A 72,089-nucleotide genomic window follows, 5' to 3' on the forward strand; every position below is an offset into this window, starting at 1 on the left:
TGAAACTCATCCATTATTATACTAGTGTATGAATATATATTAAACCTTCCTTAGTTTCCTTAGGTACAACAAGAAGTTAGACCTCATAATGATGCAGAATTCAAAATATTGAAATAAGATTTTATCATTTGGGTAGAAACAGGTATGATTTAGAAAAGTGGGTAACAAGCAAATATGCCTTATAAGTCTAGTAGCTTTATTTAATTTATGTAGATCGCTAAGAGCTATTTGAAAAGATTAACTTGGCAGATTCTGCTATTAAGAATAGTAATCTGTGGCACACTTAGTAAAAAGGATGTCCGTTAAATACTGTGGTTAAATACGACAGTTATTATGCCAGTTTCTTTACTTTTTGCTTTAAGAATGTGAAATTGGCATGACAATTCCACAATAAAATCTATTCCCTTGGCATCTGATTATTTACTTTGAAGTGACATTAAGACGATCAAATTATTTAGCTCTATCAATATTTGTTGGTTATAAAAATAAATGTAAATGTTCTGACTCCTACCAATTTTAAATAGCTTCGATACACTATATCAACTAATCCATATGTGCCTAACATATAAAGTATGCATCGGTAGTTGACTTTTTAATTTTTTTATTTTAGATTGATTTTCCATTGTTATTTTCATGTGGGCAATCAGAAAAGAAGGAATGAATGAAAACAATACCTTTGAGTCATTTTACTGTATCCTGAGCAATTCTGGTAATAACTGTAGAGGTCATAAAGTAGGAGGAACAGTAAGAGCTAGGGAAAAATTATCTGCAAATCTTTAGCTAAAAGACAACTATTTTCTAATTCTTCTTGTTAAATAATGTACTCTGGCATTTATTTCTCATAATTAAACAGCAAATGTATTTTACATGGAGATATACTGGTATCTTGTGAAGAGAACAGATTAATGTAATGTTTTGCTACCTTTGACCTTGTATCCTTGAGTCTCTTCATTCTGTGTCACCAAACATAGCACTGTAATAGAGTTGAGGTCCAGCTAATAGTGTGTGCTATTCTGACTGTCATGCTCCATCATTGTAACTTACTGCATGAGGTCCCCAAAGTGGTCTCGTGAGCACATGTGCACATGCACGCACAAGATCATGCACTCCCGCCCCCTCAATTCTCATTGGCAGAGTCAGGAACTAATCAGACAATGCTTTTAAATACAAATTCTTCATTCAACTCATAAAAAACAAATCATCTGTTCAAAGGCTGACTTCTAAGATGTGTTTGAAATGGATTTAAATCCACCTCTTTTTATGAAGTTTGTTAGAGAGCATCACAAAGTATCCAAGCCCTTTCATTTTTTACATTATACCACTATAGCAAAGTGTTATTAATTTACATTTCAATGTTCATTTCCACCCAAACACATTAGGATTTATAAAGTAAGTACTCTGTGATGTGTATGTGTGTATTTTTCTTTAATTTTTCCCCTTAGATGACTGATTTAAAAAAGAAAATGGAAATACATTGTTTTTCCAAGCTAAATATATTAAATAAGTTACTCCCTTACTATCTATTTTACTGTTACTATATAGGAATATATGTATGGATGTGTGGGGTGGGGGAGAGAGAAAGAGAGAGAGAGATTTTCCTTCCAACCAATAAGGAAGCTGTATGAATTTCAAGCAGCTGAGCATTACCCCAAAGCTTTTACCCACCTCTTTGAAGTTTAAAAGTTGAGATTCTTAAGGATTAAAATTCCTTGAGAACCCTGTAGTTTTCTGATGAGTCTTAAAAACATAAATGAAGTAGCTGTGACTGTATCTAAATGAAAGAGATGTCTAAAAAGTACGTTTGGTCTTAAGCAACCTGACCCAAACCCACTGGGGGCTTTTAAGTTCCCATCCCTTGCCTCTCCCCCATTCTGTCATCTCTTCTCCCTCATCCTTCCTTCATCCTCCTCCCCTCATCCCTTCCTCTTCATTCCCATCTACTTCTACCTCTCTGTTCTCCGGCCTCATTTTAGTGCCTAACCCATTAAGTTTTTGTGAGCAATTCCTGCTATCTGGTCATAGTACTGCCTACTTTTAAATTCACTTGAATATAACCCTTAGACCATATCATTCCAATTTCAAATATTATCTTAGGTGATTGGTATGATGCCCAACAATATTTTAAAGATAAAAATCATAACTACATAAATATTGGTTATAATGACTGGATCTATTTTAATAAGATCATAAATGTTTTATTTTTATGAAAAAATAACAGTTGCCATTTTTGTTACTTCATTATTATTTTTTTGCACAAGCAAATTTTAGAGAAAAGTTGTCTCAGTTATTAACAATAAATATTACCTAGAACTAATAATAGTTGAGAAATGTTTCTGTGTGTACCTTATATGAATTAGAAACAGAAGTGCTTTTTAGACAATAACATTTTTATCTGTCAGCATTCAAATTATATTTTATAAAATTTTAAAGCTATTGAATACATGTTTGCATGTAAAATTTTACTAACTGGAATTTCAAACCAAAAGCATGATGCTTATCTGCATAAATTGAACATAAAGTATAAAATCATTTTTAAAATCTAAAAATAAAAATGTTCTATTTCAGGGTACCATAGTAAAAATGGGTTAAATGTTCTTCCTAATATGGCCTACCTAGATACTTATGAGACCATGTGACAGATCAATATATATGTAAACAGGATACCAGATCCCAAGTGCAATTAGAACGTCAGATTAGAAATTCTTTATTCTACAATTAAAGCAAAGGCTTTAAAGGAAAAACAGCACATTTTCAATTAAATCAACTAAGTACAAGTTAGTTACTACCATGTCCCATTTCTAAAATAGTAGCTTTTGTTGGCACGCTTTAAGAAGTAAATATTTACCCAGAGAAATGTAATTTCCTTTTTATTTATTTAGAAACTGCATGAGCTGCTCTCTGCTTTCTAATTTTCTTTTTACTAGTTATAAGGTATTTGAGAGATTTCTCATTTTCTTCATTTTGATATTAGAATTGCATAGTTGAACTTGTGTATATTTGAAAGGGAAAGACAATATTTTCCTAATGTTAATTAGCAACTTTCTTTCTTACTTCATTATGCTTTTTTTAATTAGAAAAACAACCTTGATATAACATCGATGCTTATTGTCAAAGTTATTTTGAATAACATCTGCTGATGAGAAGTGTGCAAAAAAAAAAAACTTTCATGCCGGTAAATGTAATTACTAATAATTTCATCATGATTGCTATGACTACAATTTATTTATTCTTAATTTATTTTTATAATGAACTGCTTCAGTAAAATGACAAATGATTCCATTAGTTAAGAAACCAAAATGTCAATTTGCATGTGGTCTTTGGTGACTAATTTGCTGAGTTGAGGTTTTTGTTTTCGTTATGATAATAATATTTGGCTATGCTCTGTGAGCAAAATTTATGAGGTCTTAAATATTAATCTTTCGATTTACTGCAACAAGGTAATTTTCAGCTTTAAAATGTGAGCAGTTTCTCTTTCAGGGTCTTGAATATGCAAGTTTTAGGCACAAACTTCTGAAATATTGTCATCCAAAAAAATAATGCTCACTTTGTTCCCTGGGATCAAAATAATTCTTTTTTCACTAATGACTGCAAATATCAGCTCATTTCTACCACAGTTTCCAATGGCAAACATTATTCAGTTGTCAGTAAAAGAAAAGGGATTACATCAGCATTCATGGGGAAAAAATGTTCTGTTCCTTCTCACTTCATACTCTATGTTCAATAAGCCTGGAGCTAATGGAAACCCTCCACTGTTGAGAAATAAACAAACAGTTGGGCAAATAGTCCAAAATCAAATCTAGTATATAAGGTGGACAATACATAGTTAGTTCCATTACTGAATTCTCCCTTGGGAGCTGGAGCAGCTTCAGAGCCCTTCTCATTACACACCAGCACCATCTGTAGCCAGCCTGAGCCTGATTTGAGAATGTATAAAGTGCGTGAAAAAAATAGACTCAGAATCAGGAGCCAGAGAATCCCATTTCAAGTTTAAATTTTGCTTGTGAAAGATCATTTGGTTTAAGACTCAGCAAACAGTGGGCCTCATCACTCACAACAAGGGACGCATGTAGCAAGGATTACTTCAGATCAAGGAGATTGAAGGTAATTGGCTACTTTCCACGGGGATATATCTAGCTCTCATGTAGCCCAGGAGAGTTACAGCATGGTCCCATTAACAGCAGCAGAGCTTCTATTCCACTTCAAATGGCAAGCACCCTTTCCTTGTGGTGTTTGTTGAAGGACAGTATTTAATTCTAAACTGAAATGAAAAGGAAACCAATGACATTGGCATCTTTAAAATCCATAGACACTTTGCATGTGCACATGTGTGAATTTCAAGAAAAACTCCGACTTAAAAAATGGAGTGAAAAGCCTTTATTTACTCGCAGTAAACTACAAATTATTATTAACAGGTGGTAATGATGTCAGTTTCTGATTGGGGACTAAAAAATGGGGATGTTTTTATAATTTTCAAATACATTGCAAGATTATGTGCAGTAATTGGATAATTTCATCCAAGATATGCTGCCTTTCCCCAGGCAAAAATTGCTTTATCAATGTTTTCTTTTATCAATTTTATTCTCTTTTCTGCTTTCATTCCCCACCTCACCCCCAACTTCATCTGGTATCAAAATATCTCTGGAAATCTGATCCTGCTCCTCTATTTGAATGATTCTCATACAGAACTGAAAATGATTGTGGTTTTCAACTGTTGAAAGCCACAAAAGTCTATATGCATACATATAATTGAGGGAGAGAGCAAGCGCTACATACAAAGTATCTAGGGATTCATAGGCAAGGCAAACCACATTCATTTGAGGGAATCAAAGGAGGTGCTCTGAATAGTGTTTTCATTTTGGCTTCCTGCCCAACCAGAAACTCTACTCCATGTAATCTAAGCCCTAAAAGTAGCAACCAGCCCCACCCTGGGAAAACTCACAATCCTTAAATTGTATCCTCTACCTGTCACTCTCAGCCACACACCACAGACAGGAATCACTCATGATCTGTAGGACTCTGCTCTGGCACCATCCTGCTTCTAGAGGTGTTTCCAGGCAGGTCAAACTTCAGATCTTTTAAATGACTCCACGTGGCTGCAAGATCATGAGTTGTACTTGCTCCTGGTTTGGTAGGGGTGACAAGGACTTCAGTCATGGTTTGGCAGTATCCTTAGGTGACATCCTAAACCACTGCTGTTATAAGCTGAATTTCAGACACTGTCCTGCAAATACGTAGATATTTCTGTTCCCACCCAACCTCATACTCTGAAATGTCATTTTGTTCTAGGCAAGAAATTTTAAGCGGACAAATTTTTTGCTGCTGCTGATGGTGGTCTCTCTAACCCACCCGTGAGAGGGACTTCTGGACTTCCTTAGAATTTGACATTCCACATGCTTTGCCTTGGTTGAGAAAAGTCAACAATTCTTCAGAACACTCTCGGTAAGTTTTATTCATTTCTGTTCTCAGCTTCAAGTCTTGTTTGATAAATCTCCTTCACCCTAGATTCTGGCACTGACCTCTTTTTTAGAACTCTCCAGGAAGAGGGGGCAAGGCAGGGACTCAGTGGAGGTGGGCAAAGTGGGGGGAAATGGGGACATCTGTAACAGTGTCAACAACAAAAAGAATGTTAAAAAAGAACTCTCAAAGAAGGTGGACCTAGAATAAAATCTCATTTCTATAATTTTCAGGTTGCCAATTTGTATAAATTAGTTAATTTTCCTTCTCTAGTGCCTCAACTAAAAATGGGTATAATAATAGCACTTACATCATAAGATTATATTGAGTATTGAATGAATTAATCTGTGAATGATCTTTATCAATTAGCTCTTATTAAATGTTAACTATCATTATTATTACTTGGTAATAATAATATAAACCTGCATTGCAATTTGTCTGTTGCTTAAGCTTCTGTTTGCTAGTTTCTGATACTCCTTTATATCTACCCAGTTTTGACAACTCTTATCATAATACCCAAAACAGTGTTTTTAAACAACTTCTTAGGAAAAGTCAATAGCTACCATTTGACAAGCAGTACCTATTGCCAAATACTAAGCTAAGTACACTACAAGTAAATCACACTCAATTCTTAAAACAATAATAGAAAGTATAAGTTAGTATTGCTCTCATTTTACAAAAGAGTAAACTGAGGCTCAAGGGGATGATCAAATATGCCTAATTGCACAAGAAGTAAATAGCAATGTCAGGACTAAAATCAACCTTTTTCTGGCAGATATTATCATTAATATACCAATACTTATTTCTATTTCTCATGGCCTCACAGACTATACTCTCCAGCCTTCTTTACAGTAAGGTGCCTCTATACAATGGGGTTTTAGTCAGTGGAATATGAGTGAAATTGATGTGCACAATGTCAATTCCTTGTCCCTTAAAAACTCCCATTCAAAATATTATACATTTTTTTCTCCCACTTCTACCAGTGGGGTGTCAATAGCACATGGTAGAAATGGCAGAGCCTTCATCACCTGGATCCCTGAAAAGCAGCATGGAGCAGAGCCCTTCCAGCACTCACTCACTTTGCCAACCAAGCTGGAACAAATTCGGTCTGTGTTTGAGACATATGCTTTCTAGTCTTTTTCTTAACCACTGTCTTAAGTTACTGTAACTAATACAGCATCCACTCCTTCTAAAGTATTCTTTATGTACTGCTACAGTATGCCAGCATAACACAAGGCAGAAAAGTGTCGCAATTTATGAAATCACAAATGAACTGTTGAACTGATTCACAGGTAGGTTGTCTCAACTTTGAAATAAAGGTATCCAAGCTTTTAATCAATTATTTCAAGGTATTATAAAATGAAAAGCTTGCGTGAGATAACTGTATGTTTCAAAAGTCTGTTATTTTTAATGTTTTTCAATAACCCAAAATGGTATAAAAATGAAACAGGAAAGATAGCTGTAATCATGGGAAGCAATCCTGTAAGCCTTTCAATAGGCTCTTAAAAATTAGCTATCACAGCCTTGATTTTATAGCTGCTTATGTAAATGACACATTTTCAACTGAACAAAGTCTTGATATTCTACCAAAAAAGTCAATTACACTTTTCAAAAAGAGTAGTGTTTTGCCAAAATCATCTGCATGCTGGGAGCCAGTAGTATGAGAATTTCTTAACACATTGATTAGCAACATCATGACAAGCAACTAATGTTTTTAATTTAAAATTCATTCAGAACTTTTAAAAATACTGATTTTGACCTACAAACATTGAAATTCAAGGTTCAGTACCAATGGAGGAAAGGTAGTATAATGTGTAATCAAGATAGAATGTTTGGAAATTAGACACTTTTATCTTGATATCTTGTCTTCCACATTTGCAAGCCATGTGCTTTTAAGACATTTATTTCAAATCTCTTGGCTTTATTTTCTTTTCTGTAAAATAGGAACAATACATACATTTCCTTTAAGATTGGATAGAAGAAATAACAGGTCATGCAGGAAAAGCATATTAATTGACATATAATAGGTACTAAACAAATGCTAGATTTTTAAATACTATAATTGCAAGCTCTAACTTTTCAGAAATATTTTATTTAAAATAATCTTTATTTTTTCTTTTCTCTCCCTTTTCTGAGGAGATATTTCAGAAAAAAATTTGCTAAAACTAATATCCAAGTCTTTAATGCCTATGATTTCTTCTAGGATTTTGATGGCTTGGGGTCTAACATTTAAGCATTTAATTCATTTCTAATTTGATCTTGTGTGTGGTATAAGAAGGTGGTCTAGTTTCATTTTTCTGCACATATCTATCCAATTTTCCAAACACCGTTTATCATTTATTGAATAAACTATTAAATTCAGTGTATGTGCTTGATCCTCTCTCAAATATTGATTGACTATAAGAGTATGGATTTATTTTTGGGCTCTCTGTCTTGTTCCATTGATCTATGTATCTCTTTTTATGCCACTACCAGGCTGTTTTGATTATTATGGCCTTATAGTGTAAACAATTGGGACTACATCAAACTAAAAAGTTTTTTCACAGCAAAAGAAACCATCAAGAAAACAAAAAGACAACCCACTGAATGGGAGAACATATTTGCCAATACATTTAATAAGGGGTTAATATCCAAAATTTATAAAGTACTTACAAAACTCAACACCAAAAAAAACAACCAACAACCCAATTAAAAAATGGTCAAAGGACTTAAATAGACATGTCTCCAAGGAAGACATACAGATGGCCAATAGACATATAAAAAGATGCTAAATGTCACTAATCATCAAAAATGCAAATTAAAACCACAATGTGATATAACCTCATAGTTGTCAGAATGGCTACCATCAATAAATCAACAAACAACAAGTGCAAGCAAGGATTTGGAAAAAGGGGAACACTTTTGCACTGTTGGTGGGAATGCAGATTGGTGCAGCCACTGTGGAAAGCAGTATGGAGATACCTCAAAAAAATAAAAAATGGAACTGCTTTTTGACCCAGTGATTCCACTTCTGGGAATTTATCAGAAGGAACCCAAAACACTAATTTGAAAGAACATAAGCACCCCTGTATTCATTGCAGCATTATTCACAATCACCAAGATATGGAGCAGCCCAACTGTTCATCAGTAGATGAGTGGATAAAACAACTATGGGATATTTATGCAATGGTATACTGCTTGAGTGCAAAAAAGAAAATTTTACCCTCTGTGACAGCATGGATGGATCTGGAGAACATTATGTTAAGTGAAATAAGCCAGTCAGAGAAAGACAAAGACCATATGATCTTACTCACACATGGGATCTAATAAAGAAACTGAACTAACAAGCAAAATAGAGACAGACTCATAGATAGAATGCAGGCTGACAGCTAACAGAGATGTGGGGGGCAGGGCAGAGGGTAGAAGGATCCAGCAACAAGGAAAAAAGACCCATGGACATGGACAACAGTGTGGTGACTGCAGAAGGAGGAAGTATAAGGGGTTTAAATGATGATGGAAAAACTACAATTAAAATATTTAAAAATAAAATAGAATAAATTTAATTAAAAATAAAATAATCTTACATTATAAATGCTGTGCTATTTCAGATAGTTGGACAGAAAAATATGAATTATATTAGTATTTGCTATGTCTTATTAAGAAGATATATTGTGAATAAAAATTGTATGCTTCATAGATATTTCCAAGAGATGTGGAGTTTTTATTTCAAATTCCAGGAAGCAGAAATTTAATGCCTAATATTTAAATGACAAGAAGAAGTTTTTTATTTGGGGTCAAAAGATTTCTTTTTTTATTAGTGTAATGATGTCAAAGGATTGTGGAATTGCATTCCTCCCTCTTAACCTGATCACAAATAGTGATGAAATATAATATTCATCCATTCTTTCTTCCCCTGAGAAAAGAGGGTGAGTTAGGGAATAATGAGCCTCTACTCTTATTTGGAGATTTAAAAAAATATTAATTTGAGAGACAGTATTGTTCACTATTACTTCTCATTGGGTAGTCCTGAGGCTCTAATTTAGCCTCTACCCATCCAATTGTTTCCCTATAGACAACTGAACTCTGCCTTTCCCCCACTAAACTCATTCTCCTGCCCTCAAAACAGCCCTATAATATGTTTCTCTATTTTTTGTTGATAGCATCATCATCTTTTCATTAGCTCCAAATAGAATCTTTAGTCTTCTTTGACTCCTTTTTTTCCTTTCAAGTTTTAAAATCAGGCACATCTAACTGAAATATCAGTCACATTTAGCCTTCTTCAGTCTATCTTTATAGCACCTTCTACAGTCCACGCTGCACTCACCTCTTGCCTAGAATAACATGTTACTGCCATTTCTGAACTTTTTGTCTCCATTCACTTTCAACCCACACAAACTTCGATCCATTCTCTATTCCCTTGATATAGTTCTCTTTCTCAAGTGTGGGTATGGCACTCATATTCTCCTGCTTAAAACCTGGGTGTAATTTATTACAATATCAACTCATGCTTTGTTCTCACTCCCTTTTCCTTTCTGCTACACTAAATCTTTCCAAGCTGTTAGATAAACTTCGGATTTCTCAGACAGAAATTGCAAGGTAGAAAGTAGGAATTGCTTTCATGAAACTGCTTTCGCTAGCTTTTGATTCCCACAACTTGAGGACTTTGAAAGGATTATTCTCCTGAGTAGTGGGAGGAGAGATTCTTTGAGGAACTGAGGTGCCAAGCACAACACCGAACACCAGAAGATTTTCAAAAGCTTTTTTTTTATGAGGGAAAATTGATCCACTCTAGAAGATGCTGAATCTAGATTCCACTCTAGAAGAGTAGAATCAGTGTTGGTCTGGTGTCAGAGAAGATAACAGCCACATTAGGGCAGAATTTATGGCAGGTAGACTTCTCTGGAAAGAGATATGAGACAGAGTGTTGTGAAAAATGTTTGTTAGGGATCAAACTCACTAAAGAAAGGAAGCACAAGGAAGTAGGATTGAGTACTGGGAGCAACTCAATTGTGGTGCAGGCTAGGCAAAGTATGGTCTATCTGACAGGGAGCCCTGGGGTAAGAACTGTCCATTAGAGCTGTCTTGCATCCCAGGCTTCCCTGGCAAGGGGACGACAACCTTGGTTGAGGAGGTTCTTGGCTGTTGATACAGATGCTGAAGTAGCTGAGAGCTGAAGGTTGTCTGCAGAGAACACCTCTGGCAGCTGAGTGGCAAGTCCTGTGTGGAGGGACTGGTCCAGCTTCTCAGTGACCACCACAATTTCTGTAGGACCATTGGGGTCTACTTTGAGGAAGCTCCTTAGCACTAGGAACTTTGGGGAGGGAAGTTTTTACTCAAGACTTTCCTACTCTTAATTAACTGTGTGAAGTATAATTAAGTGTGAAGGACTGTTCCTGGTAAGAACAATGCCTCTTCAGCCTCACTGACGTTGAGCAGAGCAGATGCAAGAAAGCAAGGCAAAAAACACAGGACCTGAAGTCCAGCCTCAGAAAGCTGGTAGCTTAGCAAAATTTGCACAAACCCAAGGGAAGTGCCTGAAGGAGCCATGCATGGACACACATGGGCATTTCTAAAAAATGTTTTAATATATTTTATTGGTTATGCTATTACAGTTGTCCCATTTTCCCCTTCACTCCCCTCCACCTTGTACACCCTCTCCCACCAATATCCCCCCTTTAGTCATATCCATGTGTCATACTTATAAGTTCTTTAGCTTCTACATTTCCCATATTATCCTTACCCTCCCCCTATCTATTTTCAACCTACAATCTGTACTACTTATTCTCTGTACCTTTTCCCCCTCTTTCCTCCTCCCACTCCCCTGTTACTAACCCTCCATGTGATCTCCATTTCTGTGGTTCTGTTCCTGTTCTAGTTGTTTGCTTAGTTTTTTTCAGTTTTGCTTTAGGTGTGGTTGTTAATAATTGTGAGTCTGCTGTCCTTTTACTATACATGTTTTTTCTTTATCTTCTTTTCTTAGATAAGTCCCTTTAACATTTCATAAAATAAGGGCTTGGTGATGATGAACTCCTTTAACTTGACCTTATCTGAGAAGCACTTTATCTGCCCTTCCATTCTAAATGAAAGCTTTGCTGGATAGAGTAATCTGGGATAAAGGTCCTTGTCTTTCATGACTTGGAATACTTCTTTCCAGCCCCTTCTTGCCTGTAATGTCTCTTTGGAGAAATCAGCTGACAGCCTGATGGGAACTCCTTTGTAGGTTACTGTCCCCTTATCTCTTGCTGCTTCTAGGATTCTATCCTTCGTTTTTACCTTGGCTAATGTAATTATGATGTGCCTTGGTGTGTTTCTTCTTGGGTCCAACTTCTTTGGGGCTCTCTGAACTTCCTGGATTTCTTGGAAGTCTATTTCCTTTGCCAGAATGGGGAAGTTTTCCTTTATTATTTGTTCAAATACATGCTCAATCTGTTGCTTTTCCTCTTCCCCTTCTGGTACCCCTATAATTCGGATGTTGGAACATTTAAAGATGTCCTGGAGGTTCCTAAGCTTCTCCTCATTTTTTTGAATTCTTATTTCTCCATTCTTTCCTGTTTGGTTGTTTTTTTTCTTCCTTCTGGTCCACTCTGTTGTTTTGAGTCCCAGTTTCCTTCCCATCACTATTGGTTCTCCGTGCATCTTCCTTCATCTCTTTTATGATAACCTGCATTTTTCATCTAATTTGCATCCAAAATCAACCAATTCTGTGAGCTTCCTGATCACCAGTGTTTTGAACTATGCATCTGATGGATTGCCTATCTCTTAGTCACTCAAAACTATGAGTCCTGGGGCATTGATCTGTTCTTCTGTTTAAAACATGTGTATCTCTCTCTCTCTCTTTTCTTTTCTTCTTTTTTTTTTTTTTTTTTTTTTGGTCTGGTTGCTCCTGTTATGGTGAGGGGTGGAGCCTTAGGTGTTCAGCGGGGCTGGGCACCCCAGTTGCTAGATTGTGATGTTTTATGTGGGGGCAGGGGCAGGAGAGAACAATGGCGGTAACTCTGTTCTCCTGGGACCTCAGTCCCTTCTCTGGGATCCTGAGTTGCGCACTCTGCACTGGCCCACAGTCGCTGCCTCACTGGGTCTGCCAGCTGCCACTTGCATACTCAGGGTCCACCTGCTGCGATCTTGTGTGCCCCAGATGCCTTACATGCTCCCTCCCAGTTGCCTTATGTGCCCAGTTCTCCCTGTTCTCTGCGCTGAGACCCGTGCCAGGCTGCTCCTCTCGTCCTCTCCTACCGGTCTGGATGAATGGGTCTACTTCAACTTCTTGGCTGTCCTACTTCCATTCAGATAGATTCTCTGTCAGTTCTGGGTGTTATTCTGCCTCTAAATTGTTGTTCTAATCTTGGTTGTGTGTGGAGATATGGTGCGTCCACCTATGCTTCCATCTTGCCGGAAGTCCGTATTTCTAAAAATTTTCAAAAAATATTTAAGAAAGATAAGCCTGTAAAAATTAGACATTCTTTTTTAATTTTATTAAAATCATTGGAGTGACATTGGTTAACAAAACTTTATAGGTTTCAAATTACAGTTCTATAACATATCATCTGTATATTGTATTGTGTGTTCACCACCCCAAGTCAAGTCTCCTTCAATCACTATTTTTCCCCTTAACCCTCTTCTGTTTCCACTAACTCCTTCTGCTAATCACCATATTGTTGTCTGTGTCTATCAGGGCTTTTGTTTTTTGTTTTTTTTTATGTGGGTTTTTTTCTTAATTTTCACCTTTTTCACCCAGACCCCTAACCCACCTCCCCTCTGGTAGCTGTCAGTCGGTTCTCTGTATCTATGAGTCTGTTTCTATTTTGTTTGTTAGCTTGTTTTGTTTATTAGACCCCTCACATAAGTGAGTCATATGGTATTTTTTTCTCTGACTGGTTCATTTCACTTAATATAATACTCTCCAGGTCTATCCATGCTGTTGCAAATGGTAAGATTTCCTTCTTTTGTATGGCCAAGTAGTATTCCATGATGTGAATGGACCATAGCTTTTTTATTCACTCATCTACTTATAGGCCCTTGGGTTGCTTCCAAGTCTTGGCTATTGTAAATAATACTGCAATGAACATAGGAGCACATATATATTGTTTTGAATTAGTGTTTTGGGTTTCTTCAGATAAATTTCTAGAAGGGAAATTGCTGGGTCATAAGACAGTTCCATTTGTAATTTTCTGATGTAACTTCATAGTGCTTTCCTCAGTGGCTATGCCAGTTTGCATCCCCACCAATAGTGCATAAGGGCTCCCTTTTGTTCAAAACCTTGCCAACATTTGTTTGTTGATTTATTGATGATAGCTATTCTGACAGCTTTGAGGTGATATCTCATTGGGTTTTAATTTGTATTTCTCTGATAATTAGTGGCATTGAACATCTTTTCATATGTCTATTGGACATCTGTAAGTAATCTTCAAAGAAGTGTCCACTCAGGTGTTTTGCCCTTTTTTTAATTGGATTGTTTGGGGTCTTTTTGATCTTGAGTTGTACAAATTCTTTATAAACTTTGAATATTAACTCCTTATTAGGAGTTAATATTATTGGAAAATATGTTCTTCCATTCAGTGGGTTGTATTTTCATTTTGTTGTTGTTTTCCTTTGCTGTGCAATAAGTTTTTAGATTGATGCAGTCTTATTTATTTTTATTTTGTTTTCTTTGCCCAAGAAAATATATCAAAAAAATATTGCTGTGAGACATGTCCATGATTTTACTGTCTATGTTTTCTTCTAGTATTTTTATGTTTTCTACTCTTATACTTAATCTTTAATCCATTTTGAGCTTATTTGTGTATATGGAGTAAGAAGGTGGTCTGGTGACAGAAATCAGGCAAGAAGGAGAAATAAAAGGCATCCAGATTGGAAAGGAGGAAGTAAAACTGTCATTATTTGCAGATGACATGATACTATATGTAAAGAACCCTAAAGATTCCACCAAACAAAAAACTACTAGAACTGATAAATGAATTCTGGTAAGTAGCAGAATACAAAATAAATATACAGTAATCAGTTACATTTTTGTATACCAATAATCAATGATCAGAATGGGTGACTAAGAAAACAATTCTTGCCCTGGCTGGATGGCTCACATACCTATGTTGCAGTTTTGAGCCCCAGTCAGGGTGCCTGCAGGAGGCAACCAATTGATATATCTCTCATATCAATGTCTCCCTCTATCTTTCTCTGCCCCTCCCTCCCTTCCTCTCTCTCTAAAATCAATGAAAAATTATCCTCAGGTGAGGATTAAAAAATTTCATTTACAATTGCATCAAAAAAGTAGAATACCTAGGAATAAATTTAACCACGGATGTAAAAGACCTGTACTCAGAAAATTATAAGACACTAAAGAAAGGGATTGAAGAAGATATAAATAAGTGGAAGCATATAACATGTTAGTACATAAGAAAATTTAACATCCTTAAAATTTCCATATTATCCAAAGTAATCTGTAGATTCTATGCAGACCATGGCCCGCAGTGTTTGCATCATTATGGATGAAATGAGACATTCACATGGACCACCGAGTCTGGTGGAGGAAAAGGGACAGCCTGGCTTTTCTCTCAAGGGGAGCAAAAACCTTGGCCCTTGCCATTACCAGCCTCCATTGGGTTTCTCTGCACATTACATGATGGTCCTCATTTACTATGCACAGGTTCGCTTTAAGTGGTTACCTTTTACAGAAAACAAAGGAGCGAATACTGCTAATCACATCACAGAAGAGGGATATTTGTAAATGAAAGGCAAAAGTGGTTGAACTGGTTACACTCATCCTTGGAAGGTTTAGCATGGATTTTAGGAAGTTACTTTGCAGTAAATGTCCTCAATTTAGGGTGAGGAAGTATTTTTAGCAAGATCAAGACTCAAAGCAACCTAGGCATATTGCAGGCCTGATTCCCTAAGGGAGAACCTATCCATGGGTGTGGGTCCTGTGCATCTCTGAGTAGGAGCTGGGCCCATGCCATGCAGAATGGTCTCCTACAGATTCAACACAATTATTATCAAGATACCAATAGAGTATTTCTCAGAACTAGAAAAAATATTCCCAATATTTTTATAGAACCACAAAAGACCCCAAATAACCACAGAAATCTTGAGAAAGAAGTGGGAAGCATCATACTACTTGTATTAAACTATACCACAGGGCCATAGTAATCAAGACAGTAAACTATTGGCATAAAAATAGAAATAAAGATAAAAAGAACAGTATTAAGTCTGAAAATAACCCCATGATTTTATGGTCAATTAATATTTGACAAAAGAGGAAAGAACATACAATAATAATGTAAAGAAAGTCTCTTTAATAAATGGTGTTGAGAAAATTGAACAGATCTGCGCAAAAAAAAAAAAATGAAACTAGACCTTCTTTTGCCCCACACATGAAAATTAGGCATCTAAAGCCAAGCAGCTGGAGGGTGAATCACATTAATTCGAATGTTATGTGTGAAGTTCAAATGGGCAAGTCTGTGATATTTGGGCTATAGTATTTTCATAGAAGTTGGGAAAATAGGCTTATAGTTGTTGATATGGAAAATAATATAATAATTAATAACTAACAATATCAATACAAGAAAATATTCTGTGTTCCACGTACAACTGTAAACCTACTTTTGCCCCACTCTCTATTTGAAAGTTTGCTTTCCTCAGTAGATTATAAATTTTACAAGATTGAAAATATCTCCTATTTGTTCAAAGGACATTAAAATACATATTTTACTTCCCAGCAAAACAATTTTTTTTTAGAAAAGATCATATATTTAATAAACATATGCATATAAACTATAAGTTATCTAAAATCTGAATAAATTGGATGGCATTGCATGACCCCCAAAACAGCCCTCCTCTCCTGAGTATGTATGGAGGAGGGGGAAGGGGTGTTATATGCTTGTGTAATGCATGTACGAAAAAGAAAGTGAGAGAATATTAGTTATATAAATGTGAAATTTACCTCAGAAGCCCACTCTTGAAATAAAAAATGTTTAGAAATCACTGATCAGATTTTCTGAGAATAAAAAGATAAAAAAATTTTGGTGTAAAATCTAATTGTTACTATGTGTCAGGCACTGAGCATACATAATAATTAAGGTAGAGGAGAATGAAATGAGCTTTCACTCATATACAATAACTGATATCTGTAAAGTGCTGTCACTTAAATTTTCCCAGTTGAATAACTAAGGCCTGAATCATAATAATCCTCAGTTTACATGTGAGGGAAGTGATGTCAGATGCCTAGTTGAGGACAAGATGGAAATATGATTGTGAATCCACAATACTTGCTGCAACATCCTCATTCTTATGTTATGCTAATTAGCTACTGAATCTGAGTTGAAAATTTTCCTAAAGTGGTATATATTACATAATATCCATTCATCTTTTCACTTATTCAGTTCCCAAGAACATAGTGAGCCCAAGGACTAAAGGGATGCACAGATAAAATGGATGAGAGTCTAACCCTGAGAATGCATTTTGAATCATATGACTGTAGATTTGGGGAGGTGATGTTCCAGGATGTGCTCTCAAGGTAAATCTAGGAAGAAAGAAAAGTAAGAAAAGTCCATGAAGATAATGTCAGAAGAGGCACTCTAGAGTGAAACAGCAAATTGACTCCTTTTCATGGAGATTGTGATGTCAGATCTCTATGTGAATAAACTTGGAATAAAAGTTTGGAGAGAGATAAGGAAGACTATACCCTGGAAGATGCTGTCTGCACGACTGAAGAAGTAATTCTATACACAAGGGCTACTAAATAATTTTAATCTGAAGAATCAGGATTTTATATCCAACACCCTCACTGTGCAGCAATGTGGAAACTGCTTTCACTTAGGAACACAAGTAGCACTGAAGAGAGTTAACCATAGTCATAGCCCATGGGAAGAAATGCTGAAGTCCAAAATAACCATGTGTGAGTGGAGAGGGAGGCTGCGTGATAGTCTCAGAGCTACTTAGGAGATAGACTCAACTAGACTTCATGACGCATTCCAAATAAGATAACTTAGGAAACAGGAAGTGAAATGCTTTTTCTCTGGGATAGGAGGAAAACAAACAAAAATAGGTTTAATGGTGGAAGAATGGGAAATTGAGCAAGCTCATGTAGGATATTTTGTCAATGAGGAGGCTAGATCATCTGCTATCGGGAGAAGAGCAGCCTAGTGTGAGGGAGGTTTGGCATAGCCTCCACATGAGATAAAGAGCAGCAGGTAGAAACATCTCTGTTTGCTGTTATGGGCCCATCAGCCTTGCCATGCCCTTGCTGCTGCAGCATCATGCAAGTGAAGGACATTTCTTCACTTAGCACCTCGTGGCTTGAGCCAAACCTGCAGAGCTGTGTGAATCCAGCTCTCAGGTGTCAAGGGGCAGTTTGACAGAGAATGGGACATGAAATGTTATTTCAAGACTTCTGAGGTGGGTACAACAAAAAATAATGGAGGATTAGAGCTGAGACTCAGAGGCCTTGATGAGACAGAAGATTGGATGTAATGGTAGTGCAGATGAGAAGAACCAGAAAAGGGGGGTGTCACGCACGTCAGAGAGAAGTTTACAGTGTCTGAATTCATACAGTATCTCCATGCTTGGTGCAGTGGTCTTGTACAGCATTTTATTTTGCAGAATAGCACTTTGGAGGTAAAAAGGACGTTAGAGGCCATTCATTCTCATCCCCTCCTTCTGCAAAGACAAAAGTAAGCACTAGAAATCAGGCGGCTAGCGAGTACAGAGTGTGGAATGAACACGCACTTTGTTTTCTGCCCACCTCAAAGAGAGCCAAATAACAAAGATTTGTTAAACACAATTGCTAAATGTAAGGCCCATTAATTAGAGATGATTGATATATAATCACTATTCTCCAGGAATTTACTATCCAGTATTGTATTAAGAATATATGTTAAACATTTGGTGACATTTGAAAAAAATAGGAATCAGACTCCCTCTAAATTAAGCAAGGTTATGTCTTCATATGGTTGGATAATTTGCCTGTTCTTTTTTTTTTGGTGAAATCACAAATTTTTATCACAAAATGAATAGATAGTGGCATACTTTTTGTGTTCTAGTTCTCAAATAATAGTTTCTATAAATAATACCTGCTGAAACCAAAATAAACTAGAAAGTTATTTCATGTTTTTTACTTTCCTGTCTACAATATTATACTGTGTTCATTGTTTCCTTAGCTTTTCCTGCTAACTACCAATTTCTGGTGAGGCTGGAATTGAAATTGTATACAAAATGCTTCATTTTTTTCACAACAGTTATTTTTTATGTTCTTCATCTCTGGTGAAATGACCTCTACCCACTGCATCATTTTACAAGAGGCAATCAGGAGCTTTACAGGAAAAAATATTTTATTAAATTAATTTAAAAAGAAATATTTGTACATAAAAATCTGCATAGTATAAATATTTTATATGGGAAATAGCAATAAAAATTAATATTTAGTTATATTATTCATGTGTAGGGGGGAACCTGATAACTAATTTGGAAGCCATAGTTTTCCTCCTAGAATATTCCAAACAGCATATATGGAATGATTTTGCTGATCTATATTTTAAAACTTGCTTATATTAACTCTGTTTTGCTGTTTTTTAACTATACTAATGATTATATTTCTCACCTATTTTGAGTCTTCACATAACATAGAAATATAATATGTAAATAAATTAATGTAAAATTCATATAACCACTACAACCAAATTGGAAAGCATCCAATATAAGACAAATTAAGACTTCTCAGTGAAATGTGAGACTGAGGTGTTTACCAGCACTCCACTTTATGTGCATATGACACCATTTAAAGGGGGCATGGAGCAGCCACGACATTGGCTGCTCCATGATGATGAGTTCTGTCTTCAGTAGCTGCAGCATCCCTCTGGCTTGGCTCTCAGAGCATTGCTTACAACTGCCAGAGATGTCTTACTGGCCTGAGTAATCCAGTTCAGATACTCAGGGCTCTTTTCTCAAACAAAATAAAATCTCCTCTAGGAGGATCATCAGATTGAAATCATTCCTGAGCCTGTCACTTTTTTATTTTAATTTTTTGGTTTAAATTTCTTCCACAGAACACATAATGATTAAAAAAGTAAGATTCTACAACAGACTTATAAGATCTTATCATCTTTATATATGTGTTTTCATTGTGTATTTAATCAGCACTGTGTAATCCCTGAAAAATATTTAACCCCTGAAATGACTTTTAAGTAAGTTGGAATATCTCTTTCTTAGAGAATACATGAAACATTCTCAACACTGGGTTTAATCATCCTTGCCATTCCCTCAGAAACAAATATCATGTGATACATTGAGACTTGGCTGTTTTCTAACCATAAACTCTTTCCTGTTAGAGGACGAATTATTTAAGCTGCTTGTGGAAAGTAGCTAAGAGCAATGGTTTCAAGGTGTTGTCCCTAAACTAGCAGCATCAGCATCACCTGGGAATTTGTTAAAAAAGCAAATTTTGAGGCCAGGTATTCTTAATGAAAAAAAGCATAGGGGGGTTGCCCAGCAATCTATATCTTGAGTTTTTGAGATTATTGTAATATAAATTAAAATTATATAATTGCCTTAGAATTATCTTCATCAGCAAAGGCCCATTGTTTAGTTCAATATTCATTACTGTGTTCAATGAAATGTTTGTTGAAGGGAGGAATGCATAAATGAATGAGTTGCAGCCTTTGGGAGAGTCTTAGATTCCCACCCAGCAGTAACAAGAATCACCAAAACTAGGTAGACTATCATTAGATAAATCTCTGACAAGTATTTCATTATTGGTACTTGGTCACACTATGCTGCCTTTACTCTTACTCACTGACTAGCATATGAATTCTACACCCCAACCACAGAACGAGTGTGTAGAGCTGTATGTCTTAGTGCCTGGTCACTTGAATATTGATTGCTGGTAAGAAATGGACATGATAACATAGAACCATGGCCTTCTACCCTGCTCACGACTAGAAACCAGAAAGCTCCACTACATGACCTTGAAGTCTCTATTTTGTGGAAATTAAAAGAGGTATGGGAAATACCATCTCCACAGATAATGTGATTAATTCAAACTATAAAACAAAACCTACTATGACTGATGAAAATCCTTTACGATATGTATCTAAGATGTAGTTTAAGTAAAAATAGTCTATTTTTAGCTTCTGTGACATTTAAAATGTGTAAAATTTTCTAGGTAACTACTTGTACATGTTTCCAGGTGTGTGTGCCATTTCTGGTGGGCAAAAAATTCAAGAACAAGGGGAAGAAAACAATAATTCTCCCAGTAGATGTCTCAGTCACCCACCCTATTCTCGAGTTTTCCCTGTTTTTGAGGTCATCTTGTCATATGCAAAGTCATGCAGAGAAGGTGAGTTTATTGAATTTGTTAGCAATATGCCAACATGTAATTAGAGCAAATAATAAGGTAACATGGGTGATGATCTTACTGGTGTGATATATCCATTAATATACTTCTATCACTAAAATAATTGTTTCAGCTTTCAAAAAAAAGTGGCGAGGACAACATTGTAATTATTTTTTTATTTGACTTGATTTTCCTAATTCTTTTTCAGATTTTAGATCATTTAGAAATTTTTAAAGTAAATATTACATATATATGTAACATAATGTAATACTATATATATAAAGAGTAACTCACTGAAAGTACCAAAAAACATGGTGAGTTACAAAAAACATGGGAAAAATCAGTGGGATTTTTATTTTGTCAAAACCTTGTTAGGAATGTTTTGGTTTTGGATTTGTGGTCTACGGAGTATTTTATACTTCTCAAATTTCTTCTGTTCACTTGTGACTCTCAAACCTAATAGAAATCTCCTTTTCCCCTTCAAGTAATACTTGTCTGCTTCTAGGGCTATCGAGGGAATACTTCTAAAAAAAATCGTTCAAACCAGTCAGAGCAGTGCACAAATACATACCGAATGGGAACATACTGAAAATCAGCCACAAAAATAGCCAAAAAATCTAAACGCTCATTGTGAAAAAAAAAAAGAGAGAGAGAGAACAAAGAAAAAAGAGTGCCTTAAGGGCTTAGTTTCAATTTCTGTAATAATCCACCATTTCAGATAGAGTAATTCCCTAGACTGTGTATATGTGGATAATTTAATTCCACAGATAATCTCTAATATTTGTTTGGGGATAAAATGTCAAACTTTTCCCACTAGACCTTTTCACCTCACCTTTGGAAAAGTGGTCAAATGTGGGGAGGGATTTGTGGTTGACTTGCATTTGCCTGACTCTATCTGCCAAGGACAGTACAAAACAAAGTATGAGTTGGATCTTTCCCCCTCTCTGCTACCACAGCCCCAGCTTCACTTAGCCTGGTTTCGGTGAAGAGAGTGAACACTGGAGTAATGAAATGTGAAAGTCAATGGTTCTTTAAAGAAGTTTATTTCAGTAAATAGAGGATTTATTGAAATATTGTAATGTGACAGATAAAATGAAATCCTCCACATAGAAAATGGGCATCTAGTGGTTCCGTTCATAAGGCAATGTTGGAACAATCTTAGGATTTTGAGGCAAAGGCATGGGCTTTGATTTCAGCTCCACCACTGTGAGCTCAGTAACCTTTGGAAAGTTATGAAAATCTATGAATCTTAGTTTTGTCATCTATCAGGTGGAAATAATAATGACTTTCCCAAAATGTTTTTATGTTGTTATAAGGATTAAATGAGGTCACGCACATGAAAAGCACTTTTAAACCATAATTGCTTCATAGTTGTTATTTATTAAGAAATAAAGCATAGAAATGTGGAGAACTCTAATATTGGTTGTGTATGAGTACAGGGTGTTTTGGAGTAGCTGAACTTGAAAACATCATTGTCAGCAAAAGCCAGTGGATTCCTCCTTGGGCACTTATTTTTGTCATTGTCAACATATGAGAAACACAGTAACTGCTCACTGTATATTCGCTAACAATTCACAAAATCTTTCAGCAACAAAAAGATTAAAATTCAGAATGGGAACCAAGAGTCATCAACACATCCTGTTCTCCGACTGGCAAGAGATGGACAGCTGGAAAATTAAAAATAATTTTCTTTCCTCAATAAATAAATAAATATATAATACATTTAAAATATGTAAAATACATTTATTTTAGAGTGAAAATATTAAACTATAAAACAATTCTCAAGTAGTAGGAGTAACCAAATTCTCAATAATCAAGACCCCAATTTTGTTACAAATATCACTTCATAGAATTACAATCCATTGTGTGTTTATCTGAGGCCAAGGCCAGTGAGTTGTAACTTTATACTTTTCTTTAGAGACTTTTATAATCCACAAAATAAGATCCTTTATAAAATATGGAAAAACGTAACAAACTATGATTTATAAGAAATTGTAAGTGGTTTCCTTTTGTTTTATTTTTGCATAATCAAATAAATGATTTGGTTTTTAGCTGCACTCAGCTTCACCAAAGTGAATCACTTCCAAAGAGAGAGTTGTGAAACAAAACAAATTTACACCTGGCATAAATCAAATAATCGCTCATCAGATAATTTTCAGTAGTGTTAGAATCTCAACTCTAATGAGCTCAAGGAACAAAAGAAAAATGCATTGGCTCTCTCTGCCTCTGTCTCTCTTCTCCTTGCACACTATCTTCAGCCTCTGCTGGTGCCATAGCTCTCTTGTCTTGGGGTAGGTCCAGAGAGCCAGTGGCAGCTTGGTGCCCACACCAATAGCTGTACTACCAGAGAAAAATAAAATATCTCCCCTCCCATCTCCAGTTATATGTTTTATACTCCTTGCACCAATCTTAGGTCAAGTGTATGTGGGGGTGGGAGCCTAATACCAGAAGTGTGGGAAGGAAAGGAATTCCAGGAAGACAGAATGAATAGCCTTGATATTTAATATAAAGACAAATTATTTCCATTATTAAAAGAATGTTTAAGAAATTTCATTAACATCTGTTAATTTGAATGAGTATTTTTAGCTAAACCATTAAGAGGAAATGTTCCAGTTATTGAAACACTTCTCACACCATTATAGAGAACTATACAATCTTTGACATTACCTTAAATGGAGAAAAAAATTCAACTATACTCAGAGTATATTCAAAATATACTCATATTAATACTCAGTTTGAACAAATTCTGAAAATCACATTAAAATGAATGTGTGAAGTTGAGGGATTTGTGGCGCTTTTATATATAGAAGACAAACTGCCTAACTCTTAAGAAAATTAACTCACAAAGGACTTGCAACATTATACTCCTCAGACATAACATTTTGTATCAGCAGGGCTGAGAAGATATGACTTCAAAGAACACTTTGAAGTAATCACTGCTTTTCTAATATAAACCATCAAAATAGTAAGGAGATGACTATATATCAAGTAAAGCCTTGGACTAGAGCCGGGTCCTAACTGCCTTCCCTATTTTGATAGTGGTCAGTCATGGATCTCTTCTAGAGATTAAGCAAATTGAATTTGCCTTATTACTGCAGGACTTTTCAGAAAACAAGCCTTTCAGTACTTTTGAAGGGCTGCCATGTAACATTTCCAAATCTATGGGACATACTGAACACTTTTGTGTGTTGCCCCAGCGCCCAGAATACTTGTTATTTTCTGTAAGAATAATACTGTTTGGTAACTGGAGCTTGCCAGTCCTTATATATTACATAGTTCTCTGACTTTTTATAAGACCAAATTTTTAATAACACATTATCATTAGTAAATTCACCCTGTTAAATGTTCTAAAAAGAAAATATTTAAAAATCTAATGTGTCATATATTTTTATTATAGTATGTAATTTTAGAGTAGCATGACAAAATATTTAAATTAGGACTTGAATAATTTCTGCTATTGAATTGTCTAAAACATATATTTTATAATGCCTTCACCATACTACTTCTTTCTCAGTTGAAGAAAATAAAAGAATGATAAGAATTGCTATATTTTGCAAACTCTGCTATTCAACCATCCCCGTTTACATTTTCTAACAGTCTGCACAACCAATGCCCAAAATTCAATTGACTACAGCATTGCTCAGAGGAAGAAACAGGGAATTCAGAAAATCAGGTAAATCTTTGGCTATTGGTTCCTTCATTAACAAAAAAGATAACATTATCTTATGTCATAAGATTACATTATTGTGAAGAATAACCTTGGTAACATATGTGATAATAAACTAATGATACTACATAAATGATTTTTATTGTTTTGCCATAGCCGCTGAGGAGACATTCCAACCTCCAGCCTCTCCAATCTTCAGTCATCCTACACACTGAGAAAGAAACATTTGTAAATGGGATCGCTTCTCTGTTGAGAAACCCTTCTGTCTCCCCTCCTTCTCTACCCCACTATTTGCCCTTCTCTACCCCACTCTTTTCTCAGAGACTGACAGGCATTGACCACACCAACCATCTCCCTTGTCCTCTGACTCCTGGCTGGATTTGACCAATTAAACACAAATTGGAGATGAAGGAGAAGGAAAAGACTAAGTTCAGGGTATTCATGTTCTGCTTCTTTGTGTCAGAGCCTGGCAGCTTGCCTAATAAGGCAGAGGTCCAGGTCCTATAAGGCACTTGTGTCAACAGCACCCTCTCTGCCTTCAGGTTCCATTATCTGCTCACTCTGCATGGCCTGTTGACCTACAGGTGGTAATAGTCAATGCAAGTACCATCCTGAGATGGAAGCGTGGAGCTTCTGCCTTGAGTCAAGTGCTTTCAAGAGCCACAGTCTGATTATCCCCTGGTGAGGTTTCTCCTTATATTGAAAGGAGTCTTCAAAGCCAAGAAGATGTGCCCACCCAGAGCCTGGTCTCTCCCAGGCTGGACCATTCTCAGGACCTCAGAATTCCCTGTTCAGCCTGGCTTACAATTACTTTCAGGGCTACAGCTGTACATATGTGTTAATATGTTGGTGATTTGATCAGTATACTGTATTATGATGATATCCAACAACATATGTTAACTCCCAAGACAATTGACAAATAGTAAAATATGTTCATTTTACAAATAAGGGTATTAACTCTTAGAGATTTTACAAATCCTTCCTGAGGCTATACAATAAATTGTCAATGGCAAAGCCATTTTCAGAACTCAGAATTTCTCACCGTGAGTCCGTTAGATTCAGAGAGCAGCTTCAATGTCCAAAACTCAGATAATGGAATTTTTCTAATCTTACAAGCAGTTATGATATTTTATAAGTGGACATTCATATTTTAATATTTGCAGTATCATATATCTAACTTAATTGTTTTGATAAAGTGCCATAGCAAATATGTAACATGATTTTAAGTAACTTTAGAGAAATATAATGTCAGTGAATGACTTTACAGAAAAAAATTATTGAATAGGCTTTTCACTTAGTGTTGAGGAAATGCCTTGGTTCAGCAACATCCAGTAAGTGAGCACATAAATAATTGCTTATTAAAGACTTTATATGCTGAATATTACAACCTCTACATATTAGCAATTTGATAATGAAAACATTATGATTTACTTGCCACTACCATTAGTAATTGACACCATGGATTATATAATATTACTTCCTGCCAGTAATTTTCATTGAAGCCAAGGAGAAGTGGCCATGAAATATACATTTATAACTCTATGTGAATGGTTAATGAACTCTTTAACTTTCTGATACTCATTGACAAGCTATATTAAATTTCATTCTAAGGCATCTGTCAAGGGAAATACAAAACTCTATTTACTGGACCAATTAGAGAGAGAAAGAATGTTCAATCAAATTTATGGGAGGTCTGAATAAGTTATATCATATTTATCCTTGGATAGGGGAAGAAAATGTTCTTAGACTTTTGCAGTTTTGATATGGGAAAGAAGCTGAGAAACTGACTGAGAGTTCATTGCAAAAGGAATTTTTGCAAGGTCATGACATATTGGAGGCTGCTCTGATGTAGGCAACCTGAAGACGTGCCCCTCAGCAGAAAGGAGAACGGCCAAGGTCTCCACAAGGACTGTAGGGTCATACAATGGTATTATGAAACCAAAGTTATAGAACCCCATTCCTTTCGTGTTCACATGAAGACTTTGCTGTCTGAATAAATTTATTGTTCATAAATAAATCCTGAAAGCATCAAATCTGTCTCCAATCTCGAATTTATCTAAGTGAGAGAGAGTCTCTATCCCTGAAGTAAGAGAGGAAAATATGGCAAGACCAATAATCCTTGTGCTCTTGCTAAAGCTTCTGATATCTTGCAGAATAATGCCACTGTCTGAACTATGTATGGTCTGCTATTTTTGTCTCAGCACACAAATTCTTGAAAGGGAGGAGGATGGGAAACTATGGCCTCTAAGTACCAACGGAGGTAGAATTTAAGGTCTTTTTGAAGATGACCTAAGAAACAAATACAGGAGCCAAAGAATTGAAGAAAATTTGGCCCATGGCCCCTTTAAATTTTTCTCTCAGCTAAACAGACATCTAGTCATTTAGAAAAGGACACACCCCCTTGTTAGACTAGCTGAGGGACAATCCCCTGTTGTCATTTTTATTGTCTGCCCTGGAGAAGGAGGCAGCTTGGGATGCCTAATGGAATCTTGATTCTATTTCACAGCTACAGAGCACAGCCAGAGGCCCGTGGTGCTTTTGTGAGCCAGAATCCACGGAGGCTAATTTCGGCTGAATAGAGGCTAAAGAGAATTCATTTTTCCTTGTTACATTTATTTCACTAAAATTGTTCAAACTCACAAGATATTGCTGGAAGGACACCAGCAAGCCCTTCCTAATTGGGGCCCCATTCAGTAGCAAAACTGACTTTGCAGGTACCAGTCACAGAGGTGATGAGGATTTCAGGAGCCCTAAATGCATGGAAATTAACCTTAACACAGGAGACATAAACGTTATCTCTACTTAGATGTGGAATATAATCTGGAGGCTTCTGTTTCACATACTTGCTGGAAACTGTAACCATGGCTCTCATCTTTCAGTTGCTACATACGAAAGGTTTCAGGTCCGGACATCACCAGTAGATTTTGCTGAGCATGCTTAGGGAAATAATTGCTATCCCCCCCTCAAATACTGAGAGTCTCTAGAGATACCTAGCAGCAATTGGGTATTAACCAGTTTTCAGGAAGCCAAATGGACAACAGAAATACAGTAAAAATCATTTTGTGTCTTCCTCCTACTTCAAATTTTAATGAGTAAGAAAAAAATTATATTTATGTTTCTAAAAGTGTGCAGCATTCTGGTCCTCAATGTTAATAGCGCAGAATCCTATTCTGAATTTTAATGTTGCACATGTTCTGATCACTACTCATAGTTCCAACTTTTAATTTGCTTTAAACTTGATAATTAATAAGAAAAGTCACTTAAATTGCCAAAATCTTCGGAAAAAAATTGTAAAAACCAGCTATGCGTTGACATTTCTTTTATTTTCTGTGGGTTTTGCAATCTTTGCTTAAAGGCAGCAACATCCTCAGAAGGTACCTGGAGATAAATATAAGCATCCCCATTTTACAGATGGAAAAATGAAAGCTTGCTAGATTCTGAGGAGGGCCTGGTAAAAAAAAAATCTTTCTTCCATCCCAAAACTCATTCCTTTGGAATCGGCAACATACAATAATTTTTTTTCAAAATAAATTTAAAACATGATTTTTACATGGATGATGGTGCTTCAGAAGGGAAACTTGGGGAGGAAATGAATTCTGTGGTAACAGGTTCTCCATGATGTTTGTTGTCCAGAGGGTTCTGAGGGTAGTTAACCTAAGCTCACCTGCATTAAATATTGACCCTGAGGGGGCAATTTGAGGCCTTGCTAATGGGGCAATTTGGGGCCTTAATGATGCAGACAAAAAGGTCCACAATCCTACTTGATGAAGTGAAGAGGCTCATTAGCATGATTTTCAAGGGTGGTGCTCAAAGAATTAGCTTGCCAGCCAAAGCCATGTCTAACCTGGTCAAACAGAGAGCTCTTCATGTAGCTGGAGTGCTGTATTCGACCAGTATCTCCATCTTCCTGTGGATTTGATGTTATTTTCTTCAAGAGTGTTACAGTTTTTACCACAACCTAAATAAAGGCTCTCTGACTTTTAATAAAGCTTTGAGATTATAACAAAAATACTGTTTTTAAAGCAATGTAAAATAATAGGGGAGTTAATGTAAACTTATCCCAAACCACTAATTATCTCTACTAAAGCTAAGTTCATGGTGGAAATAATGGCACATTCTTTGATCTTCTGGAGTAGATGCCGATTTCTAATATTCAGTGATGACAAATTTAGGATATAAATCATGCCAAAGCATCTTTAAACATATAACAACTAAGCAATTAATGTTATCCTGTATATAATTCCAGTGACATACATGGAGCTTTTACCAGTGCTTTGTGATTTTAAATCCATAATGCATTAAGTAGACAAATGTACACTTAAATACATAACACACATATAGTGTAAACCCACGTGTCAATATTAACCCAGTCAAGTAGAAAAGGCAGTTGTACATATACGTAGTACTTTATCATTAGAAATTCACCTTCACTGAACTCACAGACAGCAATAATTATCAACAGTGAAGTAGAATTTTCCTCATTCACAGAAAATGTGTTTAAAACACTTAGAAATATAATATTCAACACATAATAGAAAATAATCTGACAAATACTTAATTTAATCGAGTAAATATGTAAACTGTGTTTTTTTCTTTTATAATTCTGTGTTATATACAGGCACACTGTCTAATTCAATTACCAATTACAACAATAGATAATTCTTTGACTGGTTCTTAACCAGCAGACTGTATAGACTAAAGCGCCCTCAGCTTCGCCTCAGGCTCTTCATGCCTCGAGCTACTGCTTTAGTGACTGATTCAAGGGAAAAATAGAGAATGAAAATTCAAAATGTGACACTTTTACCTAATCAACTGCAAGATAATTTCTTTTCAGCACTGGTAACAGATATCCTCTTCCGATATGCATACTCTATAGTCAGCTACAATCTTTGGAACGAACACGTTTTAAAAATGGAATAATGTAATTATTATCAAAACTAATTTGTACCTCCAACAGCCCAAATTAAATTCAATAAGCACAGTAGAAATTATAGTGATTTAAGTTCTGGTATTTCACCTACTAAATTTTTAATTGTGGCAAATATGTTCTGCTTATGCAACGTAGAATAAGAAAAGGGGGCAAAGCTGCTCGACATTCCTCCATATAAAAATGTTTTTGTAATCACTCTATTTAAATAGTAACATTTTATTTTTTAAGCACTTAGTTTCTTGATCAGGATCCATATTCATGGGGTCTCGCTGTAATCCACTTTACCACTTAATGTTGCAATTCAAATGTTCAGTCAGAAGCAAAGCCCTCCAGAATAAAGCATGAATATTACTGTGTGGGGCTGTAAAGAGAAGACTATTAGAATATATCACCAACACACTAGGGGACCATTTAGTCCACTGCTCTAAATACATCATTTAATTACAATGGAGACATTACTTCATGTTTCTACTGATGTAAGTATTATTAGAATTCATGATATTCGCAGGCTACTGTGGGCCATTACATTGGCCATAAGCTATTCCATAAGATTTACTACTAAAGGCCCGCGAGGGTATTTGAGCATTCATGGATTCTGTGGCAGTAGGCTTTTATCTAAGACACATAAGTGAGGGACAACCAAGTTATTATCTCTAAGAAACATAGCTTAATATTTTGGATTCTAAAGGTTAAGGTATCATAAATCTTGAATTACTATGAGATATCACATAAAAAGACATTTTTATTTTATTTTACTCTATTCAGCCTCTTAAAATATTTTATGATGGCAGTTTCTAGAGTTGTACTATGTTGTTTACATTCAGTCCCTGGATGTATCAAAACATTGACACAGCATTTCTTTTAAACTGTACCAATGAAAGTGAAAATATGTATTTGCTGTGTGTGTGTGTGTGTGTGCGTGTGCTTGTGTGTGTGTGAATGATGGCTGTGGTCAGGGAGAGGAGGAGGCTAATGAATGCTTTATATTTTTAAGACATACCCAATTTCCATTTGAAGAGTGTTGCTCAGTACTTTGGCCCTTTTCATGATGGTCATTGTGTTGGTCTGAGCTGAGCTGATCTGCCTGCCCTTGGATCAAAGCTGGGACCCTCTCAGGCAGGATACTATAAGGGCTGCACAGAGAAGCGTGGAATGAACAGCAGCGGCAGCTTCAGAAGGCTGCCTGCTTTCAGACAATAAAAATTACAACCTGAAAACTCAGGAAAGACTGATGAAGGGGCCTGGCAAATTTGTCACAAAAATAGGTAGAAAATAAAAAAAAACCTTTTCTCTATTATGAAATGAAAACTTCTAGGTAACTGCCCAACAAATTAAAGATTATGGGTTTGTGAAGGCAATGCTTTAGAAAAGCAGGTAAGACATGAATTCAGCTAGATGATACAATATCCCCATACTGGCAATGCCAGCTTTTGCATTTCCCTCCAAGTTCTTTCTTGGATTGTAAGGCACCTGTTAGGGTTCTGAGTCTTAACATATGAAGTACATAACTCTTGCATTTTTCTGGGAACACACTGGACACATCATCAGTATTGGTTGTCTCCTTGAGAGATGGCTCTAAAATGGCAAATAGCAGCAAGCAGCTAGAACAGTACATGAGGGTGCAGAAGAAGCTGTGTTTATTGAAAAGAGTTACTGGTTTGAACACAGAAAACCCACCACAAAGCTGGGCGGTCAAGTCAGGTGTTTGGTCTCTCAATTCATAATATTGGTGCCTCACTTCTGTGGCAGATGTTTTTGTCACCTACATTCCTCCCTCCCCTCCCCATTACCCAACACCTGTCAGCTCTCAACATGTACTAATCTGGGGCCCTAATACTTCTAGCAGGAGAATTTTTACCACTGCTCCACCTATTTCAAAGGAAGTCTCAGTTTCAAAATGCATTGTTCTTACAACTTTGTATAAAGTTCAAGAGTACTAAAATGTTATCTTTAAGCCAAGGAAGTAAATAAAATTAGCAGAAGTGCTTTGGACAGTTATGCATCAAATTATATGCACTAATAATATTTATCATAAAGTTACATTCCTGTCTATCTGGTTCACCCGGTTAGAATGTACTAAAACATTGCCCTTTGGGACAGTTTTCTAGATTTAACCATTCTGTGTTTTGCAGAAAATGTGCATATAATGTGTGCATTTTAACCTGAAACATACTAAATCTAAATAATATTTTAAAAGCTAAATATTTTGAATTAAATGTCAGCTCTATAAGAATAGATGAATTTTGAAAAAAAAATTAATACTATTTTTAATGTAATCACTGTACTGTAAATACCATGCAAAATTTCTCTATAACATTAGAACAGTGTGCCCGATTAAGAAAATAGGTAGGCTATCAGTATAATCAGCCCTACCTAAGTGCATTATAAATATTATATCATTTAGTCCTGACAATAACCTTATTATGCAAATATTAATATCATAATTTTATGAATGAGAAACTGAGGCCTAGAGAACTGAAACAACGTATGCAAGATAATGTAGCGGACCAGCAGCAAAAGCAGGGATTGAATTTATCTGACTCTCCAGCCACACTCTTAAGCAAGGTGCTGTGTCTCTCTCACTCCATAGGAACTTAATACATGTGTACTTGCAAGAACACACAAATGGGTGGACATTAAAGAAAGAATAGGCAGGAAACACACAATGTTGAGGTGTTCATAGAAACTTTTTTATAGTTGCTACATTTTTTAAAATGAGTTAGACCTTTAAGATATCTGAACCTGTTTGTGTTCTCTTCTTTTTTGAAATCATATTTTTTTTCCAACCACAGACTTTTCCAGCCACATACATCTACCAACTTCATTTTATTTTTTTAATTACCCATTAACAAATTCATCAATCATTACTTTAAAAAGTAACAAAAATCACCACAATCATTACTTTATCTGGATACTCTTCTTGTAAAAAGATACAATGGTCTAGGGTGTTGATTCCCTCCTTTCTATTTCCAAACCAAGCATCTCTCCCTCTTCAGCAATGAGCAAGAGTAGGAGTCTGGGCTCTGGCAGGGTGGGGGTGAAGAATTCCAATGGAGACAGACTGCTTAGAATTTTGGCAGCCTCTGAGCCAGAGGTATTTGGGGCCAAAAGAACAGAGCTGAGAGTCAGGGCTCCATTTTTCACATCTGATGGAAACTTCACTTATACAGCCAAACTAATGCCCAACAGAAGCACCTTGGAAAGATTTGTGGGTTGAACTGGTTCTCAAAGAGTATGCTACACAGGTAGACTGATGCTTAAAAAAGGGCTAGGATTGCATTAATTCATTCATCATGTTTATTGAGCAACTACTATGTGCAAAGGCCTACTCCAAATAGTGGGGATACAAGAGTAAAACAAAAGAAGAAAGAAAAATAAAAGAAATACCTGGCCTTTTGGAACTATCATGTGACAGGAGTAGGTTCACATCATCTGCCCAGAAATATCCAGTTCTGCTACCAAGTAGAGCAGGTCTGGTTGTAGCCTGACACATCAAGGGGTTCAGGCATAAGTCCTGGGTCCCCCAGATTCTGGTCACTTAATTGTCTCTTTGAAGCCATTCTCACTGTGGTTAAGGTGAGGAAAAAGCCCTTATCACTTCTCACCCTTGGGAACAGGGTGGGAGCTCAGCATACAGACCATTGTTTCCAGAGAAACTTTCTTTCCCAGCTCTAGATTGCACACTTTCCTGGCTGGAAATAGGTGATGCCTAATGCTGGGGAAATGGTTTTACAGTCTCTTAGAATGCACGGCAAGGCATGTTTAGGTGGCCTAAAACGGTGCCTCCTGTTTTCTTTCATATAACTGTAAACTGTTAAACTAGGTACCCTCATGCATATTTGTAGGTTGGTAATTAAAATTTTTATCCCATATTTAAATGGTTTCAGAGGATATAATTACTGACATTAGAAGAAAACCTATTTCATTACTCTTGTAACACACGCAGTGAAATCTATCACAGCCACTTGATACCCATGACTATCCTTTTAAAGTACATGAACGAGATCTTCTCTCACAGTTGGAAATTTTACAAAACCCTTTTACTCCTTGAATTTAGTCCCATCCCAATTTCCTCCACAGGAGGCTGGCCTTAAGTACTACATTGTAAAGCTTAACATTATTTTCCTGATCACCCTGTCATATATTTCTAGGACTAAAATATGCTTATAAATCAAAATATAACTTAAAATTTTTATGACTGCAAGTTTCTAAGTGTTTAAAAATATTCTGGATTGAGCTCTCATTACAATTACAATTACTGTGTAATTGACCAAGAGGAACAAACTCTCACTGTTTCCAGAGTTCCAGACAATCACACGGTTTAAAGAGATGCTATCTTTAGATAGATATTCAAGGTTGATCTGCTCTCCTGAGAGACAGTTTCTCAGTGATTCTAACCTTCAAGTGATCCAATGAGGCTTTCTTATAGTGCATTAGTGTATACTATAAAATACTAGTGTATTCTCCAGTAAGCATAATAATCTATTGTACATTTTATCAACTAAGTGCTCCTTATATGTATATTTATGTTCAAATTGCTTCTTTTTCCTTTTAGCTTCCTTAAGAGCATAAATTGTATCATAACATGTCTTTATACACCTCTAGTGTTTGGACAATTATAAAAAGGCAGAAACCTAATTGTCTCCAGGACAGAACTTAGTCACAAGGAACAATTCCCTAACTAATTATACCTGGCTTCTTACAATTACAGAGACTCGTTTCTGTATGGGATCCTAGGGAAGACAAACGAACATTAGTGCTCTGAGGCTCTTTGGCAGCACTTCCCCAGTTGGTATCACGTTCCTCCCTGAGATTGCTAATATAAACTCTTAAGCACAGCAGGGTGGGTACCTCACTGTTAGAGCTCTTATGAATTATGTGTTTTTCAAGTAGATATCGAATTAACAGGTATCCCCACTTCATCATTTTGGTGCCCCCGAAAGAATTACTGCATCTTTCACCTTGTGGTTCAAATGAGTTCAAAAGAGGAAGACAGCATTAGGTGATGGAAAGGGCCTCATGATCTCAATTAGATTAATAGACACTCACCTTAATCCAGTTCCACAGCATCTAACAAGGACTAAGTCTTGCTGTATAAATAATAAACTAGTAAACACAGACCATGCCACAGCCAGAGTTCACTTGCATTGGACATGAATTCCCAACTAAATCTGGGGCAAGAAAACAATCACCATTATTATTTATTGAATATTTAATATGTATCAGATTTTATAAATGGGTCATCTCATACTGATTCTACTCCTATGAAATAGGCACTGCTATGGGTCTCATATAAAAAATAGGCAATTGAAACTTAGAGAAAATAAATTATACTCACTAAACTTGTGTGGGTGGATAAATGAAGAATTAATACCCCCAAATTGTTCCATATTCATAACTACTATCATCACAGAGAGGTTTGAGAGAACTTCCCAGTACTATTTCCTCAAGGCTGAGTTCTCAGCCTAATGATGACATGTCATCATCTGTCAACAGATGATGACATGACAGATGGAAGGTAAGGAATCTGGTAATTCCTATTGGTCATTATTTTCCTGTATAAGGTGCAATAGCAACTTCTATGTAGTTCTCATCAAAGAATTCTGTAAGCTTAATTGAGGATTAACGGTGAATCTTACATAAGAAACAGTATTGCATGGTGATTCTTGAATAGGAATTAAGTGCCACTTCTGGGCTTCTTACTTGTGGCTAAGGGTGGCAGAGAATGCTTTAAGGAAGGGTGTCCACCAAAAGAGACATTTTGCCTTTTTTGTGTGGTCCTTCAAAAAGCATATCCATGCTATATGCAGACTTTTTGATTATTCTTGTTTTCATGGAAAGACAGGTACCTTGGCATGTATGCACAATAAACTTATGGTCTTTTCAGTATCCAAATTAGCTTAAGTTCACTGGATACTACTCTTAGTAATCATCTTCATGAAAACAGTTCCAAAATCCACTGCACAAGTTTAGCCAAATAACAGGATGGCTGTCTTTTTAAAGAGCAATAAAATTTCTGCAGGGAAAAATACCACTTGAGGAAGATACCTTATGTTACTATTTTGTGAAATGGTCAAATTCCTCAGGAAACTCCCTTACTTCAATATATACTTTAAAACAGGGTAGACTGAATCACCCTAAGCATTAAGTCAATATGGTTTTTTTAACATGAACACTTTTCATGACGGTGGCACATTTATTCTGAGATCGGCACTGGGGTATCATTCAGACGTAACATAAAAGTGAAGCCAAATGAATATAAGCTCATAGTCATAAACATTTTACAAAAATATCCAGATGATACACAGGTTGTGTTACTATCATAAATGGAGTCAAATTACCTAGACATAAAAATAATTTTTGTTTTCCCTTGATGGAAATTTGTTAGGTTGGTATTGTGGCCAAACAAGCAGAATTGTAAGTTGGTCAAATTTCAAAAGTTGCAGTAATTTCATGTTTCTTTGAAAATTTGATCATATATCTAATATTTTTGAATATCAGATTATGTTTACGTGATACATTAGTTTCCTATTGCTGTTGTAACAAATTATTACAAACTTAATGGCTTAAAACAACACAAATTCACAATCTTGTCATTCTGGAGATCAGAAATCTAAGATGGGTTATAAACATGACTAAAATCAAGGTGTCCACAGAGCTCAGACACTTCTACAGGCTTCAGGGAAAGATCAGCTCCTGTTGGAAATTTCTACAACTTCTAGAGGATGACAGCATGCCTTGGCTCACTGCCACACCACTGTGATCTGTTCTGTCATTGCATCTCTTTCTCTCACTCTCACTCTGCTACCTCCTTCTTATAAGGACCCCCATTGAGCTTGGATAATCCAGGGTAATCTTCCCATCTGAAAATGTTTAAGCTAGTCAAAAAATGCAAATAAGATAACATATACCTTATGCCCTATTGGGTAACATATTCACAGGTTCTGGGGACTAGGATGTAAACATCTTTGGAGGAGGGGTGGCACTAGTCTATCACTGGTGGTGACATAAAGAAAAGTCCAGGTTATAGTGGAAAAAGCCTGGGCTTTGTAGCAGTCAGACAGCTCTGGGATCGAATTCCAGCTCCTTCATTGTCAACCCTGCCTGGTGTGGCTCAGTGGATTGAGTGCTGGCCTGTGAACCAAAAGGTTGTAGGTTTGATTCCCAGTAAAGGCATATGCCTGGGTTTTGGGCCAGGTTCCCCAGTTGGGGGCATGTGAAAGGCAACCAATTAATGAATATTTTGCACATTGTGATTCTCTCTTCTTCTCCCTTACCCTCTAAGAAGCAAATAAACAAAATCTTTTTTTGTTTAAAGACTGTATTATATGCAAAGTGGTTACTCTTCAAAGCAGTTATGGAAGAATTAGGTGAAACTTTATTTTAATCCAACCCAGATTATAGGTGGAACTTTTAAAGAAGTTCTCGGGAAACTTTTCATTCTCATTGGCTGGAATTGTGTGTCATGTCAAGCCCTGAACCTGTAAGGAACCTGAGCAAGGGAGTAGAATTATTCTGAGCAAAATGAATGAAAGCTCACTTACGGAGCTGGGCTAAATTGATCCACAGACTTTAAGGAGAGAGATGAATAACTAAAAGTAAAAGACAATAAAATAAGGGAAAATAGTATTCTTTTAAGAAAGAGGAGGGGAGAATAAATGCTAGAATGAATGCTGAATAGGCAACCAGCAATGCCCATTGCTGAGCTTTTAAATCTTAGCCTAAGTAATGTTTACAACAAAGAACAACTCTGTACACACAATTGCCTTTATTCTGTAATGTGAATTAATATGTTTAAAATATTTAGAATATTGCTTGACACATAAAAAGTATTCAGTATATAATAGCGACAATGAGAACAATGAGTATTTTATGATTACTATTCATTGGCTTTATTATAACTTTTTTTATTAATGCTGCAAACAAGTATAAAATAGTAACCCTAGGAAATAGGAACTTCTCTCCAGAAACATGGAACTGCTCCTGAGTGCTGAAAAAGTTTCAAAACTTTGAATTGAGTTTGGAATTGAGCTTGGAATTGCCTGCTAGTCACATCTGTGCCACAGGTTGCTCCTCACTCCACAGCTCCACACGCAGTCTTCGATTCTGTTTCCTGTTTGAGTTCCTGTCCATCAGTTTGTTCACATTAGCTTTCAAACTCTATCAAGCATTTCTTTTATGTGACTACAGGCTCTTATTCACAATTTCTTTTCTATTTTGAGTTGCTCAGCTCTTTCTTCTCTGCTTGACACATGTAATTCTCCCAGGTTTCTGATGTTATTTGTCACCTTTTGAGTGATAACCATCTCAGCCAGAAATCCTTGTAGCTCAACTACTCTTGGGATGCTGTTCTTTGCTGCCCTCACTGGTCACTACCCATTACTGCAGGTACCTACCAAGTGCATGTCAGTTCATGGAGGACAGCATATCCAAGGGGAATGGAGCTCTTATGTGCCATTTCATTTGTGAAACTGAGATTCCCAAACATGAACAGATAAAACAGGAAAGAGGTGCCTTCTTATGAATGTGCTGATGTCACCAATCAGCTTGGTCTTAGTAAAACAACGCATGTGTGGGACCAGAAGTCACCAACAAAATACTCCCCTGTTTAGGGATATTTGTCTTGTTTGCTTTCAGTCCAAGTTAAAGTCTCTCATAACAGGAGTCCCAAAATCAATACGATCAACATCTAACTCTTCAATAGGTGAGTATATTGGCCATTTTATGTAGAGCAGAATATTCTCAGAGTTTGGGGATGCAATTTGGTTTTACTGAAACCCTTGTGAAAGCTTTCCACTATAGTATAACTTTTTTTTTTTAACTGAATGGCCAAGGCTCTGAGTTTAGGGTAGATAAAAGGAGGCAGAGTTTGAGCTCTAACTTCATTGTATTTACACATTTCATAGCAACCCTTCTATTTCCTATGGTTTATAAAGAGGCGGGACTGCACAGAGAACGGAAGTAGGTTTCCCAGCCCATTGTATGTCACTCACTAGCACTGTGCCCAAACGAGCACGTAAGTATTTTGGGAGGGTAATGACTTGCTAGGTTTTGTGATGCAACCCTGAAAGTCTAGCAACTTCAAAAAGTCAATGTGTCCTCTGATTATGCTTAATTTAAGGGTATCTCTAAACAATGTTATACTGTGTCCATTGCATTGTTCAGCATGTAATATCGCAGTATGCTGAAGGTTGCCAGAGGAGAAATGGGATGGGAGGCTGGATAGAAAAGGTGAAGGGTTGAGAAGTACAGATTGGTAGTTACAAATAGTCATGGCCATATACAATACAGCATAAGAAATATAGTCAATAATGTTATAACAACCAGGAGGGTTCTAGAAGTATTGGAGGGAACACTTTGTGAAATGTATGATTGTCTAACCACTATTTTGTACACCTGAAACCAATACTAAATCATATTGAATGTAAACTGCAATTGAACAAAAATAAAAGTAATAAAAATAAATAAACTCCCTGGGTTTATTTATTTTTCCCCCTGGAACAGCCCTCAGACTTTCCACCATCTAGTCTAAGCCTAATTTCTCCTCAATGTGTCCTTCACTTCTCTGCTTTTTTCATATCACCCACCTCAATAAAAAAGCTTGTTTTAGTAAGGCATTAGTTTCATATTTTCAAAAATAGATATAATAACATCCTATGTTTTTAACATTTCTGTCTAAAAAGCATTTATATACACAGTTTCTTATTGGACCTTCATAACAATTCTTTAATGTTAGTGGGCTGGACATCATTATCCCCTTTTATAGATGAGAAGATTGAGACTCCCAGGAGTTAAATGAATTACCCTAGGCTACATAATAAGCAAAGGAACGGGAGCACGCTGAGACACTTGTGTAAGTTTTATGCTTTCTACTTTACTATCTCATCACCGATCCTTCTAAATCTTACTGAAACATTTAATTTTCCCAGGCATTAATCAAAACATAATCAATGGCTGTGACCACTGGTAAAATAACTGGATTAAAAAATGCAAATCACTTTTCTTTAGGTGGATGAGTACAGTAGTCAGCCTTTTTACTGGTGTAATTACAACTCCAAGAATTTATTTTGTAATCAGTGGTATTTGAACCAGAATGTTCAGATAGTTCATACTTACATATGCCTCTCTTTCTTACTCCTCCCCTCGACAGGTAAAAATGGGCAGAAATATAAAATAACAGTATGCGCTTTCAAACCAGAGGGCCAAAATTGGAAGTGTGGTAATTTTTGGAAATCTCTTCTCAAGTCTCAAGGGTCTTAGAGAACTGATAGTGTTTAGTGACCTTCATTGGCCTATATCATCCTTGGAGGATTGAAATTGATTTTCTTCATGCTACCCTGCAAGAATCCCAGCCTGCGCCCCCTGCCGGTTGGTTGCCTAGGAGTGTGACGCCTGCTAACAGCCCTTGATGTGAGCACCGGGCTTTGAGAGACTCATAAATGGGAGCAGCAGGACTCTCATCCTGCTGCATTGTTTTGAAGTTATTCTTCCAGATTGTGCTTTCATTTCAGCTCATTCTTCTTCTCCCTGTGCTGCCGCATGGCCTAGCTCAATTCTAAACTTGCTTTTTTTAGCTTCTGAAAAACAAAAATTGGTTAGCTACTAACTGATTTTATTTGTACTATAAAAGCCCTGGGACGGAATTTTGCAAACAAAGCTGAAATCTATACGGGTCCCACTGTATTCACTATCCTATATAAAGCGACTGAAATTATCAAAAGTTGAAGACCTCCCCCCCAGGTGTTGGTCAGCCAAGCTTTCGGAGCAATCAATGGCGACAGCAAAGCGACTTCACACGGGAAGCAGAGAGGCAGCGCGCTGTGAAGCTAATGAAGCTTAAGCTACAGGGCCCTTCGTTCGTGCAGGTGCCTTCCAAGACCCTGAGAAAGGGACCTAGCAGGGTATTTATATGGTCCCATGTTTCTATAAAATTCAAAATAAAGGCATTTAGCTTGCACCTTTTAAAGAGTCATATTTCTCTCTGCTCCACACTTCCTAGGTGTCTGGTGGCACTGGAAAGACCACAGGCATTTGAGGGATCTGGGCTAAGAGAGGTGGACTAGGAGATAAACTTACTTTGGGCTTACTGGAATACGTTTATGTAATGCTCAGGCATGTCCGTGTGCAGTGAAGTCATTGCTGTCCCGTGGAAGAACCCCTCCCGGGGTGCTGCTACGGCCCACTGTGCTGGCGCACCCAGCGTGGTGACAGCAAATAAAGCAGCAGAGGTTGCATCATGAGAGGAAAGCGTCCCTGTGGAAAATTCTTGTTACGACTTCAATTTGTCAGCAAAGAATCAGAATCTCATCACCATCCGGTGAATATAAAAGTTATCTCCCATCAGGAATACCCTATACTTAATAATGCAGCATATTGGGCTTTAAACACACCACTTACATAGCTCTTCCAGTTTCTTTTTGATGGAAATCACACCAAATAGAATCTATCAGAATTCCCAACTTTATAGTGCACAAACTGCAGCAGGGATAGCAAGATTATTTGTAAAAATTCTCATAGGAGAGAAGTCTTTAGATCAAGTTTTCCCAAACTTCGAAACAATCATAATGTTTCTAGGACATTTCTAATAATGATTTGTGGAGCTGAAAAATTCTAAACTATAAATATTATGGAAATATAAATATGAATATCATGCAATAAAAACACTGAATTATGTTAATAGTCTATTAAAAATAGGCATTTTGTCATATAAAGAGGCAAACAGAGAGTATTCAACCAAAACTAAAGGAAAAAATATGTCTGTCAGGAAATTAAGTAGTAAAATGAATCAAATTGTGAATTGATTTTTCTGGCATTGCAGATGCGGTATATTTGACCATGTTTTGGAATTTGTAAATTGGCCTGATGCTTTTTTCCCTCATTATAAGGAAATTTTCACATTTGAACAGGTCTATCAACTCTAATGTTTCGTATCATAGAAACAGTACAATGGAAAAACAATCACACCACGTGTCTAAATACCAACATTGTAAATACACTAACTGTAGATAAAGTGTTCTTCAGTCTTAGCCATTATACCTCCACAAGGATAAATTAGGGGATAAAAAGGTAAAAAATAGTGTTTTTAGGTGATTGGAACTTGGTCAAATGTGAAAGAGGACTGAAATTATTATACGCAGCTGGCTAATCCAGTAATGGAGTAATGATTTTGGGTATAATTTTATAGGGATGCACATAATTCATGGAATACAAATATTTAGTCATTTTTTTACTTTTACCAAAAGACCTACATATATTGTAATAATCAAGACTCTTACATATTTTTAATTTTAATAGTGATGATGATTAGCTTTTCTGAGTATTTTATAATATTTTATTAAATTAAATTTGGAGAAAATTTGCTCTCTTGGGGCAGTATTTACTGAAATTTTCAATAAATGTCTTAAAAATACTTAGCTTCAGAAATAAACTTAGAATTTTGAATATCATGTTCAAACCTCACAAGGAATCATATATGATACAATATATTATTGTTATTACAAAAATACTATAAAACATTTTAATTTTATCATATAAAGAGCTGCTACTTAATTGTAATTTATTAATCTTGCAAGGCAATATATAGAACCATACAGTGAGTGAAGATTCTATATTTATTTTAAGTATTCACATCACTATCTACACAAATTTAAGAATATGAGTTGCTCATTATTAAAAAAAAAATGTTTCCCAACTGCTATTTAGTGCAAATATTGTGGACATCATGCTGAATTTTAGAACCTGAATAGAACCATAGGTGAATGAATGAATGAGGCTTTGCCACTACTTAAAAACCCAGACTCTCTTGCAGTCATGCTTATTCAGAGTAAGGAACTGATAAGATAATTTGTCTTTTCTGTTACCCAAGTACTCCTGCGTCTCCAATCCTCTTCAAACTCCAAAGTGATGCCTGGCCCAGATGTGGGCATCAGCAAAACCAACAAATCTTCACAGTGTTTAGACACAGTAACCTTTTTTTTTTTTAAACATAGAACATGAGATGCGGAAAAGACTTCCCTGTGACTTGAAAGATGTTAGTCATGAGTGCACAAGTTTGGGTTTATAGTTTGTTCTGTGTTAGTGCTGAGTGTCAGATCTCAACTGATAGAGGATCTGGGTTCTTTAATGCATCCGTGTGTGTATATACATGTATCCAGAACAGGGGCCCCTCTTGTCTGGGTTTAAGGGAAATACTGCTATTGCACCTAATTTTGTATTTATAATTTTTTCTTAAAATGAGCCCAGGAAATGTTTAAGCTTCCACCTCCACAAACTTAGATTTACCCCCAGAGACAAATTTTGGATAAGCATTGCAGATTATACACATATGTGCTGAATACAACTATTTTCCAAACCCCAAATGCCTCACTAGTGATTTTTACTTAAAGTTATAAGCCTATGAGAGAAAATACTGAAAAGAATCCAACAACAACAGAATTTAAAAAGCTGAAAAACAAATGTGTGAGTGGTAACTGAATTAGAAGTCAAGGGGAGATGAAAAATTAAGGTGTCAGTCAACCTTGGAGCCACTTTCTTTCACATTTGACACCCATCATCCTGCTGGGTCTATCTTCCAAATCCACCCAGAATCTACTAGTACTACCTACTTCTATGGGTTAAATTGTTGCCTCTACATAACATTTTGAAGTCTTAACCTCTGGTACCTATGAATGTGACCTTACTTGGAAATAGGTTCTAGTATCGCAGGTTTGATTCCCAGTCAGGGCACATGCCTAGGTTGCAGGCCACGGCCCCCAGCAACTGCACATTGATGTTTCTCTCTGTCTCTCTTTCTCCCTCCCTTCCCTCTCTAAAAATAAATAAATAAAATCTTAAAAAAATAAAAAAAGAAATATGTTCTTCGTAGATATAATCAAGTTAAGATGAGATCATGCCAAATTAAAGTAGACCTTAAATCCAATGACTGGTATAATTTTAAGGAGACAAAGATTTGGAGATGCAGACACACAGAGAGAAAATAGTGAAGTAAAGACAGAGTTAGACATATACTGCCACAAGCCAAGGGATGCCAACAATTTCTGGCAAACACCAGAAGCTGGAAGAGACAAGAACAAATTCTTTTCAATAGCCTTCAGGAGACCATGGCCCCACTGATACCTTAATTTCACACTTGTGGCCTCCAGGAAGTGAGAGATTAAATTTTCATTGTTTAAAATACACAGTTTATGGTCATTTGTTATGGCAACTCCAGGAAAAACTATACTTACCATTATTAATTGCTTGGACTAATGAAATAACTTCTGATTATTCTGCTTCTACCCTTTGTTCACCTTATTTTCAATATGGCACCAGTGATCTTTCTATAATACAAACCAGTCCATATTGTTTCTGTACTGAATACACTGTATTGGCATTCTATTTCCTTTAGAGTAAAAGCCAATGTCTACACAATGGCACACAAGGCCCTACATAACTAGAGTGTAACTATGCCACCCAACCCTGTCTTCCCTCTCCCTTCCTCAGAACTCCCCACAGTATTCTTCCCTCCACTCATTCTGCAAAAGCCACATGTGGCCTCCTGGCTATTCATCAAACACACGAGGTAGGTTCTCACCTCAGAAACTTGGCAGCAGTGGTTTCCTGTGCCAGCCACACCCTTGCCCCAAATATTCCTTTGGATAACTTTCTCACTTCCATCCACTCTTTATCACAGTTCATACTCTCACTAAGGCCCATCATCACTATCTTTATTAAAACTGCCATCTGTCTTTCATACCCTACACTCTAAATCTCTTTACCCTGTTTAGTATGTTTTTCCATGGCACTTACCATCCCTAACATGTTAAACAGTTGCTTTAATTATTATTTCTTATTTATTGACTGTTTCTTATACTCTATAAACCCCTTGAAGAGAGGGAATTTTGTTTTGTTTACTGTTATATCCCAAGTGCCCAATCCTTGTCTGGCACATGAAAATAAATATTTGTTGAATGAATTTGTTATATTGATTGAAGAATCTCAAAAGCATGTTAATCTCCATCAGAGAACCCCAGAAATACTAAAGAGCTCATGAATAGCAGAACGTGTAGAAATAGGTGTGTTTGGGACTGAGATGGAAAAGATGTTTGAAACGTTCTATAAATTGTTGATTATTTTTGAAGGCTTACTGTGTACAAGGCATTTTGGATTGCTGAGAAAATATATTGTCATTATTATTGGAGCACTATTAGTATGAAGTATCTAGGACCAGAATTAGTACTTTAGTTTGGTGACCAGAAAGGACAAGACGAAGAGATTTTGTCATTTAGGCAAAATGAAACCATTAGTTAGAAAATCCCACTGTGGAAACTCTCAACTGACAGGACTCATATTCCTCTGGGAATTTGGCTGTGATCAAGTTTCTGGTCTTATTTTTGTATAATCAAGCACCCACCTAGGAATTCCCATGGTTTATTAAATCAAAAGAGACAGATTACATTTGACATTTTCTCAAAACATTTTAAGGTCCCCCCCCTTGCCTCCACCCAGGCATTTTATTTTCAGCTTGTGAAGGGGGGCCAGCAGTTCAAGATGACTCCAAAAAGCTTATTGGCTCAGGCAATTACCTGATTTCCTCTCCTTGAAAATGTCATGTACATTTTAAGCACATTGACAAGCAAGTTTGAAATGCCTGTCACATTTGGAGATGCTACAAGGAAAAATGGAGCATTGGATTAAAAGCTGTTATTAGGTACAATCTTTGTGATTTTTTTTTCAATTTTCAATGTGGAAACAACATACTCCTCACATATTCTTACCTCTGAAAGTTTTCTGAGATCCAGTGTAATAGTTAAGATTCTTTCAACAGCAAATAGAAACCTTTATTAAAATTGATTTAAACAGTATAGAAATGATTGTTTTCACACTAGAAACCCAGTGGATTCTAAGAAAGTTGAGTCATGTTCAAAGACATTATCATGTCTTTGCTTTTTCATTTTGGGGGGTAGTGCCCTCTTATGAGTGGTAAGCAATCCCAGGAAACACATTTGGACATGAAGACAACCAGAAGAAAAGAGATTTTTTTCTTAAGGGTCTCTAGAAGCAAAACAAAATTTCCCAGAAGCCACTTGAACCAACTTCTCTTTACATCATGTCATTGGATCACGTGTTCATTCTGAATCAATCACATACAATTTTTTTGTTAAAAATCTAGGATGGAATAAATGAAATTGTTGGGGAGTTAACCACACTATTCTCTTGTCTTTCACTTGTTTCTGACTGGCCACTTTCTTTTTCTTTTGAGTGTGGCTTTCCTCCTTTATGACTGAAATCAGTTTAATGAATTAGAATGTACCTGTTCCAGGTCACAGTTAGCACCATTGCAAGGATTTATTGTTTTGCCTTCGTTAATGTAAATTAAATGATAATCACAGATTTGGAATTATTATCACTTCTTTCTTCCTACAACACACCTTGATTAACAGATTATTCAAAACGAGTTCTTTGTCGCATCTACTGCGAGGATGGAGGCCACCCGTAGCACTCAGGCTGTGGACCGTCAACATCCCAGACAACATCCACATTGCTCTGAAGGGACACACAGTTATTGTCAAGGGTGCTAGAGGCGTCTTGCAGAGGGACTTCAATCACACCGGTGTAGAACTCAGTCTCTTCAGTAAGAAAAAAGAAGAGGCTCCAGGTAAACAAATAGTGGGGAAATAGAAAGAAACTGGCCACCATTCACTCTATATACAGATCATGATCATGGGTGTTGCACTGGGCTTCGGACACAAGGTGTGGTCTGTGTATGCTTCCTTTCCTATCAACGTTGCGATTCAGGAGAATGGTTCTCTTGCTGAAATCAGAAATTTCTTGGGTGAAACATACACCATCAGGGTTTGGATGAGGTCAGGAGTTTGTTGTTCAGTATCTCAAGCTTAGAAAGACGAGTTGATTTTTGAAGGAAATAACACTAAACTTGTATCAAGTTCAGCTGCTTTAATTCAGCAAGTCACAACAGTTAAAAACTAGGACATCAGAAACATTTTGGATGGCATCTACGAAAATGAAACAGTTCAGCAGGCTGATGAATAAGATCTAAGTTATCCAACTATTGAAAGAGCAACATGCCAAATGATTTCTCAAACTTACATGTGATATTTTAAAGATGCACTAAATCATGTATTGAAAAAAACAAATTATGTAACAGTAAACAAATTACTATGTTTGCCAATCTCAATTTATGCATTAATAAATTGGAAATTATTGTTTCTATATATAATTGAGATTTATCAGTTTTATTAAATAAGAATATAAAACCACCCTGGCTGGCGTAGCTCAGTGGATTGAGCATGGGCTGCGAACCAAAGTATCGCACGTTCGATTCCCAGCCAGGGCACATGCCTGGGTTGCAGGCCATGGCCCCCAGCAACTGCACATTGATGTTTCTCTCTCTCTCTCTTTCATCCTCCCTTCCCTCTCTAAAAATAAACAAATAAATCTTTAAAAAAATAAGAATATAAAGCCATGCTAAAATTGTAAACATTATGCAAACCTACCATCATTGAGAATTTATACAGGTTCAACGTTAAAGACCATTTCTTAAAGACCATGTTCTTAAAGAACATTTTTCACTTGACACTGAAATTAATTTTGTCAGGACAGTATTCTTATTCCTGTTTTATAGATTAAAAAATTGAGACTCAGAGTTTAAGTGACTTGCCCCAGTAAGAGGCAGAGCTGAAGTTTGAACCAAACTCTTTGGAGTGTGACTCCAAAGTCCATGTGCTCAACTGCTATTCTCTACAGATATACATAATTGTTATTATTATTTCAGGAAATTCACTCACTTGTGACTTTTTTACTATGCCTCTATTATGGTCAATAATACATTAATCAATAAATATTTGAGTCCCTACTATATGTTAGATATTAAGCCAAATTCTGAGAAGGACCCACATAATTATATGATGTTCTTCCCTGTTTTAAGGAGATTGTGGTCTAGCCAGGGAAACTAAAATAATTTATATTTCTAAGCAATATAAAATCAATATGAGGAGACTGGCACAGGCAATGGCTGCGGCAGAATGTGTGTACTAGGAGGGGAGGGAGTCAGGGAAGTGGGTAGCAAGGAAGCTGGGAGACAAAGTGGACCTGAGCTGGTCAGTAGAATTAACATAGGATGAGGGAAGATGTTCCAAGACACTCAGTATGGATCATCAGACCACACAGCTTAAAATAAGAGCTTGTGGGAAGAAGTAAATCAAATCCCCTCTCAGGACTAGAAGGTCTGTATAAAGAAACCTGAAGGATGATGTTGATGAGGCACTACTTCAAAAAAGCTGCACCAAGGAAGAAACTGTTCTCAAGCTGGGGGTTGGGGTTAGGGTTGGGGTTGGGGAGACTGGCCCACGTTAAAAACTCCTCTCTGTAGGATAATGGCAGGGCCAGATTCTATCTTTATTAGATTTGATAAGACTGCCTCTTCAAGCTTATTCTCTGCCCATAAAATGCGCTTTGTGTCTATATATTTTAATATTTGCAAAAGGACTCTCTATGGAAAACATTTAGCTTTCTGAAAAAGATAAGATTTAGGAGTTTTAAAAAAACAAAACCTTCCCTCCTAAGACTATCATCTCTTAAGGAAGACCCTCAGGGATTATTCCCCTCTTCCATGCATTCTCTCACCCTCTCGAGTGAAGGCATTTATGCCAGGTTTCTTGAACTTTCTTGGATTAAATAGAAAATATTTTATAACTAGAATCTCAGTCTATCCATTTCAGGATACTCAAAATTCTCCCCCTCCACTAATGCCACCCCTACCCCTAGACACACACATACATACACACACACATAAATACCAGATTTCAAGTATAGGTGTTTAGGGGGAAAAATGAAAATACCCTTAGAGATTTGTTTCAACTCCTTCTACAAATAAAAATAAATAAATGAAGTGGCAGATATGAAAAAAAAGAAAGAAAGAAACATAAGTTCCCACCTCATACTTTGTCTCAGAAGCCCCATTGTAGACCAGGTCTATTATAATATGAGTTTCAATTAAGTCATAATAAATATTTAAAATATATAAATACAGGTTGAATCTTTTAGAATTCCTTGTTTTAATTTTAGCCACTTTATGGAACTATGCATATATATATATATATATATATATATCAGCACATAATAAATGTGTTGGATAATTAGACTTATGCAATCAGGATGCTGAATGTTTCTCTAACATCAAAGTTTCCTTGTGCTTTCTTTAAAATACACCTCCTTCCTACACCTCTGTCCTCAGCAACTACTAATCTGCTTTCTATCATTCTAGATTAGGGTTGCAGGCATCAGCAATTTGCTCATTTTAATTAATAAATAGTATTCCACTGTGCTTTTATACCAATATTTGTTTATCCATTCACCTATTGCTATTGGTTCTTTCCAGTTTAGGTTATTACATATAAACATACCGTGAAAATTCATGTATAAATTTTTGCATGGGCATATGTTTTTAATCCTTTGTGTAAATCCTAAGAGTGAAATAACTGGAATATATGGCAGGTGTATATCTTATATTTTAATAAAAGTGCCAAACTGTTTTCCACTGTGGTTTTACCATCTTACATTTCCACCAGCAGTATAGGGCAATTTTAGTTCCTTTATATCCTTACCACATTTGGCATGGTCTGTTTTTACTCATTAACATTCTTGAAAGCCTAAATTGGTTGCAGCTTTAATGTGCATTACTTGGTACATTATACTGCTAAGCATCTTCTCTATATTTATTTTCACTCATATATTTTCTTTGGTGAAATTTATGATCAAAATTCTTGCACATTGGCTTTTATTGGGCTGTTTGTCTTATTACTGAATTGCAACAGTATTTTGTATATTTTGGATACAATTTCTCTGATCTTCTTTGTTGTAAATATTTCTCCTAGTTTTGGCTTGCTTCTCTATTTTCTTTGTGGAAAAATAAAATTTTCAACATTAATAAAATATAATTTATTGATTTTCTATTTTTGTGTCCTAAAGAAGAAATCCTTGCCTAATCCAAGGTCATAAAGTCCTCCTCTTATGTTTTTTTCAAGATTTTATGGTTTTAGGTTTTATAGTTGGGACTATGATCCATTGCAAAGTACTTTTGTGTATGGTGTGAGATAAGGGTTGGTTCTTATTCCTCTTGAATATCCAGTTATTCCAGAATAACTAACAAAAGAATGCTTTTATTCCTTCATAGAATTGCTTGGATGTTCATTTGATTGGATATTCATTGAATGTTTTGACAATCAATTGTCCATTTATTTGTGGGTTTACTTTCACAGTTCTCACTACATTCTATTGGTCTATCTGCTGATGTTTTAGCAATTATAGATCTACCTTGGTTACTTACTATACTAAATCATGTCTTGCAATCAAGCAGTGTTAGTCCTCCAATTGTGTTCTTCATTTAAATATTATTGGCTGTTTTAGAGCATTTGCATTTTTGTATACCTTTTAAAATCCTTTGTGAGTTTCTATATTTTATTGGGATTTGTGGATCAATTGCCATCTTAACAATATTCAGTCTTCCAGTATATAAACATAAAATATTTTTCCATTTACTTGGTCTTATTTAATTTTCTCTGTACTAATTTAGAGTTTTCCTCATGTCATTTTGCATATCTTTTGTTATATTTATTCTAATGTATTTCATGCAGTTTGGTCACTATTTAAAATGCAGTTTTAGTTTTTAAATTTTATTTTCCTGTTGTTTATTTCTAACGTTAAAAGATATAATTGACTTATGGCCGTGCTGACAATTCAAGTGTCATAAGAATAGAGTAAATAAGCAACCAGAAGACCACTTATACACAGTCTATGGATAAGAAAAAATTTTGGCTGAACTATATACATTTATGATAGAGAAAATTTCTAACTTGCCAATCAATCCTGTTCCTGACCCAAATTAATTTACTTCATTTTAAGTTGCACCAAGTAAAAGCAGTAAAAGCCAATCCATTGGAGATTGTTATATTACTAGTCTTATAACAACATTATGTTAAGTACTGTTGCTAATGACCATTGTACAGACGTGGAAACTGAGGATAGTACTTAGATAGCTAGGCAACCTTCCTAAATCAAGTAGACTGCACTCAACCAGTTTTACACAATGCCTCTTATAATGCTTGCTGAGGCCTCCTCTCTAGAGTTGAAACTAGCAAATTCATTTGTGCACATTTATGAAATTTCCTATATAGTAAAGCATAAATCCTCTCTTATGAGAGCAGTATTTCAAGAGTTCTATCTTATAGCATACCATCTAAGAGGAAAAAATGAATTCTAGGAACCAAAGTGTTAGAAAGGATGCTGGGTTATAACTAATGGGTATAGATTTAAGTTAAACTTTGAGAAAAAGTGAGGGAAGGTGCTAGAAAGAAAGGAGCTTAGAGATGAAATAAAAAAGACAGAAGCTAAGATTTTATTTTTATTGCTACCCTATACCTCCTCTGTGTGAAGCAATGAGATTATTAATTCCATTTTGCTGTCACAAGAATTAAGACAGTCAAAGGATAAGTTTTTCTAAAGTCTCCTAGCTAACTCAAAATGGATTAAAGATTTAAATGCTAGACTCAAATTATAAAAAACCTAGAAGAAAACACAGGCAGTAAAATCTTGGGCATTTCTTGTAGCAATATTTTCCTAATATGTCTCCCAGGCAATGGGCACAAAAGAAAAAAAATAAACAAATAGGGTAAAAGTAGTTCAAACCCGGGACAATTTTATTCCAAAGCTCAGACTTTTTTCATAGCACATCCCCTTTTCCACCCACTCACCAAGTATTTTCTTAGATAGCTATTTTCTTTGGAAGTATTTTCTTTGGAAGCAAACTGAATATAGTGAAAGGAAGGTTGGGTAGAAAAAGTAAAAATTCACTATAGCAATGCAAAATTGATTGAACAATGGAGTTTGACACATGCCCCAGCAAAGTTGGCTAAATTCAGGGAAAAGAATATTATTCCCAGGGTTGACAAGGAAAGAACCTACATTACCTCTTTCCTAGATGTTCTGAGTTCGTTGGGACTTTCAATAAATGGAATGAAGGTAATATCAGAAGAAGTCTCAGCAATACAAAGTTTTCACAACTTGAAAAAGCCTCAAAAAGCACTAAGAGAGACTCTAGTTCTTTTATAAGTGCTTTACCCTAGATTTTCTATCCAATTGACCAGATTATATAAAGAAATGGAAATTTATGGCTCCCTCTGTCCTCTTATCTGATCTTATCTATTAATTACAATAAAAGTTTAACTTTCACAAAGCTGTAGCATTTTAAACCTATTTGTGTTTTTTAAGTTGATGATATGCCTGATATTAAATTTCAAGCATTCCTAAAGTGTCACAAAAAGAATTTTGGGGTCATTTCTTTTTCCTAGGAACGACTGTGGAAGGCCAGGTTTCTTTGAGTAAAGTTGCTCCAAACCTAAGGGAGGTTAAATTTACTCACTCCTTGACTGGTAAAACAAACATTTATTAGAGTTCTTCTTATGTAGTCAGAGAGCACGATGCAGTTCCAAGTTACAATTAAGGGGCTGTTTGCATTTTCACTTCATGGTTCTGTTAACTTTATCCTATTAGAAACAATTTCTATTAATGAACTCAGAAGCAGATGGACCTCAACAGTAGAGCAAAGTGTTATTTTCTTGATGTTAGAAAAAAAATAACTAAAAATTTCCAGAATTTGAACTATGCGAGTACTGGCCTTCTTCTTGGACATTTAACATTTTAAATATATACATTACTGGCACAGGTTTTGGTGACACCATTAAGAGCTTACTTAGGAAAAAAAGGAAAAGAAGATCATGCTGCATGTACATTTTTTCAATATGAATATTGTGATGGCTATTTTTCTATCAGTTTTGCTTCTGAGTCCACACAACATGAGAAAATTGGAGTACTATGAAGTTTTCTCACAAAGTCACACAGTTCACATTCATTCAGTGGGAGATGTAGGGAAGGGAGAGAGGAAAACAATTTTTAAATATGTAGGGGGTACCACCTGATATTTCACTTGAGTTTATATAGTTCCTGCTATTCCCTTCAATCATTACAGCATTTAAACAATGCTTTAAAATACACATATTACACAGAAATTATCTTCAACACAACTATTTTATTTACATACAAAGTTACAAACACTCTATTTTATAGGTAACAAAAGGAATTTTTAAAGCAACTTTAACTGACCTCTACTTAGGTGCTTTTTAAAGCCCTGAACCAAAATCTTTAAGACATACTTTTAAAGTAAAAAATATTTTTATAAAAATATTGTCAGTTATAATAAAAGAAAAGTCTACTGAATTGGACTCTGGACTTGTTTGTTGATAATTTGTATTAAAAATAACAATTTACATGCACAAATAAAAACAGTACTTTATAGCTAACTTTTAAGACATATGTATTCAAATGCACAAAGGTTGGCAAATTCTCAATGAACATACAAAAGTGATTTGGTAATGAATGTTATTTTAATGTGTTCTCAGTTGAAATTCTTCCACTGACAGGGAAGTAACACACTCCATCATCAGTTCATAATGTCTGTGATGATACTTTTAGTGTTAATAAAAAGAATAGTGTCAGATTCAGTGATTTTAGGTGAAACAGCAAAAGTTAGACTCAAATAAAGGAGAGAAAAAGAAAGAGATCTAATAGTAAGAAAGTAGAAGAGCCTGTTGGCCTAAGAACTTATAACTTTTGTATCAGCTGATATATTTTTCCTTGAGTTTATTGTAAGTTCATTAATTTTATTACTTCCTATATCCCCACTGTGCCAAGGAACACTGCTTTATTGACATACACACCTAACTGGAAAATAAGGTTTTTTGTTAAAATTTATCTCTCACACTAGCAAATCATCTTACATTTGAATGCTCATGAAGTTTTTCATATTATACTTATTTCTCAATTTTCTTTAAAAAAAGAATATTATTTATTTCAGTTTTCAACCTCACTACATGCTAGAATCACCCAACAAATGTCTAAACATGCCAATGCATAGAGCTGTTTTCCATATATTCTGATTTAATTTGCTCTGTGGTGGATCTTAAGAATTGTAAAAAATAAATAAATAAACATCTCAAGTGATTCTAATGTGCTGCCAGTTGGAAAACTACTTCAGGATCTCAATATTAGTTTTGGACACTTAGAAATGTCACCATGTAAAATCAAGTGGAAGGAGGCAGAGAAACTTAACATAGATTTAGTAATAATTGCCGTGAGTATGACTTTATGATTTTAAATGTTGTATTTCATGGTAAGCATCCTTTTAAAGCTGGTTCTAAAAAAATATACACATTAAGTGATGAATTGTGGATAGTTTGCCTATAAATACATAAGACAACAATAACAATGTTGAGAACATTCACTAAGTACCAAAGATAGAGAATGTACCAGAAGAGAATTATACTGAACTTATACAAATGGGTACTTGAGACACATTCTAAAACTTCCAGTAAAATCACTACACAAAGATGCTAAAAGTGTCCTGGCTGGTGTGGCTCAGTGGATTGGGTGTCAGACTGCAAAGCAAAGGGTCGTGGGTTCAATTCCCAGTCAGGGAATACGCCTGGGCTGTGGACCAGGTCCCCAGTAGGGGGCATGTGAGAGGCAACCACACATTGATGTCTCTCTTCCTCTATTTCTCCCTCCCTTCCCCTCTCTCTAAAAATAAACAGAATATTTTTAAAAAATGCAAAAAGCAATTAATAGCAACAAAAGGAAACATGGCTTATCCTTATTTATAATACCCTCATGGACCTTAGTGTCTTCCTAAGAATTTATTTCTTTATATATATGATATATATCATTTAATGATAATACTTCAGTTTAATCATAGTTATTACAAAATTAGTTAATCAAGATGCAAAATTATCTATTCAAAATTAATATTAATGAATATAATCAATATTTTATCTTTCCATTTTCTGAAAGTTATTTCAAACTAATGTTTTAAATACTAATTTTTTTCTTGTGACTTTTAGTATTTAGTTAATAGAGAATTCTGAAAAGCTGAAAACACTAGGCATTTAATTTGGTAACTGCATGTTGAATGAATGGAGAACATAAAAGTTTTTCATCTTTTTATTTTTCTTATATGGTTATTAAGATGAAAATTCTTGTATTTCTTACATGGGCTTTATATGATGCTGGCTATTTTCAGCATCATATCATATCAGTGACAATCAGAGGTATTTACTGGAGCATCTGAAAAATAAATTTATTAATGTGGCAGCAGCTCTGAGCAAGCCCACTTCAGTCTGTTTACACCTTGTTCTATTTCGTTTGCCCTATGAGAGATTAATGTCACCTAATAATACTAGCAAACACATACTTCATTGCTATGCACCAGGCACTATTCTAACCATGTTACATATATTAGCTCATTTAAGAACCCCATTAGTAATGAGGCTTCAGCTTACATTATATGGATCATCATTATTTATAAATTCTAAAAAATATGTTTTTAGGCAGAGCTGATTATATCCAATTGGTTTCCAAGAAATATATATCAAAAAACTAAAACACTAATTGTATTTTAAATATTCAGAAGTGGTTTGTTGAACAAAAGTAGTTCCAAAGGCATTATTCATAATGATCTAACTCTTTTGATGAATTCAAGAATGACTCTGCATCCTAATATTTTATTTTTCTCATGACTTTTCCCTTTCCCATGTTTTTCACCACTTCCTCTAATGAATAATCTTCAATAATGAAGCCAAAGTTGACTTTTTATCTGTTGCTTTGGCTGTACCATCCACTTTCTATAATCTCAATGGCATTTTGGATCGGAACCAACCACCCACTTGAATGAAAAACATTCAAATGGCTGCCCTCACCACTGAAATGTACTTTTGCTATCTCCCATCCCCTTTCCAACACCCCAATCCTCTTAGTCTGACTTCTTGTCTATCCCTTCTTCCAATCATCCCATTCCATTTTTCTAACTTTTTCCCAAACTGCCCATTAAGGATAATTTTCTACCTCTCTCCCTCTTTAACTTAAATAAAAGAGCAGATGAAAGTCTTTCTTAGTTGAAAACCTATGTCAGTTTCCTTTAGTCTTTTTCTTATTAGAGAAGCTGTTGTGGATTGAATGATCTCTCCCTTCAAATTCATATGTTGAAGTCCTGACAGTACCTTAAAATATGGCCTATTTGGAAATAGTGTTATTGAAGTGGTGGTTAATTAAGTTAAGGTTCTCCTGGAGTAAGGTTCAGTCCTACTCCTATGTGACTTATGAACTTATGAAAAGGGGACATTTGGACACACACAGACACACAGGGGGAACACCATGGGAACATGATGGTAGGGATCAGGGCAATGCATCTAGGAGTCAAGGAATGGCAAGCATTTCCAGCAAACCCTCAGAAGCTGAGAGGGGGAAAAACATGAACCAGATTATTCCCCATAGTCTTCAGAAGAAGACAAGCTTCCTGACACCTTGGGCTTAGACTTTCAGCCTCTGGATCTATGAGACAATAAATTTCTGTTGTTTAAGACACTTTGAGGTACTTCATTACAGGAACCTTAGTAAAGTAACATAGAAACTAAATATCTAGCTACTTTACTATGGTTTCTTCTTTTCTACCTCTCTACATAATGGGTGCTTTGAACCAGTTGTCTTTAGAAATAAGTACAGTGAAATCACTCCATCACCTCCTGCAAGGGACCTGAATAGTAGGATGGACAAATCACTGAGTCAAACAATAGAGAGACCTAGTATCTAGTTATCTTTCCCCCTCTTGCTTGTCATGCAAATTTGGGGATGATTTGACTTTACGGAGTTTATTTTCTTGTCTGTGAAATGCGATAACCACACAAACTATTATTATGAGATAGTATAGATAAGGAGAGACTGGGCTCCAGCATTAGGTAGAGCTCAGTTCCTTGTCAGCTCATCTACTTACTGCCTGTGTAAACTCAGGAAGTCTTGAGGTGTTTACTTCTTTTTGTAACAAAATTAAATCTGACTAAAGTTATGAGAACTAGACCTAAGCCAAACCAGTAGGATAGCATCTTCCTAACCATGGCAGTTTGTTCGCTGGTAGGCAAGATACCCAAGCCAGGCCAACAGGCAACACTTGAGTAGCTGGCCACGTTGGAGTAGCTGGTAGAGGAATGGGATCTTCCATCGTGCCACCTCAGCTGGGAAATTGAGCACAGACATCTCCTGACCACTGGACCTTAGGCAAATCCTCCTGACATCTCTAAGTCTGTTTTCCTTATTTGTAAAAAAATGGGGATAATAATAACTTGTTCTTGGGAATTTTGTGTGACATAAAGTTTTTAGGACAGTACCCGAATAGAACCATTATTAGTTATATTCTCATGTGTCCTTTCCAGGCTGGCCATGTTGGAGTTGGCAGGGAAAAGTCTCTTTATTCTCTCAGAACTATGAGAATGTGACTCTGGAGATGCCAGTAGCCATTGCACCAGCACCTGGCATAAGTAGGAGCAGGAGATATTCACAGAGAGGGTTCTAGGAGCGTCTGATGCTCCATTCCAGTACTAAGGTTCTCTTGCTTCAAATCTGTGGACTATTCTGATGTCTACCAATAACTCTTCTTTTACCATTTAAGTTATTAGAAATGAATTTCTGTGATTTATATGTAACTTAGTCTTTCTTAGTCTCTTTCTTCATCAATAAAATATGATCAGTAGTAGTGGCTACCTCAGTGGGTTATTATAAGATAAGATATAAAGTTCTTAGCACATTGCATGGGACATAATAAGCTACTGATAATAATTACTAGTTCCACTACTACGTAGAGTTATTAAGAAAAATATGAATATACATAAAAGTATTTTGGAAAAATACACCCTGAAACATGTAAGGGCAAGGTTATCTGACAACAGTAAGTTATCTTTGATGATTTTATATAAGGAAATTTACTGTCAAGTAGCCATTGCTCTCAGGCAAAGCTTCTTTGGGTTCTGCCCTGCACCAGTTTGATTAAAATTGTGGTAATGAAAAACTTCCTTTAGTTGTATTTTAACTGAATTTCAAAGAAGAAGGAAGATAAGTTAATACATATGCATGTAATCAGCTCATGACACTGGCACTCATATACTAAAGTCATACAGGAGTAAAAATTCTGAAAACACTACTTTCCAGGCAGGTGAGTTTTGACAGATTACTTCATGACTCTGAACTTCAGTTTTTCCTTTTGGTCAGCATATTTATTCTCTTTTCTTGTGGCCATGAGTAGGAAAACCAAAAATCAGATATAAATATTTTTCTGAGAGACATTACCCTATTGATAGCCAACCTTCTCACCACCATTCCCATAAAATAACCAAGAAAAATAAGCTTTTTCAATGAGTGGGAAAAATCAATGATAGAGAAAGAACTTCACCAAATGGAAAAAAACAAAAGTCCACCCCATCTTTTGGGTTGAAATGAAATGAAAAGTGGCAATAATAGGTTTTTTTCTGATTAAACCTAGAATTTCTTAACATTTCCTTGATGGCATCTAAATGATTATCATCTAAGTGTATGTTTCAGTGATTGTTGGAGGAAAAAGTTATTTTAAGAATGGAATGTTGCTAACATTTTGTGAAGAAAATACTGTCTGGCAAAGAGCTAATGCCATCACTTTCATCCTGAATTTCAAAAGGTTGGTGTGAACATATATTGTATTATTTTTTCCTCTCCAGTAATTTAATACATTTAACTGGCCTTTGATGCTATTTTTAAATTTAAAAACATTTTAGTATTTGATTTAAGTATAATGTCAACAAGGTATGTTAAAGTCAGGTCATTCTTGTTGTTTTTAAAAGTTAGATTTGGAAAACCTATTTAACTTTATAAATTAAAAAAGTAGTGTAAAGGACCAAAAAAAATGAACATAAAAGTTTACATTGATCTTTATCCTCAGCAAAGTACTCAGAAAAGCAGTGTAATGATTGATGTTACTTAAAATACCTTAGAAGTTTTTTATTTTGTTTTACTATAAAAATTGCTATAAAAACTTGAAAGCTTATAGCATCCTTCTTGATGATGGTGAGATGATATTAATTTTCATGTTACTTTATTCCTATGTCACTCATTAATACTAATTTTTCTATTAGTAAATAATGTATTTGCTTTGTTTATCCCTTCAGTTCTCCTCTGTGTGAGCTTGTTTTAAAATACTTGTCTTTTTATTTCTATGAATACCGCATTTTAAAATCCTCCCAACAAAGAAATATTGCCTTCAAAGTATTTTTAAATTTAGGGTAGAACAGTATAAATATTGAGCAGAAAATTAAGCTCTCACAGTAATTTTCAATTTGCAGTCACAGTATTAAAAGAGAAAATAACATATTTTAAACCTGATGAAACAACAAAAGTATAAAAAGAGAGTACTTGATAAAAAATGACAACTTTAGTCACAAAGAACTAAAGTTTGAGTAAATAGCACAAAAAGGGTGGGATTACCTATAGAAATACAATGAAGTAAGGAGAGGGAGTATGACAAAATATCAGGACATGCTCTTCAAGCATTGTCCAGTCTACCTGTTTTCTAAATCCTGCTTCTGGAATAAAGTCAATTATTTACATTTCCAGTGTTTGGAGACATAAAACTGACAGAAATATTTTTCAAAAATAAAAACTTAAGGAACCTTATCTTTGCAAGCTCCCACCATTGTGAATAGGCAGGGGCCGGGAAGTTTAATTAAAATGCTTTATAATGGGTAAAACTGAATCAACCCATGACCAATTTTCTCTACTCTAGAACCACAGAAATCCCAAAGGTAAAAATTAACATGAACTAAAAAACCTTAAGTAAATTTGAGCATAACGAAAAACAATTGCTATTTTACAGCAATGTTTTCCAGGTCGTAGAGTTCTGTTGAATGGAAGATCTTCTGGTCTTGCAGAGCTCATTAATGGATTTGGTTATGAGTTTGATGCCCAGAAGCAAGCAGACGAGGTGGAAAGATGAGAGGGATCATGGAGACAGACCAGCCAGTTCTCATGAATACCAGTCAATATGAATTATCTTGAAACAGATTTCAATTATAAAATGGCCTGAAGAACTTAAAGCCTAATATTCAATCGACATTTCTTTACTATCTGTGATGAAATAGTGCTTCATCTCTCCAAGTAAAGTCTAATAGCATGTGAATACCCTGTTGGGGGTGGCTTTGTGGAAATAAAACCAAAGTTCTGGTTTAAAAAGTGAAGAATAACATTCTTGCAATGGCAAGAGTGTGGTCACTAAAAGTCTTGGGTGCTTACTACATGGGCCTCTCCACAGGATCGCTTGAGAAATTCTAGCTTGTAAACTAGGAAGCAGATCACTTCTTGGTCATGCCTTTAAATGAGACCATAGGCCCAGCTAACAGGCTACAGAGTTATCAGAGAGCGTGAGCCACAAGCTCCCAGCTAAGTTATGACTACAGAGATTGCAAGATTAAAAATGTTTATTGTTTTAAATCTCAACCTGGCTGGCATAGCTCAGTGGATTGAGCGCGGGCTGGGAACCAAAGTGTCCCAGGTTTGATTCCCAGCCAGGGTACATTCCTGGGTTGCAGGCCATAACCCCCAGCAACCGCACATTGATCTCTCTCTCTCTCTCTCTCTCTCTCCCTCCCTCCCTCCCTCCCTTCTCTCCGTAAAAATAAATAAATAAAAATCTTTTAAATCTCTGCATTGGAGCAATTTAGTGCACTATGCACACTTTAGTATGCCCATAGTTACTCTCTATCATACTCTAATAGAGAGTAAAAGAGAGATTTGGCATGCCAGGCACTGCTCAGAAAGCCTCCAATCACATACATGCTGAAAATGCCAAATCTTGCATAAAACAGTATGCCAGATCACTGGTCTTAAACTTATCTCTTTCCAAGTTTCCAAGTGACTGTACTCACACAATTGATTGACTTCTTTGAAAATTTAGAAGTTGCCACCTTTCAAGATTATTTGAAGTATTGAGAAGGTGAAACCAGGACAAAGACAGAAAATGAATTTATCCTCACAACAATCATGGAGTAGGTGTTATTACAAGCCTCATTTTATAGATGAGAAAACTGAGACACAAGAAAATCAAGTAATTTGCAAAGCCATGCAATTGATGAGTGGTAGAGCTAAGACCAGAGATCAGGCTGGCAAACACAACATGCTTCATCACCATATTATATACAATAGTCTTTTCAGCAAGTGTATATATCCCTTCCCAGCATGACAATGAAATGTATAGGGACCCCTTTCTTAGTAAAGTTAATACTTAGAAGAGGGGGTGTGATACTAACTCCTCTTCACTTCTGCTTTTGTATCATCTTAGAAAAGGAGAAGGAAAAAGATGAAGACACATGGTCCCATGTATCTCAGTAAGAGAATGGTCACTTACAGAGGTTGGTGTCCTACTGAGGCAGCAGTGAGGGTTTCTTCATTTAATGCCCATAGGAGAATTTATATTTTCCTAAGGGAGATAAAGAAAATGGATGCTCCTGTTTAATTTTCTCCTTGGTTACATGTAGGAATATTTTAGTTTTTTCTACTACTTGCCTACTTACTAAGAATAGATCTTCATTAAATTCTTAAGGGATGTTGGTGTCCTTGGTTTTATGTGAATGATCGCCTATTCCATCTGTCTGTCAAATGCATAAGAAATTCTTTTCTGGTATTGTTCAAAAGGAAAATAGTGCACATTAGAGATGAAAGGAATGGAAAGATTCATGGTATTTTATAGTCATGATAATTATTACAGACAAGTATATGGATATAAAAAAAAACAGCCCTGAAGTTACAGTATTTCTCACTCTAACTAAAGAACATAATACTTCAAGGGCTCACAGTTAGTAAGAAATCTGACTTGTTGACAGCTGGAAATATTTGTGAATGTCATTCCTATATTCTTTCTACTGCTTAGATAGTGGGTTTTTTAACACTTAAATGTCAACAAGTTTGATTCAGTGTAAATAGGTTACCACATCAGTCTGTGACAGTAAAATCTCAAAATGTTAGAAGAGACAAAAGTTGGAAAGTTTTTCATGTTGTTTTTTGTCAAAAGCTCATTTATTCATTATTCATTGCTGATAACTCATAACCAATATCTTATAAATTTTGGAAGGATTAACAAGGTGTCTCATAACTACTTTTATCCCAGTGACAAGTGATTTACCAATAACATGGAGCCTCCCATTTAACACTACATTAGAGCCCAAGTGACACGACATTGTCTTATAAACAAAACCAGTGTGTAATGAGGTCCTTCTGTTTGTTAGTAACAAAATTCTTTCGGAAAAATACAAAGCCATGGGTATCTCTCACGCTGAACTCTGACTTACAAAAAAAATACATGATTAGGAGATGCCACTACATACACTGTAGCATTTTCTGTATGGATATTAGCACTGTTACTAAAGCAGGTACAGCACTGTGGTGTTGGAGTTTAAATGAAAGGGTAGCTGTGAAGCATTTTAACTCCATTGTATTTGCAAGATAAACCTGAATCAGAATCGGAATAATGTCTCCAGTATAAATAGAGAAGCTGGAAGCAGAATCAAGGTCTAATGTGAACTACAATAATTCTTTGGTCCTGGGAGAATATTTCTTTCCATACCAAAACACTAGAAAAGTAAATAGAAGAAAAATCATGGATTGCACACAGATTTGAGAAAGGGACAGAGGAGTCAAGGTATTAATGGAGGACAAGGCCATTAAGCTTTCGCAAAAGTCTTCAGGGGAGAGAATGCTCACAAAATTATCTACATTGAACCTACCTTTCTTTGCTCACCTTGTCATATTTATTTCTCTCCACTTACAGACTCCATACATGCTCCAATAGATTACCAATGAATTCAGCACGTTGTGTGGTTGCCATAAAGGTTTACTAATGTTTTCAACTAATTATTTTATCTTGCTAATGTGTCTGAAAAAAATGCATTTTAGTGGATGATGTAATTTGTTAACATAGAATATCAATTCATGCAAAGTTTTTTTTTAGTTGGCTAAAGGAGTGAATATCAGTAGGGAGATGAGCTGTATATCTAAATTGGTAAACCAAAGTAAAGAGTGGATTGTTGAAAAAAACATAAAAAGAAACATTTTAATTATTTTATCAATAGAAGAATAACTAGTTGGATATCTGCATTTTTAAAAATACGTTTATTGATTTTACAGAAAAAGGAAAGGAGAAAGAGAAATATTGATGTGAGAAACAATGATTGATTGCCTCCCACATGTGCCCCAACCAGGCATCAAACTTGAAACTTAGGCATGTACCCAGGAATCAAACCCTGAGCCCTTTGGTGTATGGAATGATGCTCCTCCAACGAAGCCACACCAGCCAGAGCTGGATATCTATATTTCTCGACAGAGCTTATCAGACATTCCAGGTTTGGTTTACCCTGCCAAGCATCATTCTACTCTGTTTTCCCTGACTTAGCCTTTTCCTTTCACTCTTTTTTTTCTTTCTTTATCCATTCACATATCAATGAACACTTAAATTGTTTCCATACCTTGGCTATTATGAATAATATTGCAATGAACACAGGAGTAAAGATATTTCTTTAAAATAAGGTTTTCATTTTCACTGCATGCATACAAAGAAGTGGGACTGCCAGATCAGATGATAGTTCTATTTTTAATTTCATGCGGGAATCTTCATACTGTTTTCCATAGTGACTTTACCAATTTACGTTCCCACAGACAGTGCACAAGGGTTCTCTTTTCTCTGTATCTTTGTCAGACTTTGCTATATATTGTCTTTTTGATAGTTGCTATCCAAACAGATGTGAGATGATAATCTCACTGTGGCTTTGATTTGTATTTCTCCAATGATTAGTGACATTGAACACCTTTTCAAGTACCTGTTAGCCATTTGGCTATATATGTAGCACATAAACCCAAGAATTTATTTATAAAAATTATGTATTTATTCTCATATGTTTAAACATCAATCACCTTCAAAACACTCTCCATTTGATGCAATACACCTATCGAGATATTTTTTCCACTGCTCAAAACAATTTTTGAACTTGTCAGTTTTGGTGCCTTTTTTGTGTTTCTTCCATTTTTTTGTTTCACCTCTTCCATCCACATTGACAAATGTTTCCCCTTGAAGACTTTTTTCATCTGGGGAAACAAAAAAAGTCAGTCAGGGTGAGATCAGGTAAATAGGGATGGTGGGGCATGGAGGCTGCTCAACACTCAGCAAAGTGTGGGCAGGTACGCTCATAAATCACCCATCATGAAATGGGCAAACACACTGAAAAGGCTTCAAAAAATTCACTGAAGCTGAATGCAGCCTCTCACAACAACTCCAGCTAGTACACTGATACAGGTGGGTTCCTAGACCACTCACCTAGCAGGGCATGCCTCTATTATAAGACACTCACTTACCAGAAGATAGTTTCATTTGTTTTTTTTTTCTGAAGCATCCCCCTCATATATATATGATGAAACCATTTTATTGAGACTCTCTTGGGAAACAAGTCAAAGAGGGCAATGATATTCAGTGTCCTTGGCCCAACTTGATCTCCTCAGCTTGAAAGTCAACACAAACCTCTGTTGGCCCTTTGAATGCCTTATTTGGAAAAACATCTATTTAGATTCGTTGCCCATTTTTCAACTGAGTTATTTCTTTTCTTTTTATTGAGCTGTATGAGTTCCTTTTATATTTTAGACAAGAACTCTATCAGATATGTGCTTTACAAATATTACCTGCCATTCATTATGTTGCCTTTTCATTTCATTGATGGCATCCTTTGCTGTGCAGAAGGTTTTAGTAGTCCCGTTTACCCCTTATTTTGCCATGTATAATGTGTACCCATGTTTCTGGGCCAAAATTTCAGGAAAATGTCTTTCATTTTAATTTTCTAATTCAAATTTTATTCATTTATAGTTAGAAACAAAACTGATTATTGTATTCTGGGGTATTATTTTGCATACAGATACTGTTATTGTTTACAGAGTTATACTTTTTTTTTAAAGATTTTATTTATTTATTTTTAGAGAGGGAAGGGAGGGAGAGAGAGAGAGAGAGAGAGAAACATCAATGTGCAGCTGCTGGGGGTCATGGCCTGCAACCCAGGCATGTACCCTGACTGGGAATCTAACCTGCGATGCTTTGGTTCGCAGCCCATGCTCAATCCACTGAGCTACGCCAGCCAGGGCCTAGAGTTACACTTTTAACACACAAGCATAAATAAAAGAATTAAAAACATTTATATAGATAAGGAATTAGTGCTACTCATGTGTAATGCACATCTTAATTATTGTCTAAAAAATTGGGGCAAAAAAGCATGCATTGTATATGGCAAAATACAGTATTTATTTTTACTTTTGTTGTCTTTGTTTTGGTGTCAGATCCAAAAACTCATTGCCAAGACAGATGTTAAGGAGATTTTTCATTGCTTTTACTTCCAAGAGTTTTCCATTTCCACGTCTTATTTTCAAGTCTTTAAACCACTTTGACTTGATTTTCGTGTTGTGTAAGATAGGGGTGCAGTTACATTTTTTTATATGTAGATATCCAGTTTTCTCATAACACTGCTTAGTGAAGAGACTATCTTTTTCCCATTCTACAATTTTAGTAATTTTGTTGAAAGTTAATTGTCCCACTGTACATTTTAGTAATTTTGTTGAAGATTATACAGGGGTTTATTTCTGAGGCCTCTATTCTGTTCCATTGATCTGTGTCTGTTTTTATGTGCATGCCACATTATTTTGATTACTACAGCTTTGTAATATAGTTTGAAATCAGAAAGTGGGATGCCTCCAGCTTTGGCCTTTCTCAAGGTTGCTTTGGCTATTTGGAGCTCCTTGTGACTCCACAGAGATTTTTATACTCTGGAGTAGTTTTGCCCCATGATCCAGGAATGCAGTTTGCTCATGAGAAGAGTCCATCATCTACTTCATTACATTATCACAACATTTTTCTAACAAAGATTGTCAAATACTTATGTGTACCTGAGTACCTAATCTCATATCATGACCACATTCTCACTACTTACTGGCTTTCTCTTTTATGTTAGAGTTGACTGCAAAGCTATCCCCTCAAATACACTCTACAGGACATATTTTATAGGAAGAAATGTCAGAGTTCCTCTAGTTTTTGCTGCTGCCCCCAACCCACAATTCCCCAACTTTAGCAGTACCTCTATCCTGTCTCAACATAAGAATAGGCAGAATTACTATTTATTCTCATAGAACCATGGAGTAACATATATTAAATCTGCTGCTTCCCATCTTCTAGTTTGAATTATTTACAGACAGTAAGAAGCATTTAAACCACAGAAAAATAAGAAAGAATTGCATTCTGTATGCTTAATTAAAATATAATATATTTAATTGTACAGCAATATATAAATGTGTATAAATTAATATATTTTATAATCTTATTTTAGCATTAAGATTGTTTTTGTAAACAGCAGAAGACAGACAGATCCTTGGCTTCTAGCACTGAGATGACCAATGAACCCTGGAGCTGACGTACATTTGGACACTTTGTTATGTCATATAATAAATGTCCTTATTGATTAGGTTACTTTCAGCTCCATTTTCTGTTACTTTAAACTGATAATATCCTATAAAAGGCAGAGATATTATCTCATTAATGCCTTTATTATAGTGCTTGAGTAAATTGAATAAATAGTGAAGACAAAGGTGAGGAAAGATATTAGGAGTGTTTGTGAAAAGGACTACTTTTGGGAATTCGGAGAACTGCTGATTGTAATAATTCCCAGCTTCACAATTTGGCCTAGGATTAGTCTTACTGTAATTTTCTGATTCTGAAGTGAAATAATAGATGTTAATAGGTGGCAAACATCTGTTCCTCCAACAAGGTGATATTTTACCCCTTTTTCACTGCTTAAAGATAGGATTGCTGTCACTGTCAGTGTCCCAAAAGTTTTATCATAGAAAATTGGTAAATAGCTAGTATTTTTTACTGTTGAAAAGCTGAACATTTAAGGCATTAATTGATCTTCCTCAAGATGTTCCAGGTAATAGGTAAATCCAAAACTAAAAAACATCTGATTTTCAAAGACTCTAGATCCTGGATTCTACCTAATACTAGAAATACTTCACTGAATATACATTTCACTGAATATAATCTTCCTAAAAAGAAAAAAAAATTCTTTTAATCCAAACAAGCTAGTGTGGTTTTCTAGAACTACAATGGAATCAGCAATTTAAAAAATTATGTTTTATTCATTGTCTATATATTTTTTCTGCACATGCATGTGTAAGTATAAATATAAGAAAACATAAATTTATCTGAAAAAATATAAATACATCTTAAATTAAATGCATTTAAAATAAACCCTGTTAGAGATTTTTTAAAAAATAAATAAATACTTAGAACTGATCTTATCTCCAGTTAATACAAATACAAATCAGCAAGCTTAGTTACATGCCCTATAGATGGACAAACAAAACAATTTTATAGCCCTGGCTGGTGTAGCTCAGTGGATTGAGCATGGGCTGTGAACCAAAGTGTCCCAGGTTCGATTCCCAGCCAGGGTATATTCCTGGGTTGCAGGCCATAACCCCCAGCAACCACACATTGATGTTTCTCTATCTATCTCTATCTCTATCTCTATCTCTATCTCTATCTCTATCTCTCTCTATCTCTATCTATCTCCCTTCCTTCCCTCCCTAAAAATAAATAAATAAAATCTTTATAAAAAGATTAAAAAAAAAACAAAACAACAACAAAAAACAATTTTATGCTAAAAATAACCAGATGGGAAAAGCTCATTTTGACGTTCAGTGGTCTGATCTGTCCACCTATAAAGCTAACTTTCTTTAAATTGAGTTTTCCTTTGTACATCTTTTTTTCCCATGTTGGAATGATTTCTTGGACCATTGTCCTGTTCTGTTGTCTCTTTTCCTAATCTCTGTTTTCTTCCCAGAACTGTGTTACTATCTATGTTAGATCTTACAACAACAAAAAATGAAGTTAAAGTGTTCTTTAAGCAAATAAGTCTATTCAAGAGAGTCAATAATATGAGTGGCATATCCATCACTCCATCATTTATTAATATGTGTTGTGCTCAAATGTTGAAATTTATCAGATCAGTGTTCCAAATGTTGATTGGAAATATCTTCTAATATGCATTGTATCCAATAAAGTCACACTTCAATTTCAGCACAGGTTTTACATTGTAGTTCCTGCTCATAATCTAAATAAACATATCATTTCTCAACCTAAATTTATTTCAGGCATGCTCTCTCCAAAGAATTTAAAAATTAAAATGCCTCTATGGCACAATGGGAATGTTTATCTATTTAAGATGCTTAGAAATATAAAGAATAATCATCTTTCTTTTCTGTGCAATACAGTGTTTTTGAATAACAGAGATCATTTTGAACTATATTTAACAAGTAGCTTGTTTCAGCTTCGATATTAGCTTGATTTACCATCTGCAGAATTACCAATAACATGATGCATTTATTACCCGTAAAAGCTATTAGCAGGTCATTTTTTTCAGTTCATCATATGTGTCTTGAGACACAATCTGGCGTCTAACAGATTTTCATACATTGATGTCGCAGAGAATCAGACTGTTCTTTAATTGATTGTTTCTTGCTAGACTCCTTTTGATTAAAACAGGTTATTCTATTTGCTTTTAGTTCCACATTTCTCCACTTCAAAGTCTGGCCACAGAAAGCAGAAATTATTCTAATTTCTCTGGATTCTTTTAATTCAAAGTGAACGTATGTATTTAAAAGTGGGCCATAATCAAAAGCTTTAAAAATGGCTTCACTTTTTCTAATCTGTGACTACCTCAACAAAAATGCAATCCTCATCATGCCCTTAAAAACAGATTTATCTTTTTCTGCCAAGTCATCAAATTTTGAACCTCAGAACCTCAAGTGAGTTCAGATTGCAGGGACCAAAGAGAACAGGAAGGGCTCCCTCAAAGCACTTTCCCTCACAATTCGCACAGACCCAGACAAGCAAAGCTGAATCATGGTGATAGCGCTGCATCCTTCTCCAGAGGGAAAAGAAGAAAGGTCTTTGCTAAACTGATTTCAGAAGGCCTAACTCATATTGTTTATTTGAGCAAAGAAATTGGTGGTCTTCTACTCTCCTATACCACCTACTTTTCTCTACCACCACCCCTGAAAGAAAGAAGGAAGGAAGGGAGGGAGGGAGGGAACTCCAAAAGCTGTGTGAACTTGGTGGAGTAAGGTCAGTGCTCCTGTGTTAGGCCTTTTACACACATTCCCCACACAGTTAACACCAAGAAAATGTGAGAGCTGCAATCAGATCAGTGCTCATCGACAGGAAGAGGAAGAGTTTGCAGGCTCAAAACAAAAGCCTAATTCACTATTCAAAAGGTTTTTGTTTGCCTAATGTCAGAAACAAACATAAAACTTTCTGCCATGTGACATCCATGACACTAGAAGAGAGCAGTCACCCTTCTTTTAGGCTTCTGTCTGCTCCAGACAAAAGCCATGAATAGTTCCTTTGTATTCTACCTCAGCTTTCTGTCTTCATTGATGATTCAGCCAATCATCCCCCATTGTCATCTGTTCTTTCCAGGTGAAATTCCCAAGTTCCCAGTCACAAGCCCTTCAGTTCCAGGATGTACTAGTTCACGTAATAATATCCTGACCAATAGTATTTTTAGCAAGCCAGCAATAATTTTATCAGGAAACAAATAATTTTAGTTCTTATTTGAAATGTTTCTAATGCTTTAGTTGTTTACACAATATTTTGTGAAATACTGCTTCAAATTAATTTGGGCAACCAGAATTATGTATCACGACTTATTTTGCCTGTTTAGCCACAATTAACTCCATAAAATTTACATTAGATTTATACAAAGTCAGATGTCTAGGGATTCTGAAAGATTTCTAATGATTTAAACTTGAAAGCCACTATTCAAAACCAGTGATGCAGTGAGGAAAATTATGTAAGTTATATCTTTAGAAAATACTTTTAACTCTAGAATTTATTTAAAATCGAGCTGTGCCAATTAGTTAAAATATTGCACTAAATTTAATAAAAAATCTCTTGGTGGATGTTAAGTTGAAATTGAAAAGCTTATAAGGCTTAAAAATAGCTTTGAAAAATTATGTAGACACATGAGGCAGTTATCATATTTAAACGATGGGAGTTGAATGGTCTTCTCAAACATTAACCCTCCACTCTGACAGTGAGAAATGCCGGCAACTTTAGATGCAGATAAACATAAACATTTAGAATTAGTAAATCTGATGACTTATTTAACATCCCCTTACCTATTTGTAATATCTTTAAAATCAATGTGGTTAATTTTAATGTCTCAGAGTTCATTAGCTACAAGGGAGCCTTCAATATGTAATAAATGATACTCACTTAGGACACCTTACCAAAGTATAGCCCTGTGTGCTTTTATGTCATCTCCCAGTCTATGACTATGAAATAAAAAAAAAGCAGCAACAAAACTATTTTATTTGATGGAATGTTTTTAGATAGTAATACTAGCAAGTGCTATTTGTTAGCTGACTCTTGAGGAATAAGTATATCCTATTCATAAAAATATACCTATGTCAAAGTCAATGCTACTTGCTAAAATATAAAAAAATCCTTTGATTTAGAATGTAAAATAAGTCACATTTTTAATGAATCCATTATGGCAGTCATGTTACAAGCACATTTGCTTCTAGCAAGCATTGCATGAAATGGTTTGCATTTAATACAAAGTGGACAGCTAACTGAATGGGTTTAAAAAGAAAAAAAATATATTTTTAATGGTAAGCTTCCCTAGATGAAAATGAGAAGGAAAAACTGAAAGCCATATTCTTTAAAGTATACTTCAGTGTTATTTTGTCTAATCTAAAACGCAAAGTTATAAAATCTGTAGATTTATCACCAGCTCAGTACCATTTACTCATGTTTATGAACAGGATTGGCTAAATATATTAAAATAGCAATTGTTGTGTCTCTCTGACATGTGAAGTAATATATATTATTAGTATTAATACTAACATTAAAGAATTTCTATGCATGTCCATGTAGATGTGATATGAAAGGTACCATAATTTTATTTCATTTTCTGGCTTCCTTAGTAGTGAAAAATGAGATCATATGGGTTGTCTTACATCCTGACTAATTTTACTTTGGACAAGTCTTCATTTCCAGCTTTGATAAAATGTTTCATCATAAGTGGATTTTAAGTTTTTAACATTATAAGAAGGTTTGTCTGGAAAAAGTCTGGCCAGTTAATATAACAAGAATGATTTGCATAACATCGATATAACCTGGCAGCCAAGGAGAGTGGACTGGAATGTGAATGTGTGAACAATGCCAACTGCACTGTACCAGTAAGTGGGGGTGGTAGTCACCTTGAGTGAGCATGTGCACTGTGTGGCCATCGCATTCAAAATGACTGAACAAGTAGAGCAACAAATCTGCATCAAGTTTTGCATTAAGGTTGAACATTCCTCAGTGGAAGCTATTCAGATTACTCAAAAGGCCACATCTATGGGCAACCGCGATTGGCAGCTTCATCACAACAATGTTCTGCTCATACATCATGTCCTGCATGGAGAATTTGGCAAAATATCAAATCACTCAGGTAATTTGGTCCCCATATGGCCCACGTTTGGTGAACTGCAACTTCTGACTTTCCCCAAAACTAAAATCACCTTTAAAAGAGGAGAGATTTCAGGCCATCTGTGAAATTTAGGAAAGTATGACAAGGGCAGCTGATGGTGATTGTGAGAACTGTGTGAGGTTTCAAGGTGACTACTTTGAAGTGGACTGAGGCATCATTGTCCTATGTACAATGTTTCTTGTATCTTGTGTCTTGTTCAATAAATATCTCTATTTTTCATATTACATGGCCTGGATATCTGCTGGACAGACCTCATATATATGAAAAAAAAATGAGGTTTGAGGATGCAGCTATTTCTTTCTAATTTTCATTACAAAGAGAAAAAAAGACAAATTCTTCTAGTTTACTTTGTTCTAGCAGAAATCAATGCCTACTCCATTTTATGAATATAACTGATTGGACAGTGGACGTGTGAGATTTTGTATAAATTCTTGTATTTTTTAGAAATGATGTTCTTTTCAGACAAAACTAAAGCAGACATCCCTCTTTCTCTTAACCACCTGCTCACATTACTTTTCATTTGGCTCTGTGTTCTATGGTATGAAAGTGTACCTTGGGGATACAGGCATCTTCATGCCAACCATCATGACATAAGTCAGCCCAACTGATGCCTCAGTGACCACCAGATGATGTGATGGTAAGATCACTGAGCAGGGATAAGAGAACATAGGGACTGGTTTCCACCAGGAAGTTTCTAAGTAAATGGAAATCTAGGAGTCTCTTATTCTTCACCATATTGTTATCTGAATGCTTGAAATGCACACTCTTCTACCATCTTTGCTTTCTTATCATATTTAATTCTTACTACTATCCTATGAGACATATCATTATCCCCACCTTACAAATGATTAAATAAGGCCCACAGAAGTTAAGAGTATAAGAGCTGAGATTTGAATTGGGCTGCAGAGCTTTACCTTAAGCCATTATGTCCATTCCTGCATCCCTCAACTGTGTAATGGTGAAGTTAAACAGTCAAACTCTTCAAGTTCCCTCTTTTACTTACATTTGTGATTAATTCAGTCCTTTGCTACTCTGAATTATCTCTCGCTTGTTCATCTAGTCTTCATTAATTCTTATTTATTCTATTTAATCCTGCCTCCAGATAAGCAACCCACACTTGATCAAGGTTTCATTATAACTCATGTTTGAGTAAATACACATGTTTTCTAATGCACACACTTTCTCTGTGATGCACATCATAGCCTCCTGGCCTAGCAGCACCAGGCAGAA

The 72,089-nt window shown here is 35.7% G+C and overlaps 1 pseudogene; it reads left to right on the forward strand.

Moving 5' to 3' along the window:
• Positions 1–34,820: 34,820 nt before the first annotated feature.
• LOC114494844 lies at positions 34,821–46,441 on the forward strand (annotated as a pseudogene).
• Positions 46,442–72,089: the final 25,648 nt, after the last annotated feature.

The sequence above is a fragment of the Phyllostomus discolor genome, chromosome 4, assembly GCF_004126475.2.
Source record: "Phyllostomus discolor isolate MPI-MPIP mPhyDis1 chromosome 4, mPhyDis1.pri.v3, whole genome shotgun sequence".
In the NCBI taxonomy this organism is placed as follows: Eukaryota; Metazoa; Chordata; class Mammalia; order Chiroptera; family Phyllostomidae; genus Phyllostomus; species Phyllostomus discolor.